The sequence below is a fragment of the Vipera ursinii genome, assembly GCF_947247035.1.
Source record: "Vipera ursinii genome assembly, chromosome: 1".
NCBI lineage: Eukaryota > Metazoa > Chordata > Lepidosauria > Squamata > Viperidae > Vipera > Vipera ursinii.
This window is the reverse complement of record NC_139512.1, coordinates 131,828,185-131,900,273: the sequence shown is the minus strand read 5'-3', so window position 1 is coordinate 131,900,273 and position 72,089 is coordinate 131,828,185. Positions and strand designations below refer to the sequence as shown.

The following is a 72,089-nucleotide window of genomic DNA, read 5'->3' as shown; positions in this document are numbered from 1 at the left end:
GTGCTGAAAACATCTTTATTTCAAGCAGGAAAAGTATCCTCTTTGCACACTGAATGGGTACATAGTGCTCTGCAGGTTGTTGTTGCTGACAGGCTTTGTGTTTTTCATGTTCATCTGCAAGTTACAAGAGACATCTTGTGGTTTTCTGTAAGTATTGCAGTGAGTTGAATTGATTTATCTATCTACCCATAAACATACACATACAAACTCACACAAATACAGATACATACCAAATATGTATGTGTGTGTGTGTGTGTGTGTGTGTGGATGGATGGATAGATAGATAGATAGATAGATAGATAGATAGATAAATAGATAGATAGATAGATAGATAGATAGATTCACATACCTATATGAAAAGTTTATGATTGCTTTTATTTGTGATTTTAAAAAAACATTACAGTTTTTTATGTTTATTTTACCATAATGAATTTCCTAACAATAGCTTTATTTATAGGGTGTTAAAGAAAAATGTTGCAATATTCACAGATGATAAAGGCAAGAATTATAGCTGTCCAACTGATTTTTGCAGACAACCCATAGTTATTATATTCATTTCAGAATGTCAGGATTTAAGAATCCTGACCCAAACCAAGCACAATCAGATGTATACAAATAATAATTTGAAATCTAAAGCTGAAGAGAAAAAAAGGAAATGTCAACATTTGTTGGCTGGAACAAGCAAGTTCAGCAGGTGATGTTAAAATGTTTCCACACACTCACAAAAACTCCTTTGCTGCATTGAAATGAATCACTAACATGGAAGACACATTAGTGCAACAGAGTTTAAGAATTTGTAACTGTTTATCATGCTGTGGAGCTACAGTAAGTGAAAAAGTATAAACACTCCTTAAAATCCTTGCAGCAGGCATAACACCCGAGTTAACTTAACTAATGTGTAACTGCAGCTGTTAGGCCAGAATATTAATTCAGGTGCATTCCTGTTGAACTTTGTCATTTCACTTTTAATGATAAATTTTGAAAATAGGAGCAGAATGTAAATGAGTGGCATTAAAATCAGCCACACATTACGGACAAGAGACCCATACAAAACTCAGTGGTGATAAATTTCACCCCTTCTGTACATAATAAAAACAATAAATTGAATTTCTAGAGACTACATGAATGAAGAAGTATGCCAGAAAAAAGGAATTTTCCAGATGTTCTCCTTACAAACATTGACTCCTGACCTGATGGCTTTAGAAAAGAATTCAAGTGCCATTCTTGATGTAGCTCCCAATTTCCAGCTAGTAACTTGCTTGTGTATCACTTTTGCTTTTCATTATGGCAACACACACCACAACAATGATTTGGAAAAAGACTTTAAGCTCTCTTGCTGCAAATCAGCCTGATATTTTTCCATGTGAGACGCCTACAGGGAAAGATTTGTTTTCAAGCTTGTGTCAAAGCCTGTAAAATAAAACCAGATAAAGGAGTTACACCTGCATTTGCAGTTTTGAAACTTTTTCAAGGTGTTCTTATGCAGTACAAAACATTAGATGGCAGCAAAGTATTGGAATTTCTTCCCTCTCTCTTGCTGCCATCTAATGGTCACTTAGAATTTTGCAGCCCTTAATAAAGCTGAGGTATTGAATTTTATCACCCAAGACCAGATCTGGGCTTTAAAATTCAGCTCAAAAGCTGTTTCCTGTGTATGTAATAACTTCTTCTTTCCATTGCATAAAATAATTACATTTCAGCAATGTTTTTGGAAGGGATTCTTCAAACATTTTGAAGCTAAACATGGGCCTTGAACCTCCCTGCTTCTACATCACAGCTGCTTGGTCAATAATAGAGATGAACCACTTTGTTCTGAATACTGTTGGTCCTATTCATACATTCTACAGAGTATTTATTTATTTGGTCCATATTCCACCTTCATTTGTACAATTCAAGGTAGCACATACAATGCTATTCCCCACAACAATAACCCTGGGAGGTGGGGTTGGGCTGAGAAAGAGGGACTGGCCCAATGTCACCCACCTGCCTCCATGACCCAGGAGGTTGAACTCATAAGTTCCTGATCCAGCACCTTAACCACTACAAGCTGGCTACAGATTTATTGATGAATGAATAACTAGCAAGCATTGAGGAGACACATTGTTTATGGAGCATAGCTGTTGAAAATAGGTGTATGAAGAAATCATGTTTGCATTCTTTCTTTTAAAATTCTATATGAAGGGAGCCATCAACTTACAATGTTTAGTGACCGATCAAAGTTACAACGGCACTGAAAAAAGTGACTTATGACCGTTTTTTCACACTTATGACCATTGCAACATCCTCATGGTCACGTTATCCAAATTGAGACGCTCAGCAACTGACCCATATCTATGATGGTTGCAGTGTCCTGGGGTCATGTGATCACCTGGGACCTTCTGACAAGCAAAGTCAATGGGAAAACTACATTCATTTAACGATCATGTTACTAACTGAACAACTGTGGTGATTCACTTAACAACTGTGGCAGGAAAGACTATAAAATGAGGCAATACTCACTCAACAACTGTCATGCTTAGCAACAAAAATTGTGGACTCAATTGCGGTCATGCATCAAGGATTATTTTCATAGGGTTCAAAGTCTTTAGTTGTGTCATTGGGTGTTTTTCCAAAAATTGTTTTGCATTCTTAGTACAATTTATAAATGCTCAATACCTTCATTTAAAAGAGGAAGGAAGGAAGAAAGGAAGGAAGGAAGGAAGGAAGGAAGGAAGGAAGGAAGGAAGGAAGGAAGGAAGGAAGGAAAGAAGGTTTCTTTTTCTTCAGGCACTGAAGTTCTGGCCAAGAATGTGTAACTAACAAAGCAATCCTGATGACATCTGTTCTTAAGACTCATTGAGTTCAGTCGTAAATACTCTCAGGTTAATTTGTATAGGTTTGCAAATTAAAAGTACTATGTCACTGTCAGTGAGTCCCTAATACCATTAATATATTACTTTTTAATTCATTAATCACTTGATGATTTTTAAAATTGGATTTAATATCATTTGAGGTGAAATTATGTCAACGCTAATGATGTGTGTTTAAGTTTCTAGCGAAGGCAATTTTTAAAATATTTTTACAGCAATATATAATTATAACTTAGCTTATGTGATTTAGTTGAAAGCAGTTATTATCTTACTTAAACAGTTGTAAAATATGAGTTACATCAGAATGCTGCCTTAGTGTAAAGTGAAAAAAGAAGTTGGAGTCTCAGTACCAAGCTGACGAAGCCTCGTGGAAGAGAAGCGAAGTGTTTTCAAAGGAAAAAAACTCAAGAAATCCCAGTTGCCTTTTGGAAAAGCACCTGTGGGACCACCATGACCTGGATGGTCAAGAATCTCCATAGACTCTCAGTACCAAAATGCATAGGATCTATTCTAGAATATCTCTACAAAGATCTGCTCACCTGCATTTCTGTCATTTAACCCTTGGTGCTTTCTTCCTCTTTAAAGAAGAGGGAGCCAAGCTTTTCTCAAAAGCGCCTGAAGGCAGGACAAAAAGCAACGAATGGAAATTAATCAAGGAGAGAAGCAACCTAGAACTAAGAAGAAACTTGCTGAAAGTTAGAACAATTAAGTGGAACAACCTGCCTCCAGAAGCTGTGAGTGCTCCAACACTGGAAGTTTTTAAGAAGAGACTGGACAGCCATTTGTCTGAAATGGTATAGGGTTTCCTGCCTGAGCAGGAGGTTGGACTAGATGACCTCCAAGGTCCCTTCCATCATCACCACCACCATCATCATCATCATCATCATCATCATCATCATCATCATTATATTATTATTTAAAATGTTGAGATAGCATCAGAATATATTTGAATCAGATATGAAATTGAATTGCAAGAAAACTAAATTTGTGTAATCATAACCTTGTAATGATTTGATTTAAAGGAAAATCAATCCTTCATTCAAACAGGGCTTTTTAAAATTAAATCTTTCAGTTGATTTAATACACATTATAGGAGAAAAGTTGTATTAGTCTATGCTGGCAAAAAAAAACCAGGTGGAGTCTGGCTGTACTTTTTTCAATTAACAAATTTATGGGGAAACAAAAGAGTAAGTGTTGTACAAGTGGCCCTCAACTTATGACCATAATGGAGCTTGTCCATCATAAATCATGATAATTATAAAATTTTGTGACCTTGTTTGCAGGAGTCATTAAGCAAATATCAAAATACAAATAGCAATAGTACTTAGACTTATATACTGCTTCACAGTGCTTTACAGCCCTCTCTAAGCGGTTTACAGAGTCAGCATCTTGCCCCCAACAATCTGGGTCCTCATTTTACTGACCTTGGAAGGATGGAAGGCTGAGTCAACCTTGAACTGGTCAGGATCAAACTGCTGGCAGTGGGCAGTCAGCAGAAGTAACCTGCAGCGCTGCATTCTAACCACTGCGCCACAATATTATTGTGATGAAGTCTTTGAGTGGCAGGATTGGTGACCTCTAAACAGTGTATCCTTCCTAGTATTCTCCATCCAAGTCTGCAAAAAAGAAGCAGTTGCAAATATCTTGACAAGTCTCCATTATAGGTAGCTTTCAACTTATCACCGGTCACTCAGTGGTCAGTTGAAGTTACAACAGACCCCTTCCCAAAAGGTAATTATAACCCAGTTCTGAAATTGTGAAGGTACAACCCCACCCCAATGGTCATGTCACTACATTTTGGATGCTTGGCAACCAGCCCTCATTTACGGTTGATTGAAGTGTTCCATGGTCACATGACCACAATTTACTGTATATTTTCAACAAACCCGGTGTTTACGGCTGCTGCTGCTGCTGCAAAAAAAAAGGTGATAAGATTGGGTCTGTCATATGATAATCTGCTTTACAACTGTCAAATGTTATAACCATAATGGGAAGGTTCTATTATGATTGTAAATCAAGAACTTCCTGTATTACCTATGCTCATTTAAAAACACACACACACACAAATTGAACCTGGAATGAGTTTGAATCTTTTGCCTTACAGTGTCAAGTCTCACTTCATTTTAACTGAATCTTGTTCTGCTTGAATCTCATATTTAAATAATACAGTGATTAATAGATATGCAATAACCACCACATTCTCTTACACATTTACGTGGAAGCAGATTCCACTAAGTGAATGAGATATTTCTAAATCAAGTTGCTTATGGATTGCACAGAATACAATGAGGTTTTTGAACAACATGTTTAGGATTGAAGCAGGAGGTTAAATTTTATATAAAGGCTGTTAATCTGCATCTGAGTGGCATATCCATAGGGTGCTTTCTTTTACATAATGGTGAGATATATGTTGGGAAGATGGCTAGAGGGCAGTTTTCCCCAAAAGTATAAGACTAAAGAAAAAACAAGCAAAATCTGATCTCTAAGCATTTGAAATCCTGTCACTGGGATATTAAATCTGTTAGTTTTTGTATCATTGATATTGGTTATATAAACAGTTACTTTGCTGTCATTGTGATTTTGATCCTACAACAAAAGAGGACATTATTTTATTAAAAGTTCTGATTTGTTTAAAAGGAATAATTGATCAGTGCAGGTCTATTTGATCAGATTTAAGCTACAATTCTATACATCCATAAATAATGGTAATAAGTCTCATTGTCTGGATTCCAGAGAGCATACAATAGCTTTATTAAGAGCTCACACATCAGTATTCTTCCTGTGATAAGGTAATTCCTGTTCTCTGTAAATTCCCCATACTGCTAGGGAAGGCACTCAAATCCTCTATCAGAATAATGCAGCTCACCAATTTAAGAAATCTTGCATCTTTCTTCTGAGAAGAAAACATTTAATTTCATGGCCCTTACTTTTTGGTTAACATGCGCTGGACTGAATTGCAAGGGTGCAATCCCAAACCCGTTTACCTTGGGAAAACGTCATATTTCATAACTGAGATTTGCTTCTGTGTAATAAAAATAAGAACATATGAAAGTTGTATGCCACCTGACTCTCAACATGTGATTAGGTAGCTGCTGTTCCTGAAGATGGGCCGAATAACTCAAGACTTCAGGCTGTTCTCCCCCTTTGCTAGGTTTATTACTGTACGAGAACAAACTGAAATAGATCCATTTGTGTTTCTTGAAATCAGGCCAAGAGCTATCAACTCTTTGAGAATGCTAGCGATAGGTAGTGAGTTTCTTGTTGTATCTGAAAGAAGCACATATGGACTCCGCATACCAGCTACAGAGTTTAAACTGCAAAAGATGTCAGCGCCTTCATTGCAAATTGCCATCTGGGATAAAACTGGGGGTGGAAAAGAGAGAGCTACCATTCCCATCTGATTCAAGTTTTATGGATGAAGTTACTTGTCAACAATCTGAATCCATCTATGACTGCAGAAGACTCATAAACATGAAACTAGAGATGGGAAGGGGACTTCTCTCTATTCCCCAAAGGAAACTTGGATTCCAGGGACATCATTTGGAAACAAAATCTTTGTTGACATCCAAATTATGAGAAATAGGGATGTGGCACAGGAAATATATGAGCTAGATTTTCTTGTATTCTATTGATTTTACATACTGGTAGTCCTCAACTGAAGGCTACAATTGAGCCTCAAATTTCCGTTGTTAACTGAGACATTTGTGACGTGAGTTTTGCCCCATTTTATGACCTTTCTTGCCACAGTTGTTAAGTGAATCACTGCACTTGATAAGTCATTGTGAATCTGGCTTCCCCATTGACTTCGCTTGTCAGAAGGTTGCAAAAGGTGGTTCACATGACCTTGGGACACAGCAATGGTCATAAATACGATGCCAAGCAATTAGATTTTGATCACATGATCATCAGGAGTGCTGCAAAGGTCATGACTGGGAAAAAGCCTTGGTGGAGCAGTGGGCTGATGCCTCCTTAAGTAACACCAGCTGCCTGCAATTAGTGCAGGTTCGCGTCCCACCAGGCTCAAGGTTGACTCAGCCTTCCATCCTTCGGAGGTAGGTAAAATGAGGACCCAGATTGTTGGGGGCAATTAAGCTGACTTTGTAATAATGCCGCTTGGGGTGTGTGTGAAAAAGCCCTAATAAGCAGGCATATACATAGAATGAAGGCTACTGCTAAGCTTGTAAGCCGCCCTGAGTCTTCGGAGAAGGGCGGGATATAAATGGAATTAAAAAAAAAATGGTCAAAAGTCACCTTTTCAGTACCATTGTAACTTTGAACATAAATGAACTGTTGTAAGTTGAAGACAACCTGTATTAACAGGAACAGGTATACAGTGGGGGGGGGGAAAACACCAAGTTGATAGGATCAGTTTTCTTCATTCAATCTGAACAATCTGAACAAGTTGGAAGGGACCTCGGAGGTCTTCTAGTCCAACCCCCCTGCTCAAACAGGAGAGTCTATACCAGGAGCTGCCCAGTCTATTTTTAAAAGCCTCCAGTGATGAAGCACCCACAACTTCTGAAGACAAGCTGTTCCACTAGTTAATCATTCTCACTCTTAGGACATTTCTGCTTAGTTCTAAGGTTGCTTCTCCCCATGATTAGTTTCAATCCTTTGTTTCTTATCTCATCTTCTGATGCTTTGGAAAATTGACCCCCTCTTCTTTGTGGCAGCCCTCAAATACTGGAACACTGCTATGATGTCACCCCTATTTCTTATTTTCTTTAGACTAGCCATACCCTGTTCCTACAACTGACAATTTGGGTATGATGGGATTGGACAAAAAGATGAATTGAATTTGACCTTGGTCACATCCAAAAACAGAGGGGAAGAGGATGTGCTCTATATTTTTTTGTTAAATTTATTTTCTTCACTACAATAATGAAACGCTTTATAAAATTCTTGATTTTGCTTTTTCATATTTACTTCATTTGAAGGAAGGTAACTTAACTTCTGCAAGCAACATTTTTTTTACTCTTTTACTCAGATGGAAGATATATGAGTATACATGGGTATATCTAAGCAGAGTTTCTGTCTAGGAAAGAATGTACTGGACTGTATCTTTGTTTCCCCACCACCACCACCCCGGTTTTTTTTTCCTTTTCTCCCAGATTTTCTTGTTTGGTCTGGCACTGATTCTTCAGCAGATGGGGACAATCTGTAACTTCTGATTTACTGCAGGAGATGTATTTCACTTTTATGGAGACTGCTTATCTAAAGTCATATAAAGCATTCTGGCACATGTTCCACTTACTTCTTTGAGAAACCTCATTGTTTTCCAAGCCATGGTGGACAACTGTAAGTGGAGGGGGGCTGCCCTTTATGGCCATAGAGTCTAGGGATCAAGATGGATGCCTAGCCAAAACCTAGCATGTAGAGTCTCTGTCAATCACTTACCATTATCTCTATTCCAGAGAATGTTCCATCCTTTGTAAATTTCAAAATGATAAATTATCTCAGTCCCAATCAGAAATAGCTTTTGGACCTAAGATAGATGCCTTTATCTGAAACAGTTGTCTCAAATACTTTCACACTACACAAAAGGTAGTGAGTTTTAGAAGGAAACGCAGTGCAAAAGTTCATGACTCCAAACTTGGAGCCATGGTCATGAATCATTTTTACACATTTACATAGTGCTGATGGATTCTTGGGATGGGTCCAGTTGAACAGCTGAAGCAGTGCTTGATTACCTCCAAAGGAATCCTTTGAAACACAAGGTAAACTGGAAAGTAGAGAGCACAACATTTACCTACCAATTCAGAGTAAGGGTGATGAACACCAATAATGCCAGATGTCACTAGGCCAGAGGGGAACCTTTTGTTTGCCCTTTGGTATCAATTTATTAGCCTTTGCAAAATGTGATCTGTGCTTCTTAGGCTTCTGCACTACAATTCTTTAAACAGATAATCAAATGCATTGAAATATATATTTAAGGATAAAACAAATATAAACATGCCTCTAAAGCACTGTAGGGAATGTAGACTTACCAAAAGTAATGCCTTTAGTACACAACTGAGTTTGGGTAATTTTTTTTTCCAAAGGAAGAGTTACAGTGTGTTGCAGAGAAAAGGATAAAAGGCACCATAAAGCAAAGGAAAGATGAAAAATGCAGAGAATCAAGATGGACACAGTCATCCATTGCTACACCTAGCAGCTGAATCTTAGGTTATCATTTGTTTTCCCTTTATAATGAACCCAATTCACCAAGCTGCATGGTCTTTATTTGTTGTCTGGTTTCCCACTGTGAAGAGGTTTCCGATTCCTATTAAATAAGCAGCAGGTTGAGATTAAAGGTTGATTCCATGAGAAGCAATATTTTTAAAGTCCACACCTGCAGGCTCTCCCCCTCATTAGCAAACTTACCACCCTGACTTAATAAGAAAATGGCTGCCTTGTTTTCCTCCACCTCCTTCTCCTGGGCTCTGGGTGGAAGAATTATGGATAGCTTTCATTGCATGATTATCTTCACAGATATCTTTACAGAAGCAAAGGGGGAGGGGAGAGAAAACCCACAAAAGATGCACAGCTGTAGGTCAGGTGTCTACTGTTTTAAAATCCCAACCAGCTTGTTTTGATATCTGTAACTGTGAAAAATTTATCTTGCTCACGCAGCTGTTGGCATTATAAACCAAACTAAACCAGCTGGAATTTGGCTTGATCCTGATAGCATCCCTTAGTGGAGCCCTGTAAATATGAACATTGCTGGCTGATAGTGATAAGTCAGCCAAGAGTGCTGAGTATTGTGGTAGGGTTGGCCTAACCAATATGCATTTGTTGCAGCTCCTGATAGAAATAAGCAAAGGTTGTTGGGTTTTTTTCTCTCTCTCCTGTAATGCCAAGCACTGAGTGGGACTGATCAGCTCTTCAAAGTTGTTTTTGGTCCTGCCTTACTGAACATGGCCCTCCAACATGCAGTTACAGATTTGTGGCTGGTGTGTTATTCTGAATGGCTTTTCAAAACTTTATCCTCAGCCTTTTGAGTTTGTATTCTGATTTGCCAATTCAGTTTAGCTCTAATGAACTTTTCTTTGGTTTCTCTTATCAAGTGTGAACTAGACCAGAGGTCCCCAACCTTTTGGGCACCAGGGACTAGTTCCGTGGAGAGAGGTCTTTCTGCAGACCAGAAGATGCGTGGTTTTGTGTGCTGCCTGCATCTCGCGGATGCGGCTTTGCTTGATTGTGTGGACCAGTTGCCGGCATGCTGTGGCCTGATACTGGTCCACAGACCAGGTGTTGGGGACCCCTGAATTAGGCAATGCCAGGGTGTTAAACCATCCTTAAATTGATAGCTTAGTGTTAAGGGCAAATGAAGCCAATAGTTACAATAGCCATGCTTGTAAAGCAGAGGTCCCCAACCTTTTTGGCACCAGGGACTGGTTCCGTGGAGAAAGGTTTTTCTGTGGACCGAAGAATGTGTGGTTTTCTATGCTGCCTGCATCCCATGGATAGGGCTTTGCTTGTTTGTGCACACTGGTTGCTGGCATGCCATGGCCCAGTACCGGTCCACAGCCCGGGGGTTGGGGACCCCTGTTGTAAAGGGTCAGCCCTTAATTTGTGATATTTTTTAATGAAACAAGGTACAGAAAATCAGCAAAAATATTGATTTCTGTATCAAGATGAATAGCCTGTTGGTAAAGAAAAGATTAACCAATTAGTTCAGGAACTACCTGTAAAAATAGGCAGAGGATGTTAGATGAAATCTCTTGTATTAGTCCCCCCTGTACTGCACTGTAAGAGTAGCCTCTCCCCTGATTTTGATCGGTGTTTGTTGAAAGTCGGTTAGAGTGAGACTGGATGGCCTCAAGGTGGCCCTCTGCTTGCTCTGGCTGCATATTTGAGTAAAAGTCTCATGTGAGATCACCGAGACCGCTGAGCTGGAGTCAAGCTCCATTTTATAGGGGACACCTTGTAGCCATATGTCCAGCCTGATTTTTTGGGTTAGCGGTTGGCGGGTCCCCATGTTACAGATGGCTCGCCAGCCTTCAGAACAGTCAATTGCTGTGATTTTTTGTCGGCCCCTGGTACCTGTCAGTTGATGGTCTTCCACGTCCACGTCGTGCAGGCTGTTACGGTTCCGGTTCCGGCAGACGGCCGCAATGTGGCCGGTCTTGCCACAAGCCCTGCACTTGGCTGTCTGGAACTTGTAGGTGGCCCGGGGGTGGTTGCCACCACAACCGGTGCATTTCTGCTTGGAGACGCAGCAGCTGCATCCTGAGCACTTCCGCTCCTGGTTGGTCACCGTCAACCGTTGGCCCCTCTGGTTGTCGCTCCATGCTGGTGGCTGGCCCTGCTTTGGCTGAATCGCGTCCACTTTGGCCTGGTCATTGGTGTCACCACTTTCTCTGCACACACTTGCCTAGTGAACATCTCCACCGGGGCTGCTGGTGTGGGCTCCAGTCTGTTCTGGTCCTTCAGCCATGTCTCGGGCCAGAATTTCATCTTGGACCTCCTGTAGCATCAGCTTCGGTCGCACGAAGAGTTTCTGCCGCAGTTTTCGGTCCCAGAGACCGAAGATGATCCTGTCCCGTAACCTCTCATCCAGGTTATTGAATTTGCACAACCGGGCCGCTGGCCTGACCCCTGCAATGAAATTAGCGGCCGATTTGCCCGGCCACTGGTCTCGCTTCACGAACTGGAACTTCCATGCCAGTTCTGACATGCACGGGCTGAAGTGTTGGTTCAACGTTACTAGGAGATCGCTGTAGGGAACTTCGTCGGGAGCTGTTGGCGCACACAACCCCACTGCTACGTCGTAAACAGCCAAACCGCTAGTGCAGAGTAGGGCTGCCACCTTTAAGTCATCGTCCTTGATGTGATTTATCTTCATGAATAGTTTGACTTGACCCACGTGCAACTCCTATCACTCCGGGTGTGTGATATCGAACGCCGGTATCTGCCTGATTTGTTCCATAGCGTCTGATCCGTCTGCGATCCTGCTCCTGGGTTCCGATCCTGCTTCTAGCCCTCGTTGGGATGACCAGTGAGCGCAGCTGCCTCTGCGGCTGTCTCAGTGTTGATTGAAGCAGTATCCCACCTTCGTCGCCACTGTTAAGTCGCGGAGCAATGAGACGCGTAGGCGATGGCTGCAACAGAATCTTTATTGGATGGCAGGTTGGAATAACAACGACTGGGGAACTGGGGTTACCTGGGCCCTCTTATACCTGTCCAGGTGGGCGCTAACCAATAGATTCAAACCTTGGTTTCCCACCTGGCTGTCAGCCAATAGGCTTCCGTGGTTTCCCGCCAGTGCTGCTCCTTACCGGAGCTGTCCAGCAACAGTGCCTTCTGTAGTTCTTGTACTGTAATCAGCCCCATACATTACAGGAATAGTATTTATATGGAGCAGCAGCAAGAAGCATCAGATTTGTAGATTGGATATCATATTCCCATGAATGACTTATATGGATGCCTTTTAGAGCCTTCATGAATGACATGAAAGTCTTCTAGAGCAAAGACAAAGAACCTGTTAGTTTTGGGGAGGGGAGATGAGAATCCCTAATCAGATAACAGAATAACAGAGTTGGAAGGGACCTTGGAGGTCTTCTAGTCCAACGCACTGTTCAAGCAAGAAACGCTATACCATTTCAGACAAATGGTTGTCCAATCTCTTCTTAAAAACCTCCAATGTTGGAGCACCAACAACTTCTGGATGCAAGTCATTCCACAGATTAATTGTTCTAAAAGCTATAATGATATAAAATTGGCCATGTCTGAGTAAACCTAGGGATAGGGAAGAGTATTCCTTTTTTTTTTTGCCCACCATTGAGTTTCACACATCAGGTGGAATCAGGTACATTCATTTATTTTAGTTGTCTCATACTCTTCTTCCCAAGTTGATGGGCTAAGGTTAGGGTTCTTGATCAATGGCTGACTGCATGTTTCGTACGTTTGTTTTGATTTGATTATGGGTCATCAAGTCCTTTTCAACTCCTAGCAGCCAGAGAGATTTTCTCCATGACACTCTATGTCTATTCTGTTCTTTCAGGTCTCCCAATGGTGTACTCATTTCGATTGTAACTGAGTTCATCCACCTTGTAGCTTGTCATTCTTTTCTTTTTCCTTCTGCCTTTCCCGGAATTAGAGCTTTTTCCAGAGAGCTAGTCTTTACACAATGTGTCTAAAGCAGGATAATGTATGTACCCATGCTGTAATCACAACAAGGACAATGCACCAATTGATTGTATCTGCAATGGGGGAAAAAACAAACCTTTCAGACATGATATTTTAAACACTAGTGGAGGGCAAAGGGGGGGGACAAAAGCCTTCATCCCTTAGACTTTCAGAAACCCTATGAATCACTCTTATCTGAACAACCCTCTTCTAACATCTTCCAACCATCATTGTTTGGATAACCAATAACCAAAAGGAGGGTGTCAGGTCACTAACCACTGACATGACATCCTCATAGTGAAGGCACTATGAGTCACTTTACTATCAAAAAGAAAAAGAGAAAATGGGGGGGGGGAGCTGTGGTTAACCCCTTCTGTATACTCTGTCAAGAAAGCACTAACAAGTCCCCAGACGTTGTGCTGAACTCAGGAAATGTTGCTTTTGTGCTTTTGTCTGGATTATCCCCACTATCCTATACCTATTAAAATAATGGCATGTCTTCTAAGCCAATTGCAGGAGAGAGAGAGAGAGACAGAGAGAGAGAGAGGGAGAGAGAGAGAGAGAGAGAGAATGTGCTGCAGTAGTTAAGATGTTGAAACAGAAGCAAGGATTCCCCTGCTGCGCTACACTTTCACCTATGGAAATTCACATTCTCTCAACTCAGGTTTCCTCCCAGTCATTTCTGTGGCAGAAAAGAGATAGAAGAAGCTCCTTCAACTTCTAAATGAGAGGTGGGCTATAAATCTAATTAAAGCAAATGTTCTGTTTGGTCACTCATTAATCACATTTAAAAGGTAAAGGTAAAGGTTCCCCCGCACATGCGTGCTAGTCATTTCCGACTCTAGGGGCCGGTGCTCATCTCTGTTTCAAAGCCGAAGAGCCAGCGCTTGTCCGAGGACGTCTCCGTGGTCATGTGGCCGGCATGACTAGACGCCAAAGGCGCACGAAACGCTGTTACCTTCCCACCGGAGTGGTCCCTATTTTTCTACTTGCATTTTTACATGCTTTCGAACTGCTAGGTTGGCAGAAGCTGGGACGAGTAACAGGCGCTCACTCTGCTACGTGGCACTCGGGATTCGACCGGCCAAACTGCCGACCTTCTGATCAACAAGCTCAGCATCCTAACCCACTGAGCCACCGCGTCCCTAAATCACATTTAGAATCCTCCAAATCAAGCAGACTCCCAGAGGTTTGGTTGGACAGGTGAATTCTTGGAATTGAAATCCAGAAGACTTAAAGTAGCCAAGCTTGGAGACCCCTGGTCTAGAAGGATAGTGGCATGTATAAAGAAACTTAAGGTGACAACTGGCACATTAGCCAGAACTGAGCAAAGGCCTTCCACTACGTGTCCATCTAGCCACAGGCCCTTCCTCTCTTAGGCTCTTCCTTTCAAGAGACAACCCTGTAGCAATCCAAGAATTGTAATGGATCATCAATAACTTCGTTGAGGACTCAATTTCATCTTGTTTCATCCCGTCCAGATATTCACAGCCAGCAAGTACTGAGACGAGACCTCCAACGCATTACCAGCTCAGCCTGGGGTAGGGGTGGGGGTGGGAAATGAGGTACAGTTGGGGGTTACCAACATGCTGATATCTATAGGTGTAATATCTGTTCAAAAGGCTGGCAGCATTTTTTTTGTAATTATAGGCAAAGAAATTATCCTCTCTATTTCCCCCCCCCCCGATCTGTTGGCAAAAGAGAATTTGCTTTAGAGAGTCTTTGGAAGGAGAAGAATTAGGGATAAATTCTCATGGGTGGGAATATATGCTTTTACAGGCCGTCCCCAACATATAATCATTTGTTTAGTGACCTTCAAAGTTACAATGGCAGTGAAAAAAACCAACATATGACCATTCTTTACACTTATGCCCATTGCAGCATCCCCAGGGTCATGTGATCATAAATTTGGGTGCTTGACAACTGGAATGTGTTTTTGACAGTTGCACTGTCCTAGGAGCATGTGATCATCATTTGTAACCTTCCCAGCCAGCTTCCGACAAGCAAAGTCAACGGGGGAATCCCGATTCACTTAACCGTGTTCCTAACTTAACAGTTGCAATGATCTACTTAACAATTCTGTTGAGAAAAAGTGGAGCAAAACTCACTTAACAACTCTCTTGCTTAGCAGCAGAAAGTTTGGGCTCAATATGGTCATAGGTCAAGGACAACCTGTCTTTACTTCTGAGATAGCCATAGGGCAGGGGTAGGTAACCTTGGCTCTTTTACGATGTGTGGACATCAAAACAGAATTCCTGAGCCAGCCATGCTGAGGGAAAAGGGAGAGGTTTCCAGGCTGAGCCACGCTGGCTCAGGAATTCTGGGAGTTGAAGTCCACGAGTCATAAAAGAGCCAAGGTTGCCTACCCCTGCTGTAGGGTCTGTGAATTTTTTTTTAATCCCATTTATATCCCACCCTTCTCTGAAGACTCAGGGCGGCTTACAATTTAAGCACAAACCAATGTGCTTAGCAATAGCCTTCATTCTATGTATATGCCTGTATATACCTCGTCTTTCAGCTTATATAGTAATCTCTAAACTCTGTAGCCTCCCTGGTTTCCCTCATTTCTTTTTAATCCCAAAGGAAGTAGACAGAAGGAAAACCCTCCTGGTGGCCTTCTTTCCCCAGAAGTAGCCATGCGATCTGTTGCCTTTGGGAAATTACCCCAGAATTTCTTCTCCTTGGAAAAAAGAACTCTCTCAACTTTCAACAAATGTGGTGGAGTATTAAAAAAAAAACATGTTCAGCAACAGAGTTCTTTTTGGGTGGGAGAGGGGAGGGTTGTTTACTCGTTTCTGGTTGTTTTGTTTGAGTTTTTGTGCTGATGTTACGAACATTAATAGACTTTGGCTGCGAGAGCAGGAGCCTTGACAACAGACAATTAATCACTTGGGCTGGGATCTCTTACCTCCGCCAGTGTAAGTCGACAAGGAATAAGAACCTGATTTGTTTGTTTGTTTGTTTTTCCTTGCAGAAAACATACAAACTAGAGAAGAACTACAGTAGCATCGGATTTTCAGAAATAAGACTGCTGAGGTCTTTAAAATGCATACTTTGCAGCAGGTTAACTGCAGTTCCCATTTGTGCCACAAGATGGGGCAGAATGCCTTTTGCTATGTTTGGGTTGTTCCCTCCCCACCCCCACCCGCCCAGAAAAAACAAACAAACACGGAAGCGCAAGGTATGGCCCAGACAGGGCAAAAAGGCTACTATTCCAAAGACAGTTAATAATTTCATTTGGGCTCTCCAAACATCTTCACAATGTTCTCCCTCCCCTCCACGTGCAGGTTGTCCTCGACTTACGACCACAGTTGAGCCCCCATATTTAGGTGGCTGAATGAGACATTTTTTGTTAAGTGAGTTTTGCCCCATTTTATGATCTTTCTTGCCACAATTGTTAAGCGGATCGTTGCAATTGTTAAGTTAAGTGAATCTGGCTTCCCCATTGACTTTGCTGGTCAGAAGGTCATAAAAGGGAATCACATCACCCTGTGACACTGCAACCGTCATAAATACGAACCAGTTGCCAAGCATCTGAATTTTGAGTCACTTTTTTTCAATGCTGTTGGAACTGTGAACGGTCAGTAAATGAACTGTCATAAGTCAAGGACTTACTATCCTTGACTATTATAACCTATTCCCCTAGGTTATTCCTAGGGGAAGAGCGTTCTCTGTGGGTGCGCCTGCCCTCTGGAATGATTTACCCGTGGAACTTAGGACCGCCCCCGATCTGCGTTCGTTTCACCGGGACCTGAAAACCTGGTTTTTCGATCTATCAGGCCTGGACTGAAGGGGTTTTTAGCTTTTTTAAATGTTGTTTTAATTGAGCTTAATTAATTTAATGTATTTTAATTCTATATTATTTTTATATTGTATTTTATGCTGCCCTGTAAACCGCCCTGAGTCCTTCGGGAATAGGGCGGTATAGAAATTTAATTAAATAAATAAATAAATAAATCTGTAGTCAACTGGGTTTGTAAACTGACCTGTTGCAGCATCAGAAACCAAAGGCAGGACCCAGTGGTGGGATTCAGCCGGTTTGCACCACTTTGGCAGAACCAATAGCTAATGTTTTGTGGCCCAGGCCCAGAATGGACTTCCGGAAGTGGCATCCACACAGAGAACTGGTTGTTCACGTATTTGAATCCCACCACTGGCAGGACCCTATTTATAGCTAGCCAGGGTAAATAATCTATCCTAGTTAGTGGCAAATTAACAGGAATGATAATCACTTCTTGGAATTTTATTTTCTGGAAAAAATGAAAAACCTCTTTTAGCCATTTCAGTCAAGAGCAAAAAAAAGAGTGTATTATAATCACATTTCACTTCTCCTTTGACCAAAGGGCAAATTAGTGCAATTAGTGCAGGTTCGCATCCCACCAGGCTCAAGGTTGACTCAGCCTTCCATCCTTCCGAGGTAGGTAAAATGAGGACCCAGATTGTTGGGGGCAATTAAGCTGACTTTGTAATAATGCCGCTTGGGGTGTGTGTGAAAGCCCTAATAAGCAGGCATATACATAGAATGAAGGCTACTGCTAAGCTTGTAAGCCACCCTGAGTCTTCGGAGAAGGGCGGGATACAAATGGATATAAATGGAATTAAAATAAAATAAATAAAATTGAAAAGTAACATAACCAGAGAAAGAAAATTTCTAAAGCAGGACTTTTCAACCTTTTCACTGACTGTACCACTTTCAGGATATGACAATATTCGAGTACCACCAGTCGCCAAGCAAGGTGTCAAAAACGTCACCCCCCAAAAAAAGGAAAAAAGTGATAAAGTACAGGTAGCCCTTGACCTACAACAATTTGCTTAGTGACTGTTTGAAGTTACAACGGCACTGGAAAAAGTGACGTATGACCATTTTTTACACTTATGACCGTTGCAGCTTTCCCCAGGGTCACGTGATTTACATTCAGATGCTTGGCAACTGATTCATAGTTATGATGGTCAAAGTGTCCCAGGGTCATGTGATCCTTTTTTGCAACCTTTTGTCAAGCAAATTCAATGGCCGGAGGGCGTGACCAGATCAATGTGGGGGGCAGGCAGGGCTGTGTAGGGATCAGGGAATCTCCGATGGAGGGGATGGGACTGCGGTGGGCATGGTCCACCAGAGGAGCCTTGGCGTCCCTCTTGAGGTGCTCTGGGAACTCCCAGACGGTGGTGCAGGTTGCCCGGAGCTCTGGGCAATGGAGGGCAAGTGCCCTGCCCGGCCCTTGAGCTCTCAAGGAATCAGGACCCACAGCCCAACCCAGCTCAGCCCAGCTTTCCCCGAGGGGGCACCCGGCTGCACTTATCTCCTCCTTGAGGCTGCTCCTGTTGTGCTCACTCTCCTTGGCCTGGTTGCTCATGGTGGGTGCAGAGGGCAAAGGTCAGAGGGAGGCCCACTCCCTCTCCATGCGAGGAGACCCAGCATTGTAACCAAGGCATCCTCAGCAATAGGATGGGAGACCACCAGGAGAGGCCAGGAGGAGGGGCCAAGGGGATGGCAAAAGGACAGCAGGACTTCCCTCAGACCCTTCCTGTCATTCCAATCTCCTTCCTTCTTTCCTTCCTTCTTTCCTTCCTTCCTTCCTTCCTTCCTTCCTTCCTTCCCACCTTCCCTCCTTCCTTCCTTCCTTCCTTCCTTCCTTCCTTCCTTCTTTGTTTCCCTCCCTCCATCTTTCCCTGCCTCCCTCATTCCCATCTCCTTCTTCCTTCCCTTCCTTTGTTTCCCTCTCTCCCTCCTTCCCTGCCTCTCTGCTTCTCATTCCCATCTCCTTCCTTCCTTCCTTCCTTCCTATTTCCCTGCCTCCCTCTTTCTCATTCCTTCACTTCCTTTGTTTCCTTCCCTTCCTCCTTCTTTCCCATCTCCTTCCTTCCTCCCTCCCTCCGTGCTTCACCTCCATCCGATGGTGCCTTTCTTCATTCCTTGTGGAGGGCGACCCCTCCTCAGCTGCATTTCTCCCCTGTTTTTCCCTGCCACACATGTGTGCACCAGGCAAGGATGGCTGCCACAAAGTTGTACATCAGCTCCCGGATGGCCTGTTGTACCTATCTCCTCCCTCCTGCTTTCTTTCTCTTTGGTGCCGGCACAGCTGATTCCTCCTCCCAAGGCTGCGTCTTTTTTTTTCCTCTCCCTCTCCCACCAAAACTGCCTCCTTTTATAGCCTTGCCTCCCCCTCCTTTCTCTTCTAGGTGTGCCGGAAGTGCCGATTCTGGGGCCTTTGTCCAGGCCCAGCAGCCTTGCAGCTCTTGATGACTGTCTTTCAGGGCATGTCCTGTGCTGCGCCACTTTAGCTCATTCCCTCCCTCCGCTGCACTTGTCTAGGTTAGGCAGGATCGCATACTACCTGCCAGGTGCCACTGCATCACCTGTGGTACGCGTACCACCGGTTGAAAAGCCCTGCCCTACATTCTATCAAATATGGGGGTGTATTCAAATGACTGCCTGTGTACCGTGATAACAGAGCATAAATGAAACTACTGATATGCTTGCATCAGACTCCATTATACCATCACATAATCATACCATTTGTGTGTAATACCTTGGTGCACATGTTCTTATTGTGCTATCACCGTGACTTGTAACTAATGCTGCTGCGTGGTGCTTTAACTTTGCTTCTTAATTACATAAGTCTAAAACTGTTGAGGAAAAGTAGGCATTGAGTCCCTATCTACTCCCTCCTTAAAAGAGTTCCAGATTTTTGGTTTCATAAGGTAAGTTTTATCCAGAGGCTGTGAAAGGCTGAAATGGTCCAACTTTAGAATGGTGCAACCCAAGAGTTTTTCTTACTCCATGATTAATTTCAAAACATCATTCTTAGCTAAAACCAGCCAGATCTATATTCCTTGGTCTATTGCGATTATTCTACTTGTTGTCATCAAGAAAATGCAACTAAGTCAAGAAAATGCAACTATTTCTTTTACTATCTGTACATAGAAGTGTTGTATCTACTTCTGTTTTCTTTTGTTTAAGAGGAAATACATTGCCAAAGAGTTCCTCATAGATAAGAATCCACCACCTCAGAAAGTACAAGTCAAATCCATAGTCTTCCTGTGATCCCTGGGACCTTCCATAATGGTTTTGATATATAACACATCTCTGTGGAAAGCACAAAAAAAAAAACTTGACAGAGGAAGCAAAAAATGTTCAACAGGAACTTGTGCAAATGAATCTTGAGGTTACTTTCTTGTACTGCCCTTCTCCTGGCAGATGAACCCAACTCGATTTGGTTAATGACGTGGAATGTGGAAGAGACCAGGGTGCTCACCACATCTTTCTGTCAATGGATAATGGAGACTCTCATGGTTACCAACCTCCTGGGAGGAGAAGTTACTCAGATGAATAAACTGACCACAGAACACTTAGAAGATAAAAGTGGAGAAGTCCACACAAGCCCTTTTCTGTTTGTCACTTCTGCAAAACATTCTTGCTCAGATTTTTACTTGGGAAAAAATGCTGAGTTCTTGCAGGAAAATGAAATTTCAACATCTTTTACAACATCTTCCTGTCAAAGTCAAACAATCTAAACAATTAAGATTGAGTGGGGGGGAACTAAGTATAACTTACTGAATATGCTTTTAATCCTGAGTTGTTTGCCATTTTTGTTTGGGATGAAGAGGTTATATTTAATAAAACATATATGAGCACTCCTCTTTTCAAATAAATGATTGCTGGATCATCTAGCCTAGACAAAGAAATTAGAGCGTAAATATGTTTGCCCCGGTGATCTTGTTATTTAATTTATTCATCTCGCTTTCCCATGAGTGAAACTGTTTGGGAAAGCATCCTATTTTATTGAGCATGTGTAAAATAATGGGGAAAAAATTGGACAGTTCAGTGTTTCCAAAGGCATTGCTTGAAAAAGTGAGTGGCTTTTAATTTGGTCCTCCCCCCCCCACACACATTTCCTTGTCTCATTTAAAAACAGGGTCTCTCTTTGCCTCCTTGAATATGATCTGCAGGTCAGCAGAGAAAGTACTAGCCAAGTCACTTTTCCCACTTGTGCAATCTGTGCAATTTTTGAAAATACTCAAAGCTCCTCCAAGCACGATGGCAAAACAACTGGAATTGTATAGTGTCACCAGACATGAAATAAACAAGGCGACTGCTGATAAAATTGCTAGATATGCATAAAGGTAAAGGTTTTTACGTGCTTTCGAACTGCTATTCCCTTGTCCGAGGACGTCTCCGTGGTCATGTGGCCGGCATGACTAGATGCCAAAGGCGCACGGAACGCTGTTACCTTCCCACCGTAGTGGTCCCTATTTTTCTACTTGCATTTTTACGTGCTTTTGAACTGCTAGGTTGGCAGAAGCTGGGATGAGTAACAGGCGCTCACTCTGCTACGCGGCACTCGGGATTCGACCCGCCAAACCGCCGACCTTCTGATCGACAAGCTCAGCGTCCTAACCCACTGAGCCACCGCGTTCCTTAGATATGCATACATGACTGAAATATGGTAAAAATGGAGACCTGTGCTAGTTTATAACAAATACATGAAAACTGGTATGAGTAGCAGTTCATTTCATGAGTACCTATACCCAAACAGCTCGCAAAAATGCAAGTGAAAGACGATTTGATTGATGATGTAGAGAATTCAGGTATCACTCCTTGATATCACCCCATGCTGAACCAGTCACATAAATGGATCATGTGCCACAGCACAAATGCTTTCTCTTGCAAAATTACATGAGGAAGTATTGTACTCATTTCCTCCCCCATGTGATTTCCCCTCATTCTGACATGAAAATTATAATAAATTAGAGTTGAATGAGAACAGTCACCCAAATGGTGCTCTAAGCCACACATTCATAACTGATGTGAACACAGAGTTCTTTCCACCATCACCCATGGCATTCATCTGGCCTTATGTAGTGTATTAAGCTTTGCTCTCCGTGACTCTCCAGCATGACATGTTTTTTTTAAAATTGAATTTCTCATGTCTTTTTGTTCCATGGAATAAGACACAAATGGACCATAACACTGGGAATCTGTGGCCCTCCAGATTATATAACTAAAACTCCTAGTAGACCCAAGCCGTGCGACCAACAATGGAGATGTTCATTCAACATCATTGTGGTGACTGTATATGTGTGTAGGTTTCAACCCCATAATCTTAGAAGAAATAAAAAAGCTCATGTATACCTGTGCATATGTTCACACTAGATGTGCACAAGATTCCTGCTCAGCCCTGTCTTTCAAAACCAAACTTGAAGATACATGATAGAAGATCTTTTGAAATCAGTGTGATCTTTTTTAATCCAGTTCCTGAATTGGCAAACAATCCCTCAAGCTATTTTCTCTAGGGATGCAGCAAGTGTAACACTGTTAAAAAAATCATTCTTGGAGTAACTGATTTCAGAAGTGAGTTATATATAGCAATATATTAATTCAATGTTATTCTTTATAAGACGTGTGTATACTTGGATGTGTTTAATACTAAGGAACAAGAGAGAAGATTTGTGGGCCATGTTGGGACTTACTATTTGAGTTTTGCCATTCCTATTCCTATTCATTCCACCCAATTTTATTTTTTGCTCTGTTCTATGCCCTCTCTCTGAGTTCTGTGAGTTTATTTATTTTTTTATCCTACCAGTGATAATAGATAATCTTGATTCTCCATTGATTTCTTTCATTTTTTCCAACCAAGTTTGTTCCATCACTACACCATGCAATGGAGAATTTCAGTACAGATGTCCTGTGTGAAGAAATTATTAATTTAACCCCCCCCCGCCCCAAATCTCCCACTAGTCAACTGAATGGATGACCCCAGGTCCCATATTATGGAGGAGAAAAGTCTTCCAGAGTTTCTTTTGAGTTGAGGATGATCCTTCACCTTAGCAGATACATGCATGTAAGTTTCTTAGCAACAACAACAGAGATTTGCCATTGCCTTCTTCTCAGATTTGTCACTACCTTCTTCTCTTTCTACTACTAGCCTACAGCCTGGATATTCTTGCTGGTCTTCCATTTTTAAACATCAAGCAGGATCACTTCTATTATTATTAACCAATCCGGTTATTATGCCCCGTTGTCTCTCTTAACAGAAGAAATGCTCCAACAATAATCTCAGTTACACTTTTCTTGCTATATTTTACTTTTTTAAAAAATGCTATGCCACAGACTGTACACAAAATTTAATCATTTTGATAGGTAGCATTAAAAATTCTATTTGAGTAGTTTTATTTTTTTATTCCTTTTATTCCTGAATTTTTTACTTCAGCTGTAGAGTGGGTCAGTAATGCTGTGGAATTTTTCTGAGCATGCTCTTTCTACCTGAGAATGCCATCTCGGACTCCTTCAGCATGCAGTCTCATGACTGACCTGCATTTTTCAATTAATCCCAAAAGAGAGGCTGCTTAGACAAGCTAGCTCTACCTCTTTACTCTCATGTGTTGTGAGATAATAAACTTTCTGCTCTAACCCCAATTAGATAATGATTTCCCATTTTTGGTTTAGTGGGTGTCTGCTACCTGCCAGACACGTAAGATAAGATAAGATAACCTTTAGAGGAACTAGAGATCAAATTGCCAACATATACTGGATCATGGAGAAAGCTAGGGAGTTCCAGAAAAACATCTGCTTCATTGACTATGCTAAAGCCTTTGATTGTGTGGATCACAACAAACTGTGGCAAGTTCTTAAAGAGATGGGCGTACCAGACCATCTTATTTGTCTCTTGAGAAACCTAAAGGCGAGTCAAGAATCAACAGTGAGAACTGGACACGGAACCACCGATTGGTTCAAAATTGGGAAAGGAGTCCGGCAAGGCTGTATACTGCCTGTTTAACTTATATGCAGAGCACATCATGAGAAAGGCAGGGCTAGATGAATCAAAAGTTGGAATTAAGATTGCTGGGAGAAATATCAACAACCTAAGATATGCAGATGATACCACTCTAATGGCAGAAAGTGAAGAAGAACTAAAGAGCCTCTTGTTGCGGGTGAAGAAGGAGAGTGCAAAAGTTGGGTTGAAACTTAACATTAAGAAAACTAATATCATGGCATCCAGCCCTCTCAATTCCTGGCAAGTAGATGGGGAAGAAATGGAGGCAGTGCCAGATTTTATTTTCCTGGGCTCCAAGATCACCGCAGATGTTTCTGGGGAGGAAAGCCATGGCAAATCTAGACAGCAGAGGCATTACCCTGCCAACAAAAGTGCGTATAGTCAAGGCTATGGTCTTCCCAGTTGCAATGTATGGCTGTGAAAGTTGGACCATAAGAAAGGCTGAGCGCCAAAGAATTGAAGCCTTTGAACTATGGTGCTGGAGAAGACTCTTGTGAGTCCCTTGGACTGCAAGGCTATCAAACTGATCAGTCCTAGAGGAGATCAACCTTGACTGCTCTTTAGCAGGCCAGATCCTGAAGTTGAAACTCAACTACTTTGGCCACCTAATGAGAAGGAAGGACTCACTGGAGAAGAGCCTAATGCTGGGAAAGGTTGAGGGCAAGAGAAGAAGGGGACGACAGAGAATGAGGTGGCTGGGTGGAGTCACTGAAGCAGTAGGTGTGAGCCTAAATGGACTCCAGAAGATGGCAGAGGACAGGAAGGCCTGGAGGAATGTTGTCCATGGGATTGTGATGGGTCGGACACGACTTCGCAACTAACAAGATAACCTTTATAGTCAGTTTTTTACTGTGGGCACAATGGCACACATCAAAAATGAAATTTAGTTGCCCGCTCTCAAAGTGGAACACATACATGACACACATGTAACCATACTATATACACATATGTATAGACCCACACCTCTACATATACATAACAATAACATATTAAACACTGTCCATCTTGAATATATAACGGAAGGAGGAAGCTTGAGAGTTCAAAAGGTTAATGCTGTATGGAATGAAACTATTGCTGAATATTTTTTGCTACGGATACCACGGAGCCTCCTCCCAGAAGGTAACAAGGAAAACAGGTCGTGAAGAGGATGTGTAGTGTCCCAGATAATCTTATGGACCCTGCTCAAGCAATTTAACTAATCCTCATTACCATGTAGTCCTCCCTTGTTGGTGTCTAAACTAAGGAACTGGAGGTGGGTGGGAGAGAAAGGTTGAAGGACTACAAACTTATCAAAAGTAATACTTTTCTGAATCATGTTCATGAACTACCTACCTCACCACAATGCAGCACATCACAGTGCAGAGAAGGGTGAATCATTTATCTGATAGCTAGCCAGCAACACACACATATATAAAATTAAGAATCGTTTTGGCTAAATATGTTTTATTCTATATCAATGGGCTTCATGGTTTCAGGGCAGAGAGATTAACAATTTTACTTGGCCCTTGAATGGTAGCATGTGCTCAGAAAAGAGGGTAAAGCCTGATTTAAAAAAACCCCATCTGATTTAATTCAGTTGGGAATATAATTAGAATTAAACTAATTAGCTATAATTGTTACTAATGCTACTTGTGTAGTTATTGATTTCTTCTCCTATCATGTTAAAATGCAGTTGGCAACATCAGGGGGGCAGGTTGATTGGTAGGGGGCATATTCAAGGCATTGGAGGATTTCATGAAGCTTTGGAGACTCAGGTTGAGTGTCTCTGCTGTACACACAACAGTTTTCAGCTGTAAGTTATCTAATAAGAGCTATTTAGAAGGGTTAGGGTTCAAGTCTATTTGGATACTTTCAAATCTTAACTTCTGAGGTATTACCAATACCCTTAGTTTTGTGTCATTAGTAAATTGGATGAGCATCCCTTCTATGCCCTTAGGTAAAGGTAAAGGTTCCCCCGCACATGCGTGCTAGTCGTTTCCGACTCTAGGGGCCGGTGCTCATCTCCGTTTCAAAGCCGAAGAGCCAGCGCTTGTCCGAGGACGTCTCCGTGGTCATGTGGCCAGCATGACTAGACACCAAAGGCGCATGGAACGCTGTTACCTTCCCACCGGAGTGGTGCCTATTTTTCTACTTGCATTTTTACGTGATTTCGAACTGCTAGGTTGGCAGAAGCTGGGACGAGTAACAGGCGCTCACTCTGCTACGCGGCACTCGGGATTCGACCCGCCAAACTGCCGACCTTCTGATCCACAAGCTCTGTATCCTAACCCACTGAGCCACCGCATCCCTTTCTATGCCCTTACCTAAGTTTTTTTATGAAAACGTGGAAGAGACTGAATCCTAAACTGACCCACTGCATATTTCTCTTCCTATATAGCAGACATGTCAAACACAAGGCCTGGGGGCCAGATCCGGCCCGCGAAGTGGTTTCATGCGGCTCGCGAAGCCATCCTGGAAACAGTGAGGGAACGGCCCCCACTGCCTTGGCCCTGGCCCAGAGACCCTCCTTCTGCCAGAGACCCTCAGATCTGTCCCACTCCTGCCCAGGCCCCCATAGGCACCCTTGATGCGAACAATGTAGAGCTGGCCATGCCCATCCAGTAGGCCATACGCACTCTAGCCACGCCCACCCAGTAGGCCATGTCCACCCAGGTCATACCCACCTGCCCCCGTGAGGGCAACTGCAATGCTGATGCGGCCCTCAATGAAATGGAGTTTGACACCCCTGCTATATAGACATAGACAATCCAGTGAGCTTGAGAACCAACTAGAGACATAAGTTAGGTGATTCCCAGTCCCCAAAGTATAATCTGTACCACCTTTGGCATCAAATAAACTAAAGTGCCCAAAGACTTCTCTTTATTTCTGCAGAGGAGTGAAGAACAACTCCGAAGTGTTTGCCCATGTTAACACTCATGACATTTGGCCCCAGTAGCTATTAGATTGAGCAATGACCTCGGCCAAAGTTCGATTACCCTTTCCCTGACCGATAAGCAGCTGTTTCTGCAAAAACTAGAAAAAAAATCCCAAATTGCTAATGCTGGAAATAGTATTGTGTAAATTGTGACAATATCACGATTCCTGGCAACCACAGAAGAAAGAGAAGGAAGGCTAGAAATTAGGATAACAAGTATGACATCCTGCTGACCTTTTAAGAACTTGAATCAAGCTTCAAATAAAAGGAAAACTGAATGGCAAAGAATTTTCCTTAGGTGTCTGCAAGTTTGTCTTTCAGTAAGGAATAAGTGCTCAGTCCAGGGTATGGCCCTACAATCCCCAATTGGTCATTCCTTTCCTTCTTTCCTATAAGTATTTGCCTTTTACTTTTAAGGATTGTTCCTTCCTCACTAGTCCTAGCAACTTCCCTCTACTTTCCCAGGTGTTTTCATCTTCCCTTCCCAAATTTTCTCCTTTGAGTCCTCCTTTCCCTTTGTTGTACCACTGCTGCTCTGAGGACACAATGATCAAAGCAAGAAATGGATGATTCCTTCTTGCCAAACATGGACACCAGGGGGAAAAAAATGCATGGTTCAGAAGCAAAGAAGTAGCAATCACTGAAACTCCATACCTTTGTGGCAACCTGCCTATCTAACCACATAAAGAGGGATTCAACAAAGGGAAGAAGAGATGGGAACCATTGGACAGGATGGGAAAGAATAGAATAGAATAGAATAGAATAGAATAGAATAGAATAGAATAGAATAGAATAGAATAGAATAGAATAGAATAGAATAGAATAGAATAGAATAGAATAGAATAGAATAGAAAGTTTATTGTTACTTCAAATGTACACTAATCGGCATACAGTAAAATGAAATTTCATTGCATACAGCTCTCAGGGGATCACGTCCTCCAATATACACTACATAAAAAGGAGAGTTTGTCTATGGAGATTTCTCAATCATTCAGGTCATGGTTTACCCAAAGGGTGCTTTTCCAAAAGGCAACTGGATTTTCTTTGTTGGATTTTTCCTTGAAAACTTTCCACTTCTCATCCACAAAGCTTCCTCAGTTCAATTCTATTAATACGTTTTCTTCTTGTGCAAGCCCTCCACCCCAATCAACTACTACTTCAGCATTTTTCTTTCCACTGCTATCCCATTTCACAATGACAGTTATAGACTATTAGTTGTTGCAATCACTCCTACCCATAAAACAATGCTGAGTTAGGCGTATGGATGTCTCTTTACATAAGCACAATGAGTCAAAAAGTACCAGTCTTTCTTATTTCTTCTTGAAATAAGAAGTCATTGTGCAAATGACAAAATCACAGTAAGGATTTTAGATTTTTATCTCTGTCTCTGTCTCTGTCTCTGTCTCTGTCTCTGTCTCTGTCCTCTCTCTCTCTCTCTCTCTCTCTCTCTCTCTCTCTCTCTCTCTCTCTCTCTCTCTCTCTCTCTCTCTCTCTCTCTCTCTCTCTCTCTCTCTCTCTCTCTCATATTAAAGGATATATTCACCAGCTCATACTTAGATGTTTTTGGGGAAGTACAAAAGATACTCTGCTAGGATTTTTTTTTTGGTATTTTTTTTGCAAGTGTAGTAAAAATAAAATCCAGCCAATGGCAAGTGTTTTTGAAATAAGATGCATTTCCAGAAGATAAAATTAGTAAATTTACCCTGATAGGATTGCAGTTTATAGTAAAACTTTGATCATGGACAACTTAAATAGCTTCACTGGTGATGAATTAAAAGACACTAAAATATTCTCATTTTCAGAGATGAATTTTGGATCATCTGGACTCACACCATTTGAAATTAGTGGTAAAGTATTTTTACTATTTGATTATCATCTATACTTTGATCAAATTATCTAAGACAATTTATAAGTGATTGATTAGTGAGAATTTGTCTTTTATAAATGGAATTAATTTGTTATTGCATTAAATGGCATTATTTTATGGCAGTGACATAACTTTTACAGTAAAAGATAATGAAAATTAGTACTAAGATGTGAATTCTAGGGGAGACAGTTATTTGTTGATTGTAGTTCTCAGCAGAAGTATTTAGAAATTTGAATGACCTTAGTAATCAAATATACTTTCAAATAAGCTTGCATAGATTATACCTACAAAAACTTTTGTCTAGAAATTAAACAATTTACCCTCTGTTAAACATATTAATAAAGAATAACCTGTTTAAATCATACTGCTCAATAGGATCCACATTTTATAAAACTTTGTGTAGAGGATTATGGTCTGAAGTTATCATTATTAGACCAGTAATGGTAGTTTCAGTCACTTGTAGAATCAAATGATGGACTTATACTACTCTGTATATACCTGTATATTTTTCCCCAAATTTTAGAACCAAAGAAAGAGAAAAAGACTTGCAGATGCTGTATTTGGTCTGTACTCATAATATATTTGGTTATGCTCACGGGAGGCATGGGACTGTTGGCCTATGAAGGTAACCTATATTAAATGCAATTTAATTTTTTAAATCAAAAGATGAAAAACTGCCTGTTCTCACACCACTGATATTGCTAAATCTAGTTGAGTGAAATCCTTAGCTAGCCTGGTGCATTGGGTTAGCAGCATTGAAGTAGCAGTTCAATATATTGTATGTTGTGTGAAAGTCACAGCTGATGGTAAGAGATATCATATTATGTCCCTCCAGTTAGCCAGGTATTTTGGGGTGCCCTCTTTGATTACTGTATTTCAGCTCATGAGGGTTTTTCCCCCCCACTCTTTTTAATGATCTGGAAAGAATATAGAGTTATAAAAGTACAGAGAACCCACCCATACTGAAAAGTTCAAAAAAAAAGTGAGAGCATTTCTAACCGGTACCTGAAAAATAAAAACAGTGCCAAAGATGATTTCCCAGCATTCAATAAATAACCTTCAGACCTTTAGCTTCCCAACCTGTTTTCCAGATGCTTTTGTCTTCAGCCACATGTGGGTCTGATTAGTCATCCTGAGTTTTCTCATGGCAATCTGGGTAGCTCTTTACAATGCTTTTTATATTGCCACAAAATATTGAGTTTTAAAACAGTGGCAGCAAAAAAACAATAGGAAATCATTCTGAAGTCCAGATTAAATTGCAGACATATTCTGGGGACAGAAGAAGCTAAAAGCTAAAAATATCACTTTACTCCAAGCATCCCCTGAGCCTTTAGCTGATGAATTGTGGGGCACATTTGGACAGAAAATATGGTAACATCACTTTTCTTTTTATTGGTTAGCTTGTTGATTGATTGTTTATGTGACATCAGGTGACCACATAGTTTTTCTCAATTTTTCTTTTAACTTTACATTTTTTTAAAAAAAGTGTGTGAGAGAGAGAGAGAAGGAAAAGGAAATAGCATAGAAAAAAAAGGCAGGGAGAAAGGAGATGGGAAAATCACAGAAAAATGGATGATACATGCACACAGAGACAGAGAGATTAAGAGAGTAAATATGGGAATTGTAGGTCAAGGTTAAAGTTTCTTGTAAGACTGCAAAGGTCAAAGACAGCAAATTGGCTTTGGGGTCTTATAAATGTCCTTAGTTTTCTGGCTAATAATGATGAGCTGCATTCCACATCTGCATCACTTGCTTTCTTAGTACTTAATGGTCCACAGCTGAAGCCAGGAATATTTATATTGGATGCAGCAGGTAGAGGAAGCCATGACCTTGTGGCTATTCCATCATCAGTGAAGGCACTATATAAACTGATCCAATGATAGCATATGGCTGATAACAAATGTGCCTCCAATATGAGCATCGGTATATCTTAGGGGCTGGAAATGCTGGTGGGTAAAAAATCATTGGTCATGCTCTTGTGATCATCATCCTTCAGATGTTACCCTACTTCTTTTCAGTGTAGAGAACATGTGCTAGAACATGAAACAAGTTTTCAGTGCATTTAAACTGCATTTAAAGAATGGCATGGAAGGTCTGCTGCTGGGACTAATTCACTCATAGGTACAGGTTGCCCTCTAACATTGCAGTGATCACCAGATTGGAAGATCTTCCAGTTCCACACAATTTCTTTGAAGAAATATTTCTGATGTTGTTCAGTTGCTAAGTTGTGTCTGACTCTTTGCGATTCCATGGACCACAGCATGCCAGGCACCCCTGTTTTCCACTGTCTCCCCAAGTCTTCCCAAACTCATGTCCACTGTGCTGATGGTATTGTCTAATCAGAAGAAACATGAATGAACACATATCCCAATAACTGAAGTCTTTGGCCAGCCCTGTCCCTTTGGATAGGAACATACAGTATATCAAAGAGAACATCCATAGTTAATGTTTTCTTGCTTTGGCAATACCTCCGTTCCCATTTTTAGCATCAGATTAAATTGCATTGCATAAAACAATATATTTCCTTCAAGCACTAACTTTGAAGTAACAAGTAGTTACCTATTTGTAAAATTAACTATTACAGTAAAATAATAAAACATGAATAGTGAAAAGGCAAGGTGCTAACTGAATCTGAATTAATCTGTATCTTTTACGTCATAGAAATGTGACAGTCAGTAGGATCCTGCTACAATAATTGCTTTAGTGTGTTTTATATGACATTAACAATAGCAAGAGATCAGTGATTTGGCCCGGTATGGAGTAGAAGGACATGTCCCAGTGATAGTTTTCACAAATTGTGATTATTTATACAACTTCAAGAGAGCATTTACAGCATTAGAACAAGGCTTCCTGACAACTTACAGGCTTTGGTTAAAACAGGAAAGTTCTTCACCTAATTTTGTATTTTCCTATCTAAAAAAATGAAAACTAACTTAGAAAATTAGCACAGTTGGATAATGGTGAATAAACTCTGGCTATTTCATTACTTTCTGTTCATTTTTCTCAGTCTATATGTTGCACAAAATTATAAATAACATGAAAGAAGACAGACCAGGAAGCCTAGTGAATCATCTTCCTAACGGCACCATGGAGAATGAGATCCTTTTTGGAATCAATGCTCAGAGTGATCAAGGACACTGGATCCACAGTTTTAAAAAAGAAATTCATGTAATCAAACTGAGCAACCAACATCTGCAATGGGAAATGGCAAACATTACAGGTACATCCTTATTTTGTTTTATCCATCTTTCTACTGTGCATATTAAGCATTTTGAATGCTGTATACAAAATGGAATGGATATCTTAGTTCAAATGCCACATTGATAATTCTGGGGGCATATCTGCTCACGGTCTTTTCTTTGCTCCCTTGCAAGAGTTCATGGACAAGAGCTTGAATATAAAAAGTTAAACTTGCTCCATTAAGCCATTAGAAACAAATTATGTATAAAAAAATTCTGGAAAGCAAATGTACAGATTATCTTAGTCTCAAAGGTTTCTGATTAAGAGCTTTCCAACAGTCCCAATTTATGCAGGAGATTACCCAGAATGAATACATAAAACCTCTCCGGGTGAGGTTCAAGGTGTTAGTGATGACTTACAAAGCCCTTCATGGCATGGGGCCGGGTTACCTACGGCAACACCTGAGACCGGCGTCAACTTCCCTCCATCCAGTGCGCTCCCACAGAGAGGACCTCCTCAGGGTGCCACCGATCAAAGAATGCCGATTGGTGACCCCCAGGGGGAGAGCGTTCTCTGTGGGCGCGCCAGACCTTTGGAACCGCTTGCCGGTTGAGCTCCGGATGGCCCCCGACCTCCGCTCCTTCCGGCGCGATCTCAAAACTTTCTTTTTCGAACAAGCTGGCCTGGTCTGATGGGATGGGGTTGGGTTTTTATAAATAGTTTTAATTTTAATATGTATTAATTTTATGGGCATAATTGTTTAATGGCTTTTTAATTTTTGTATTCTATTTTTATTGTGTATTGCCCTGTTCACCACCCTGAGTCCTTCGGGAGAAGGGCGGTATACAAATTAAATTATTAAATTATTAAATTAAATTAAATAAAAGTATGTATCATTTGCTAGTGATCATGTTGTACCTGTCTTTGTACATATTATGATATAACCTATAGGGGGATGGATGGATGGAAGGAAGGAAGGAAGGAAGGAAGGAAGGAAGGAAGGAAGGAAGGAAGGAAGGAAGGAAGGAAGGAAGGAAGGAAGGATCCAATTTGGTGCTTTCATCAGTTTAGTGTAGATGCTATGATGTTGTAATGGTATGTGCAGTGGTGGGATTCAAATATGTGAACATATTTGATGCTGCTTCCGGAAGTCCATTCTGGGCCTGGGCAACAAAAAAATTAGCTACCAGTTCTGCTGAACTGGTGTGAACTGGCTGAATCCCACCACTGGGTATGTGGGAAAGACCTTGGGAGATGGAACAAAGGGACGCTGTCTAGGGATAGAAGACAGAATAGCAGTGGTGGGATTAAGCCAGTTCACACCAGTTTGGCAGAATCAGTAGCTAATTTTTTGTTGCCCAGGCCCAGAATGGACTTCCAGAAGAGGCATCCACACAGAGAACTGATTGTTCAGATATCTGAATCCCACCACTGCAGAGTAGCCTGCAGTTGGATAGTGGGTGGGGCAAGAGACTCAGAAGGGATCCTCCATAGTTTTAGTTTCTCCGGCTGTAAAGGAGAAAACAGCAAAATTGTACCTTGAGATCGTGTAGCTTTACAATAAATAGAATTAGATTATCTGGTCATGTTTCCTGTCTGTTCTACCAGGCTGACAGATGTATCATTGATCTGAGGCTTTATTATTATTATTATGATGATCTGGGTTGGATTAAATAGGTAAAGTCAGTCCCTTAGCAACATTCAAAAACTGTTTTAAGCACACCTATTACTATTGCTGTCACCCACAACTCTACAAGGTTACCAGAATAATCACATTAACATTCACTAGCCCAGTACTACTGTTCAGGATTGGGTACCAGCCCTTTCAATCACCTTAGCAAAGAGCAGAACATACTTTTTACATTGATTATATTCCTATTTGTCTGTATTTCATTAGCACATTTGTTTCTTCTTCATGTAGACTTGTACCTTGTTGAGAGGAGTTGAACCTATTGGAGTCTGCAGTATTTACTATGATATTTGGGTAGAAATCTCTTGATCTGACTATAAATACCCAAGAAGGGCCTTCTGTACACCTTGGAAATGTCATGACAAATAAATTGATGGAATGTTTGAAATGAAACTGAAATAAGGACATTTGAAAGGAATAATTAATTATTTGCATGGGAATGATACTGATATTTCTAAGAGTGGAATTCAAACAAATGCTATAAATATTTGTACTGTAATCCATGAAAAAAAATGAGGAAAAGGAGGTCATAAACACTGTGGGAATGTTGAAAATTATAACTGGAGAAATGTTAAAATATGGTTTACATCTGGAGTAGCTGTGTAGCTTGTTTAATAAGTGTGTGAAAAATGATTGATTTTAGTTACAGACGTATGCTATTTCCAACAGATGTCAATATTTTTTTCAGACCAAATTAAAAGCAACATGATTCAAGGCATTGCAGGACCCCCTGGTGGGTAAATATAATATGACCTTCTAATCACTTTCTATTCTTTCTTTTATTGCTCCAACTTAATTGAAGGGTCCTTGGTGTTCTCTGAGCTTACTTGTTTTCTTGCAGAGGTTTCATTATCCGAACTAGGTAAACTGAGGCAAGCTCAGATAGAATCAATGACCCCTCATTTCAACCCTGAACTACAAATATTTTGTTTTATTGGGTCCAACTTCATTCCTGTAAAATATATGAGTGACTAAAATTACATGATAATCTACAAACAAGCAAATGTCATACATATCTGAGTTCTAGCAAGCAAAAAGACCAGCTCATCTAAACTTCTACAGCATTCATTTGAAGCATGGTTACTAAATTGTTCGTTTTTGTCTTACCGGATTCAACAGAAATGTGTGAAAATGTGCCTGTTGAACACCATTAGTGGATGTATCCAAAGAAATCAGCAGTAATCTGTACATTTGTAAAAGGAACAGGAGAAATAATCCCATTATCCAATCTGCAGTGCTGGAATATATAGCAAGTTTTAAAAAAACGTATTCAATATTTTTTTATATTTTTTTAATTCCATTTGTATCCCGCCCTTCTCCGAAGACTCAGGGCGGCTTACAAGCTTAGCAGTAGCCTTCATTCTATGTATATGCCTGCTTATTAGGGCTTTCACACACACACACCCAGCGGCATTATTACAAAGTCAGCTTATTGCCCCCAACAATCTGGGTCCTCATTTTACCTACCTCGGAAGGATGGAAGGCTGAGTCAACCTTGAGCCTGGTGGGATGCGAACCTGCGCTAATTGCAGGCAGCTGGTGTTACTTAAGGAGGCATTAGCCCACTGCTCCACCAAGGTAGGAGTTAAATGGGTATCACATTAAGGAAATTCAGCTTCCAAAAATATCTCTCTTAAGCAAAATGTACATTCTGGGATAAATGTGCAAGAAAACGCACATGATTTTTTTTTTGCGGATTAAAAAAGAAAGAAAAAAGCAGCTTCATGCAGAAATCGGATGGAACAAATGTAAGGAATGAAAACATTAGACGCAGAAAGCAATCAAAACTGACAGATTCACCTATCCCTGATGCAAATAGGCTGGGTGGGATACCTGGAGACTTGAATAGATGGATTCCATGATTATGTATAGAAACTCCAAGACAATTTCCCTACATGTAGGCACTTCAGATCTTCTGCCAGATGAATACAAGGAGAAAGATTAGGGACAACGGCTATAAATTCCTTTCATCCTAAAAAACACATGTTCTCTGAATTTTACCCACAATTCACCTCTCCAGCCATGAAAATACTTTTACTAATGAATTCATGTGCCTGTTAAATTAACATACAATTTTAGTGGCCCTTTAGACTGGTCTCTGCTGCTGATTTATGACGTGTGTGTGTGTCTCTCTGTGTGTGTAATAGCAGCAACTAAGAAGACTATGAAAATACGAATCTTCTTTTCTTCATATTCAGGTCCCAAAGGAGAAAGAGGAATTCCAGGAAGACAAGGTGACCAAGGTAAGTAAAAGTTACATTTTCAAATATTCAGTTTTGAATTTACAGCATTGACCCAGTGCAGACATAACAACCCTGTTCTATTAATAAGCTATGTGCCTATTCATTTTCCTGCTTCCTTAGCTGTCTTCCTGAGTAGGATATGAAGTCAGGAATGGTCATGTGACTTAGACCTAACAAAATGGCTCCCTAAGCTAACTTCATACAGCCTGAGCTACACCATGAATTGTCATTGCAAGTTGCAAACACAGTTAGGAATTCATATCTGACCTCTATAGATTCATTAAAATAATGAATACCTGTTTCATTGCTGAAGAGCAGTGTGAAATGAAATGGCCACTAAAATAGGCGGCCAATATGTGATTTTTATTAAATGGCAGATTCAAGGTTTCAGCTTTAATCATTTATGGCAAGTATATATCATATAAAATCTGCTATAAATCCATTTTGGGGGCATCTTTTAGGAGATAAAGGTGAAAAAGGAGACGTTGGTTTAACAGGAATCAAAGGAGACCCTGGAACAAAAGGTAAGCAAATAAAACTACAATCCCCACCTTCAAGCAGAGGGCTGAGGGTGAGGTGGTGATATTAATGAATTTCTGATTTTTAAACTGATTTTTAAACCTCCCTTCCTTTTTTCTCTTTCAGGGATAGGACTTTCTGGACCAAAAGGAGAACCTGGTAATTCTTGAGCTGCAGTCTGAACCTCTATGCTGTGAAGTCAAGAGGGGTGTTATCCATTCCATATGAACCATTTAATTTCTTTTGGCTATTCCTGGGTTTTCTCCTGAAGGACATCGTGCTAGATCTTGGTGCTCAGGCCATAAGCCCACCTCAAACACTTAAGCATCTCTGCTCCTTTTTGCAGGAAGATGTCTCAATGGAAACTCAAGAGGAATGTACTTTTATTAGACTACAAAGCAGGCATTGTGGGAAGGCAAAAATACACTATTGGTCTTCTGGAGTGGTGGGAAGAGATTAATTTTCATTGGAACCAGTAATTGCCTAATGTAGACTATTGTACACTGGTGTATGGGGTATTGTACATTATAACAAGTTCTCTATCTCTATGGAATATTTATAGCCTTGTGTGTAAGAGGGCCTACCCATTGTGAAAGAATGAGGCACTGAGATGGTTTTAAATATATATATATATATATATATATATATATATATATATATATATATGCAAATACCTCTGAGCTCAGTGATACTTAATCCCTAGTACATACAGAGAATAAGATTGTATTTTAATGTGTGCTGCATATGTTTTAGGAGTTCCAGGAATACAAGGATATCCTGGTTCCCCAGGAGAGAAAGGTGATACAGGTAATAAAGTAATCAGATGCTGAAATTCAAGTAAAGTTTAATTGTGTTGCCAATTCTTGTTCTGCATTTATTTTTATTTTTATCTATATTTTGATTATAGGAGCCATGGGACCAGAAGGGACAAAAGGACAGCAAGGTCTACCAGTTGCTCTATTTCAGGCTGGTGGCTGGATTTGCCCCTTTAAACACTTTTTCTTAAAGTGATTCTCCTGGGAGATCCTTAAATATTACTTCTATTGCATAGATCCTTGACAACTTCACTGGTCAGAAGTCTAGTCCAGCATTTGTATCAGTTGTGGACTGAAGTTCAGAGAAGTTCCAAAGCAAGATAGTGGTCAGATGATGGTGACTGAGGAGTCTAGTTTTCAGTCTTATGAAAAAGGAACATATGGTTAATTATTTATTATATTATCAATGTATTTTTACAACAGGAATTAGGATAGGGCCTTTCAATATCTTCTTTCTTGGGAGACCTGGAGAAAACATTGGTAAGTCTTGGTTACAATGCACAGGAACCATGTTCTACTCCAGTTCATAGAACGAAATGTCTTGAGCTGCCCTTGGTTTCCAGATTTATTTCTAGTCAGAGATAAGTGTGTAATCCAAACTTGAAAGTCCTTTTATCTTCCAAAGTTATGATTCCCATCCTCCAAATGTCTAACTTGGTCTTTTCAACCTTCAAACCCTACATATCCTGGGACAATATCTTCCAACAATTCTGTTTATGGACCATATCAAGGCTAGGAAAGATTGGTCTAAATGCATATAACTTGAGCAACTCCATTTTCAAATGTTAAGACTGAAATAAAACCACCAAGGCCATTTTGTTGAAATGAAATTAAGACAATTTAGCCACATTATTACTATGGGTGGTTGCACAGTCAGTGAGATATTTAGAGAGGATTTAGTATTTTTATCTACTTATCAAGGCCTTCCCATTGTTTGATGACATATTTTATACTTACAGTAGATGACAAAGACAGAAATAGCAATATATCATTTGATAAATAGATAGATAGATAGATAGATAGATAGATAGATAGATGATAGATAGATATATACTTTAGATAGAGATATATGATTTTGTAATAGCTACAAATGCTGAACAATTGTCTATCTTTTAGTATAGTCAATATGTAACACATATTTCAAAGGAATAGACAACTTGTGCTAATTCATAGTTACACAACCATCACCACAAAGAAGTGTAGTGTATATATATATATGTAAAGATAAAGGTAAAGGTAAAGGTTCCCCCGCACATGCGTGCTAGCTAGTCGTTTCCGACTCTAGGGGCCGGTGCTCATCTCCGTTTCAAAGCCGAAGAGCCAGCGCTTGTCCGAGGACGTCTCCGTGGTCATGTGGCCGGCATGACTAGACGCCAAAGGCGCACGGAACACTGTTACCTTCCCACCGGAGTGGTCCCTATTTTTCTACTTGCATTTTTACGTGCTTTTGAACTGCTGGGTTGGCAGAAGCTGGGACGAGTAACAGGCGCTCACTCTGCTACGCGGCACTCGGGATTCGACCCGCCAAACTGCCGACCTTCTGATCGACAAGCTCAGCGTCCTAACCCACTGAGCCACCGCGTCCCTTATATATATATATAATTAGTGCCAAATATGCTGAGGGATATGCAATGTGAGCAGCCCCAATTCCTCCTTAAGGATCCCTGGAATTCCCTCAACTATAGTTTGAATTCATTGTCATCATTTCTTATAATTTTAGGCAAGAAAAATATGCAAAAAATATAAAACTGGATCAGTAAATCCAGGGCTGCTCATGTGTATGGCATGACCTGTTTGCATCACTTCCCTATCTCCTACAGCTTTCCATCTTCATGGAAAATAGTAAACATAACCCTCTGCCCACCAAAATTTGTCTTGTCCATTGTAACCCAGGCTTACTTAATAATACCATGTGGAATTAATCCAGTTCCCTCATTTGATCAGCACCCTGGAGCATAAACTAGCTACAAGGCTTAATTCAAATGACACCCTAGCCTAGCCATCAGGTTTTTGTCTTGAGCATTGTGCAAACCTGGCCTTTCTAATTGCATGCATCATGCTAATATTTAGGTTTGCTTTTGGTGTGAATACAGCCATCATGGTCTGTTAAGCCGTGATTTATGGCTTAGCATTTTGTGGAAATCCGGGCACTATGACAACACACCAAAGCAAATCAAAGTTAGGAGTGAATCAGCCCTGAGATTACTACTGTAGCATAAATCACAATAAGATCAAGTCTCTTGTGTTCAGTATTGGACACTGTGTACAGTGGCTCAGTTAAAAAGAATTATTAAATCTCTTTCATATCAGGTATATCTGGACTAGATGGTGAAAAGGGATCAAAAGGGAATCTTGGGCCTGTCGGACCAAAGGGCGAACCAGGAATGAAAGGAGAAATGGGGGAGATGGGATCTCACGGTAAGATGAGTTATTACCATTTTGAAGAAATCTTTTCTTCCTGGCTGTTCTTAGTGGAATGCTATTCTGCTGGTGCTGTGACAAAAGAAAGAGATAAATGATAAACTGGCTTGATTCTGTGAGGTTCGTGGTGCTCTCAGAGCTTGGTTGTTTGCCTGCAGGTGTTTCGTTACTCTGCTTCTTGCCACTGATGATGTTACCTAGTTGGGTAATGAAATGTCTGCAAGAAAACAACCAAACTCAGAGACGACCAAGGTCCCAACAGTTCAACCCTGAATTACAAATATTCTCATCTATTGTCCTGATTGTCTGGGCTGTATGAACTATTTTTCAGGGTTGGGGCTGTGTAAATTGCAATCTGGGATGAAACAGTGTAGCATGGCTGCCCACCAGAAATGTATTATTGTTTTTGTTACCTGAGCTTTTGGGTTGTAGATTTTGGTTGTTATTAAATGGCAGCTTTTCTTATATTTCTTTGCTGCCATCTATCATTTCCTAGATGTTTGCAGCTGAAATCAATAATGCCTAATTTTTTAAAAAAGAAAAATACTTCCATTTTTCTTATTACAATGTCAGGTAGCTATGTTAACATAATTTCAAGACACATTATAGGAAAAGAAAAGAAAAATCTACCATGTAAATTAAATCAGGCACTACACATGTGAAAAGGTACCAAATATAAGAAGTACTCCAGATTGTAGTCTATTGTTATTAATATAAATCATAAAATCCAACCGAGTTTGGTCAAATTATGGTTCCTGCCTCTGAAATCTTATTACTTTAAGTTTGCCTACAGTTTTTTTCTAATAGTTTTTCCAAATTACATTAAAACTCCCCTTCCCCAAACACATTTTATGTAACTTACTTATATGGCTCTCCACTTGCCAAACACTTTATTCCTCTATTCCACACTCATTCATTCATCCAAATCCAACCAAGCTAAAACCAAAATTCAGCTCCCCCTGGTACAGCTCCCCCAGCTGTAACTTTAATTTTTTTTAAAAAGAAAAAGTTGCAAATTAGTTATGTTGTAATTATTAAAGCCTGAAGTTAAACACTTCGCTGACCTAAATTAGCACATTTTTTATCAGCTGAGTGCCTTCTAGATGGGTATATGGCCTTCATTTCTTATAATTCTCTAGCTAGTTGGGTATTCTAGTTGTGAGTTATGGAGACTACCGTTCTAAATCATGTAGAAACACCCAAGTGAGAAAATCTGTCTTAATTCATCACTCGCATGACAAATGATCTCAAACGCCTGTTGACCCAGAAACAAAATATACATCTTCATCATTACTAGAGAGAGCTAATTGACTGGCAATGTGATTGTCTTAAGTGAAGAAGATATTAAGCAAATTAGTAGTTATTACCATGTTATGATGATGCTACAACTGAAAACAAACCCGGGACTGTACCAGTGAGAAAACTTCTGCCTTCAGACTTAGTGTGTTTAATCTGTTAAACAGGCTTACCAGGATCAAAAGGAGATGCTGGCGAAAGAGGAATCATGGGCCCAAGAGGAATAACTGGTGATCCAGGAGAGAAGGGAGAGAAGGGAAATGAAGGCCAGCAAGGTAACTTGAATGCAACCAAGTGCTATCCTGAATGTTGTATTTAGATCAAGGAGAATACTTAAGTACTCAATATACTTTCACTGTTTATGTGACATTTACTACTTTCAGAAGTAAATAGTTGGAACATGTTGTGGGTTAGCATTATAATTCAAACAGCAACTACTCAGACAACAAGCAGAGCACAGTCAGCCATATTTTACCAGCTCCCTATACTGGCATCTTAGCTATTTTTTACGCTGGTCCTTCCTGGTTTCTTTATTAATGTTGGGGAAATAATAAGAAAACATGGTGATCTAACGGAGGAGAGAGCTACAACGCATGGAGTGGAGGAAGACCCCAATTTCACATCTTCCATAGGGAGTGAAATAGAACTGGGAACAGCAGAGCTTTTCTGGAAGTTTGTGGTCATTCCTTCCTCTTGTCCTTGTGTCTTCAGACTCCCACCAGAAATCATCCAGGAATGCAACCAATGCTGTTTGGTCTATATTTTCTATATAATGTATCATTTCATATGTCATGTTCATAACACACAAAGAATCTCTTATAGAAACGAACTCAAATGTATAGACAAGGAAATATTTTCTCTTTCAGGTCCACCAGGTCACGATGGTTTTCGTGGACCACAAGGAAATAAAGGTAAATAATGTGTAAGTGCAATTGAAATGACCTCCTTATCGACTATACCAGGGGTCGGCAACCTTAAACACTCAAAGAGCCACTTGGACCTGTTTCCCAGAGGAAAAGAAAACACTGGGTGCACACGAGGCGGGGAGCTTGATTGAAGAGTTTAATTAAAAAGAAATGGAAGCTGCTATGCATGAGTTCTCCCTCCCTCCCTCCCTCTCCATTTCTCTCTCTCTCTCTCTTTCTTTCTCCCCCCTCTCTATCTCTTCCTCTCTGCTCACCTGGCAAGCTGGTTTCATGCTGTTCTCGAACAAGCTTACTGGGCTGGCTCTCTCCTGCCCTTGGTCTGCCAGTGCTCTTCCCCCACTCAGTGTGTGTGTGAGAGAGAGAGAGAGAGAAAGAGAGAGAGAGAGAGCGCTCCTACTTTCTGCTTTCTGCTGCTTCCTGCTTCCTGTGGAGAGACAGCAAAGGCAAGAGCCCCGCCCAAAAAGCTTGTCAGCTTCTCGGAGAACAGCATGAGGCCACTCTCTTTTTTACACACAGACACACAGAAGGGAAGTGCAAGTGCCTCTCTCTGTCTCTGTCTCTCTGCAAATGGCGGAGGATGACTGGGAGCCGCAGGAGAAGGCTAAAAGAGCCACATGCGGCTCCAGAGCCGTGGGATGCCAACCCGTGACCTATACCCTGACACAAACTTTCTCCAACACTATAACCCTATACTTACCAGAAGTCAATTTCCTTAAATTCAGTAGCATTTATTTTTACATACTGTAGATGTGTTTAGGAGCACAATAATCTCACCCACTTCCTGGAAGTAAATGTTGCTGAATTAAACAGAGCTTAGTTTTGAATGAAAATACATGGGATTGCACTGCACAGCAAAGCAGGCTTACTAGGCAATAAGACATGCAGAGGCCAATAGGACTTATACCTGAGAAAATACTAAAACAAGAGCTACTAAACATTTTTCATAGAAGTAATTTGACTTCTGAGAACACATAATATAGAGAAGTCTTGACTGAAATTGCTAGATGTAATTACATTGTTGTTCCTAAAAAAGGAAGGGACTAGGGCTTGCTTATTTGGCATCAGATTGTATACATTAAAAGATTATTTGCAGACTTTCTTCCCCATTTTTCTCCTCTTTCATTGACCAGCATTTTCCACCTCATTTATTAAAGTGTTTTTGCCTTCCTCCACATTAGTCGATGGGTTTCTCCCAAATGGTAAAATGGTAAAAGTGAATTTTGAGTATCTGTGGCCTTGTCCATTCTAAGCACTGTTCCCTATTATAGATTTGCAGGCAAAAGCTGTTCTTGCTGACATGAGCAAGAAACGATTCGTGGTGCTGTGAATCAGCAAAAGATGAGGCAGAAAATGGTGGCCATTCTCTGCATTTCTTTTTGTTACAAAGCTGCTTACAACAGGAGATTGACAGTAAGAACAGATTTTGCCTGCAAATCCGTAATGTGGAACAAAAGGTGCAAAGCTACAGAGCAAAATCATCTACTGCAGCCCGGTATAACCTAATATAGCTAGTCCTTGACTTATGACTGCTCACTTAGCAACTATTTGAAATTACAATGGACCTCCACTTACAGCCTGGATTTCCAAGTTCTGATAGCCGCTCCCCCTTTCGCCATATGATTGCCTTGGGGTGCTTGGCAACTGGCCTGCATGTATGGCCATTTCCAGTATCCTGCAGTCATGTGAATGGGATTTATTAGGCTTTTTTTTTTGCTGGGAACCAGCATTTGCTTATAGTGTCTAGGTACAATAGGTTCAATTAACAGCATCCACATTCATTTAATGACTGTGGTGTTCACTTAAACACAAAAAAAGTTTTAAAATTGGACATGGTCACTTGATGACCTGCTTGATGACTGCCCGGCTCAATTACAGTCATAATTCAAGGACTACCCATAGTCTGTATACCTCCTGATCTACAATTTCCAGAAGCCTCAGTTTACTTTATTAAGGTTGGCATGGTTTTTAGACACAGTGATTGTGAAGTCTAGGAGTTGTAGTTCAAAATATTTTGACAGCACATGATCATGACAGCTGTTCAATTACTAGGTAATCTTTTCTTATCATGTTAAAAGGATGGTTCTTAGCACATCTTTTTTGTACACAATATGCAACTATCCTTTCACATTTGCTCTGCTATCACACCCTTTGATTTGCTTAACAGGTGCTGTTGGAAATGTGGGTTCACCAGGAACTCCTGGTCCAAAGGGTGAACAAGGGGAGAAAGGAGAAGCAAGTCAAGTTCCAGGTAAGCAAATACCGTGGGCTTTTTTTTTTGTAACAATATTATTGAAGTCCATATTCCTCTGGTCTCCAGTTCAATTAATAATTTTCTTAAATCAAAATTCTTTTTTTCCCCTGAATGCCAATTATATAGTGTTTTGAAACTCTTAAGTCTTAAAAAAAAGTCCTTGTATCAAAGAAAGAAGGTAAAACTCACCAGGTCTCAAATTAAACTTGGCATTTTGAAAGTCTCTAATATCCATGATAAAGTTAAGTAGATCATCTCCAGACATGATTACAAAGTGAGTAATGTTCTTTTTAAAGGCTTGTCTCAGGGTGCTCAATCCAATAGGGCATTACAATCCTCTTGCAAGGAGCTGCCATTCAGAGCTTGTGGACAATCTCCTGTTCTTCTCTTCTCCAGAGAGTTTCCAAAGGATTGGTCTACATGCCAATCTCTCATTCTTCAAGGCAGTCCTAGTCTCTGCTGTTTGTACAGATATCTTTAGTCTACAATGATTCACCTGACAGCTGAAAAAGCTGCAAATAGAATGTTTTAGTCGGCTGAAACATTAGCTTCCAAAGACTTTCTAACTTGTAGTTCTTCTTTCTTCTCTCAGGCCCACAAGGACAAAAAGGTGCTCAGGGTCAAAAAGGTAGTAAGGGAGATACAGGTAAATTGCAAAACGGATATCAATATTTTGCACATACATATAATCAAATGCATATGAACTTTATATTTTGTTTTGGTAGAATATAGATTTATAATGTTTAAATTATTATGGGCAAGTATTTATAGAGCACGGGTGTCAAACTCGATTGAGTCATGTGACGTATCGTGATGTTTTTTGCCTTTGTGGAGCTGGGGTGGGTGTGGCCTGTGTTTGACACATCCGGCCGGTGGGCTGCCAGTTTGACACACCTGTTATAGAGCACTCGTGACAGATGTCCTGTTCTCAACCCACTCTCCATAAATTCCATTTTATTGAGGCTACTGGATTATTCCATATGCCTTGTTTGGTTGATCTATAATGAAAAGCCGTTGTAAAGATTCTTCAATGCTGGTTCTCCAATTTTGCTGTTAGACACTTGGGGAAAAATTCACCTATTATGGTAGTAGCAAAGAAGAAAATTGCAGGAAAAAATTCATTCTAGGACTACACGCTTTCAAGGGGTTCATGAAGTCAAATAAATACTTTAAAATTTCTCTGTTTTCATCATTGACATCTTTCAGTCTCGAGAGACTATGGTATTGTGCTCTGGAAAGAGGTCCTAAAGCAGCCTCTGGTGAAGTCAAATAAATATTTTAAAATTTCTCTGTTTTAATTTCTAATAAATATTGATAGGTATAACCTACACAACTAAACCTTTCAAGGGTACCCCATAATTAAAAAAAAGTTAAAATTTAAAAAATGGTCCTAAAACAAAATTGTTTGGGAACCACTGGTCTATAAGAACTCTTGCAATAGATATGCCTTGGGAAGTGTGGTACACAAGTAGGACAGATATTATCTTTCTGGTACATGTTGCATTGGTTTTATTCATTCATCACTCCATTGTGTACTGTTTCTGTTTTCATTTATGGTTTTTTAAAAAAAGAACACACAAGCTATCTGGATGTTTTATCAACATTCTTTTAATTCTCTTAAACCAGGATTACCAGGAACACAAGGCTCTAAAGGTGAAAGGGGCATCTCAGGTAAATTATTCCCAACAAACTGTAGAACTTCTTTGCACGTGTGGAGCTGTAGATGAGCTGGGTTTTTTTATCTAGCATAAGAGCATAACAATTGCAAAAACACAATTAAAAAATGCACACAGCTATGTCTGTTCCAGAAGCAGGCAAAACTGTGATAGTACTCTTCGTATCAGGACTTATAGACAAGTAATAGGGTGCATTCCTTTGTTAGAAAAGATATTTGTGTTTATTATCCTTATTATACATTTAATCCAGGAGTTAGTTAGTTAGTTTGTTTGTTTGTTTGTTTGTTTGTTTGTTTATTTATTTATTTATTTAATTTTATTGAATTTGTATACCGCCCTATTCCCGTAGGACTCAGGGCGGTTTACAGGGCAGTTAAAACCATGAAATACAAAAATTAAAATCAATTAAAACAATTAAATTAAATTCAAGCCCCAAGAGTAAATCTAAAACCCAGTTAAATTAACAACCCCAGAGTCTGGACCAAACAGATCAAAAAGCCAAGTTTTCAGGTCACGGCGAAATGAGCGAAGGTCGGGGGCAGTCCTAAGTTCCGTGGGTAGTTGGTTCCATAGGGCAGGCACACCCACAGAGAACGCCCTTCCCCTGGGAATAACCCGCCGGCATTCATTAACCGGCGGTACTCTGAGAAGGCCCTCCCTGTGGGGGCGCACAGGACGATGGGAAGATGATGCCGGCAGCAGGTGTTCCCTTAGATAGTGTTATGTTATTCTTTCCCAAGAGTGGCTTATCCACACAGGTGAACTAGGCGGTCACCTGAGGCATCAGGTTTAGTAGAGAAGCCTATATCAAGGAACAAAAACAAAAATTACAAATACCAAAATAAATGTATGGGCCATCAGTTGCAAGATTTGCGCAGGATGCTCTAGTTAAAGTCCACCATTTCCCTCTAAGAGAGTTTATACTGAACCATCCTTTAGATGTGGAAAATCTCAAATGTATAGCTGGAGTAGAAAGGTAAATTTTCAATGGATAGTTGGCCCAATCAAACCTCTTAATGCTTTACCATTATCTTTTGAAATTACATACACAAACAACCACAGGATTCGGTGCTTTCCTAAGACTCATAGGACACGACAACCGTGGTCGTGTGGAGATTCTGCATAAAGGGGAGTGGGGCACCATCTGTGACGATCTCTGGGATGTGAATGCTGGCAACGTGGTTTGCCGAATGCTGGGGTTCAATCGGGCTGTTTCTACCTTCACTGCAGCTGCAGGTAATCTACTTCACAACTTTCATGAAATCAGAAAACTTGAGATTGGGGTGGGGGGATGGGGGGGTTGAAACATGGGTCTACTCTTAAATAGCAAGGGAAATCTTTGCTATGGGCCTTTGTTCTAGAGGGGAATTTTAGACATCTGAGAGAACAGCTAAAGTGAATATGGTTCCCTCAACAATCCCTCATATGTGTAAAATTAGATCTTGCAGCACAATGATGTAAAAAGAGTTTGTTTTCTTGCCTTGGAAACAATTTACATATTTACTCATTATATCTCTGCTTGTGTATTTTGACTCTCATCAGGATCTGGACAAATCTGGCTGGATGATGTACAATGTTCAGGAAATGAACACTCCATTTATTTGTGTAGTAAACGTGAATGGGGTGAAAACAACTGCAGTCATAGTGAAGATGCTGGGGTTGAGTGTGCTTAAGGCAGTTTTGCAGCGCAATCTGTAAAATAATATTGAAATAAGTGTCTCAGCCTTGTCATGCAGTGTGCATCTTACTGAGCAGTTACCTATTGCTTACTATCTTCTGTTGTATCAATGTATTTTTAGGTTCTTCTTTGATTGAGACCAATTTTAAAGATATATTTGATGTAACTAGGCTCACAAGTACACTGAGGAATGTTTTTTTATGTAAAAATCCCATAAATTGCATCTTTATTCACCTGGATCTATTGATACAGTTGGACTTCCTAATAAGAAGCACACATGGAGGATACATACCACAAAGCAATGAATATCTGCCAAGTTAGATTTCATCTTCAGTAAAGTAAAATGACTTTGCTAGGTTCTTCTGTAGATAAAACAATTGAACTTCACACCATCGTTTCATAAAACAGCCGGGATTCCAGGAAACATTCACAGCCTTGCTCACCTGAAGTAGAACTTTACAAAAAACGATGGCCATGTTTCTTTAGCCTTTATGTTACTTTCACCTTCTTCCAAGGGGTGCCTTTTCCTGAACTTCTGCATCAAGGTGGCATCATGTTGAGTCCCAATTCCGAACGTGTGCATTGCTCAAGAGAACTCAAACACACTGGCCTCCTATTGTGAGGCATTGTCTTCCTTCAAGGCATAGTATCCCTTTGGGTGACTGAGCAGGTTCTATGACCATCTGCTGTGGCCAACTCACCATGGCCCAACTCATTGTGAAACAAGTCGCTGTGGGACAAGAGTTACACTAATATCAAAGAAATGGTAGCATAGACTCATTAAAGAAAGGATGCAAAGAGAGGGACAAAATGAAACGTGAATGACAAAAATTTAAAAAAATATTTTATTTATTTTAAATAATTAAACTGAATTGTTAAATTGTCCCAGGGCAAGTTGTCCCGCAGGGGGTTGTCTCATTCCCACCTGGAGCAATCGCAGCCTGACGCCTCTGCCAGAAGAAACACCCCTCTCCTTCTTTATGTGATGTCATTCTGATAACATTACAAGAGAAATCCTCACATATCTAAATATCTTGTAGCAGATATGTTGTAGGAGATCAGGAATGTATGCCTTAAAATATGAACAGAGTTTTATGCTTTCAGGGAATACCTGTGAAAGAGGTTATCTTCTGGGTGAACTGTGTATTCATATACAGTAGGAGGGCAGAAAACCATGAATCACTTTGATGAGTAATTCTTAGACTTCTAGAAGGTTTAGGTAAAGGTAAAGGTTCCCCCGCACATGCATGCTAGTTGTTTCCAACTCCAGGGGCTGGTGCTCATCTTCATTTCAAAGCCAAAAAGCCAGCGCTTGTCCGAGGACATCTCTGTGGTCATGTGGCTGGCATGAGTAGGCGCCAAAGGCGCACGGAACGCTGTTATCTTCCCACCTTAGTGGTCCCTGTTTTTCTACTTGCATTTTTTACGTGGTTTCGAACTGCTAGGTTGGCAGAAGCTGGAACGAGTAACAGGCATCACTCTGTTACGCGGCACTCGGGATTCGACCCGCCAAACTGCCAACCTTCTGATCGACAAGCTCAGCGTCCTAACCCACTGAGCCACCACGTCCCTCTAGAAGGTTTACAGCTACTTGTTTCTTTTTCTTTCTTTTTTTCCCCCTTGGCATTTCTCTAACAAAAGCCTTGGACGATGACAGGCAGGGATATCCAAATTGGCATACATCAGTATCTGAGATCTGCTCACCCAGAAATGAAGAAAGAAGAGGAATAGCGCTGTATTAAGGAGCAAAGCGATGTATTTTCAAGGAATTGTTTTATGTCGCATTGGATTAGTTCTTCTACAGCATATGTCATTTTAGCTAGTCTTGGCAAATGTTAACCTGAAGACACATTGGTGGGATGAAATGTTGCAAATGTTGTCTAGAGTTTATTAAAGACTCATAAAACTCAGCATAAGCTGAATGCACACAAACACAGATGAGATGAAAGGGAGAAATAACCACTGTGCTTCATATAGCTGAACGGGGTGGGGGAGAAAGAAAGAAAAGGCCAGCACCAAGAAGGGGCTTATCTTGTATTGGCAGCAATCCTCTGCACAATACTCTACATCAGAGATGTCAAACACAAGGCCCAGGGACCAGATCCGGCCCGCAAAGTGGTTTCATGTGGCCCGCGAAGCCATCCTGGAAACAGTAAGGGAACGGCCCCCACTGCCTTGGCCCTGGCCCAGAGACCCTCCTTCTGCCAGAGACCCTCAGATCTGTCCCACTCCTGCCCAGGCCCCCATATGCACCCTTGATGCGAACAATGTAGAGCTGGCCATGCCCACCCAGTAGGCCATAAGCACTCTAGCCACACCCACCCAGTAGGCCACGCCCACCCAGCCCCCTGAGGGCAACCGCAATGCCGATGCGGCCCTCAATGAAATTGAGTTTGACACCCCTGCTCTACATGAATTGCCCATCTCATCTTACCTTCCTATTTTTACATCACCTTTTCAGCCATACAAGAGGAGCAAGGCATCTACTAGCTATGCTCACGTGGTGGATTAATCCATATTAGGATTTGTTTGGTTCAGGATGCATGAAACAGCCACTGCAATGGCGAAGCCAAATGCATAAACCTGGGAAGGAGGGTTCAGCAAAATATACTTAAACAACCAACATAGATTCAACGAAGGGAAGGTAATTTTCAAGTGTGCATGGGGAGCGCACTTAAATCTTGTCTGAATGCCAAAGTGTTACAATGGGCAAAGCAGTGATGCACTAAGGACACGGCTGTGGAATGTGTTTGGGTGGGAGTAGGACGCTTCCTGGTTTGTCACATGGCTGGTAGGCTTGAAAGATTTTGTTTTATTAAAAATTTTTAATCCTATATACAATTTGTACTATAGTCATGGAGCTTTGAAGCTAAGCAAAGGACACCTAAAATGGCTTGTAAAGTACGGTATCTTATAAATAGTTGTGTGCTATATATAGGTAGTCTTCAACTAGCAACTATTTGTTTAGTGACCAAGATTACAATGGCACTGAAAAAAGTCACTTATGACCATTTATCACACTTTCGACCATTACAACATCCCCATAGTCACCTGGTTAAAATTCGGAAGCTTGGCAAATGATTCATATTTATGACAGTTTTGCAGTGCCCTAAGGTCATGTGATCACCTTTTGCAACCTTCCGAAAGGCAAAGTCAATGGGGAAGCCAGATTCACTTAACCGCCGTTTTACTAATTTAACAACTGCAATGATTTACTTAACAGCTGTGGCAGGAAAAGTTGTAAAATGGGGCAAAACTTCACTTAACAACTCTCTTGCTTAGAAATGGAAATTTTGGGCTCAACTGGGGTTACAAGTCAAAGGCTACCTGTAACAGCAAATCCAGACCCTTTGCTTTATACAATTTTGTTGCGGCAAGGACCTAACTATTGTCTTGAAGACTAGCATTTTAAGATTGTATCAGAAACTTCATACCCCTGCTCAGTTTTAATTTTACACAGCCCCAGGGCTGCACAATTTAATGCAGCAGCAGTCTTCACGTTTTGCTGAATTGTAATTTCTCCCAATCTTAGCCAGCAAGGCCCCTTGCAAGAAATTCTGAGAACTAGAGTTCAGTAGCATTTTCAGTCCCATAATTTCCCCTCTCTGAGACAGTTCAGTCATCCGAACATATAATTAATTAATCCCCTCATCATTGAGAAATAGTGATTTTTTTAAAAAAAACAATAAGCATACCAATACCAAAATAATTACCATACATGATCTTTTCTTGTCAATTAATGCTAATTGCATTAATTGCTGAGCTAGGAACCAGGAGGCAATGAGTTCCAGTTCCATCTTAGGCACAAAAATATGGTTGGGTGACTTTGAACCAATCACTCTCTTTCAGCCCAACCCACCTCACAGGGTTGTTGTTGTGGGGAAAATAGAAGGAAGAAAGAGTATTATGTGTGCTTGCCACCTTAATCTGTTTGTAAATAACAATAAAGGTGGGATAAAAATCAAATAAATAGTTAGGAAGCAAGTAGGAGACATATACTGCTAAGCTTGTAAGCCGCCCTGAGTCTTCGGAGAAGGGCGGGATATAAATGTAATAAAAATAAAATAAAAAAATTCTGAAATCTATCATTGAAAGGGACGCTTCCGACAACAGGAATATCCCCTGGAGTTTTCGTCTCAGAGTGTCTTCTGTAACATTTAGCTTTGTAAATTCATTATTCACCAGCTCAAATGCTGTACCCAGGATTTGGCTTGTGTGTGTCTTTGGCTATAAAGAACCCTACAATAACAACATAATAAAAAATGGAAAACTGTTTTCTACCAGATAGTCTAATGAATGGTTCCATCTCAGCACTAGGTGGCGCTCACGTCCCTCATCCAGATTCAGATATAGGGTCTTCAGCAGCTCTTAACAGTGGCAGTTACAGTGTCCTGATATGGAAAAACTGGCTCACAAGCAAAAGATTTCTCAGATGCAAGCACCTTAACCATTTCCAGTCATTTTAGCTACCCTGAGATTTCCATAGACCAAGATCCTCTGTGAGTCCTTCACTTGTTTCCCTCCTCAGAATTTCCCAGCCCTGTTTTTCCAAGTACCTGGAAAACTATTCCAGAGAGATAGTTCATCAGAAGACTCATACTATAGCAGCTCATTCCGTATTTCCCTTGTGTGCACCTCTGATATTTGCCTGCCTGCTTGCAAGCTTCACCACCTTGAGTTACTTATAAAGTAATAAAAACAGGTTAAAAATCTAATGAACTTGAGCCTACTCAGGAGTAGATGAGGTAAAATGCCTCCCTCTTCCCAACTGTGGTCCTTTACTGATGTTCTGTAGGGTGTTGGAAGGACATCCTTGAGCAAAATGGCCAGATTCTGCATAACATGAGCTTGTGCAATAGTACACTGTACAGTGAGCAAAATTCTGAAGGCTCCCAGGTCCATGGTTCAACTCCTAAGGTCTCTGATCTATAGGAGGATGAGGGGAAAGGTCCAGCATAGTGTTCATGATGCCCTATGGCTAAATTTCTCTCATATTTCATCCAACTGGCCCTCTCTGAACTGATCAATTTAGCCAAGCATTCTTGCCCACCACACCTGAAATGGTTTACTCCAGCATTAAATGCTTTACGCTGATGGAGATGCAGAAGTAGCAGAGCATCTTCAGAGTCAGGCAAACCCCACAGTTAACACAGTTATCCAAATCTGCGTTGTTCCTGATGTCACCCTACCACAGATCAGGAACATACAACTTTTTCAGTCATGAGATTTATATTTAAAAAAGGAAGAAAGGAAGGAAGGAAGGAAGGAAGGAAGGAAGGAAGGAAGGAAGGAAGGAAGGAAGGAAGGAAGGAAGGAAGGAAGGAAGGAAGGAAGGGTTTGCTGCTATTGAACTGCAGCAGCAACATTGGGGTTTGCCAATGTCCTGGAGGGGGAAAGCCTATCAAGGGCAGAAGAGGAACGGGCTACCTGATCCATATGAGTAACCACCTGATCCTGCTACTGAAGCATTGAATGACTGGCCAGCAGAGTGTTTTGAAGGTTAACAACTATTTATTCTGACTCCCAGCAGGTGTGCAATGGCCCTCCTCATCCTGTCGTGGGAGTGATAAGGAGGTAATCAAGCTGTCAGTCTCCATGGCTCAAACTCAGCAGAAGCTACTCAGACATTTGACACAGCACAGCCAGACAAGAGTCTTTAGAGCCTGCTAGAATGAAGCCACTTAAAGCAGTTGATTGCCGTCTGCCAACAGGCAGCTACAAGCCATTCTGATCTTCCTAGCAGTTTCTATCCAGTGCTGCTTTTTCTCTCGCTGTTCCCTTGCATCGCAGTTCACAAGCTCTTTGAGAGGGGTTATTGACAATTGACAGTGTATCTCCCACAGGAAACTTTAAATCCTCCCCCTGCGGTTTAGGCCACATACCGTTTCATAATACAAAGCAAAAACTATTTTCAGTTGTATCTGTCCTATAGGTTCAGTGGCCTAATTATAATTTAAGGTTATCATAAGGTAAAAGGTAAAGGTTCCCCCGCACATGCGTGCTAGTCGTTTCCAACTCTAGGGGCCGGTGCTCATCTCCGTTTCAAAGCCGAAGAGCTTTGTCCGAGGACGTCTCCGTGGTCATAGTGTTGGGCAAATATGTCCCTAGGCTCTGGCTCCAGTACACCCAGACTGAGACAGGTACTGAGACAGGAAGATCATTTTATTGATATTTATTCAAAACAGTTGACTAAAAAGGATTCCTCTCATTCAAAGAGGGACCCAGTTCCTCAGCTTACATTCTGTTTTATAGTTAACACATCAAAGAGAAAAATGGATTGGATAGGACAAAACTCACCCCTCCTTTGCATAGAAAATCAGTTACGTGGACCCTGTTCCCACAAAGAATACAACCCTTATTTGCTGAGAACTCATGTCTCCTTGTGAAGTAGCTCTGAAACTCAGGACCTGGGCTTTTCTCTAGCCACACCGTGTGGACCCAAAATAGCACTCTGCTTAGAGTCTTGTCTGCTGCCGTTTCTGCAGCTATGTCCCTTGCATGGAGGGGAAACTCAGGCAAGTCCTGAATGGACAAATTGTGGGCCGCTGGGGCTGGATCTGGCTCGATTTGAGGCAGTGGAAGCCTGCTCAGGCCATCTGCATGGCCCATATCCCTGCTGGGTTTGTGAATTAGCTTAAAGCTATAAGCCGATAAAAAAAATGGACCATCTTAGCAATCTGGGGGATAAGATGTGGGGTGTCTGTCTGTCTGTAGTGAATAACCCCAATAACGGTTTATGGTCTATGAAGACCGTGAAGTCCCTGCCGTACAAGTAGTCGTGGAATTTTTTTACTCCAGCTACTATGGCCAATGCCTCCTTATCAATTTGTGCATAATTATGCTCTGCGGAGGACAGTGTCCTGGAATAAAAAGCAATCGGAAGTTGAGTTCCATTGCTCTCCAAGTGACTTAGGACAGCTCCCACCTCGTATGGGGATGCGTCACATGCTAGGCATACCGGCATTGATTCCTTGAAATGGGTGATCGTGGAACTAACAGACATTAGAGCCTTCAATTCCTGAAAACTTCTTTCGTGAACACTAGTCCACTTCCATGCAGTATTTTTGTCCAAGAGCTGGTGTAACGGCTCTGCCACTGTGGCCTTGTTAGGAAGGAATGCATGGTAAATATTTAGGAGGCCTAGGAATGCCTGAAGCTCTCCCTTCGTTTTGGGGCTGGGTGCCATCTGAATGGCTTTAACCTTTGACTCAACAGGGTGGATGCCGTTGGCATCTATACGGAACCCCAAGAACTCAGTTGAGGGAACTCCAATACTACACTTATTCTTTTTAAGCTTGAGGCCTGCTTTGTGCAGCCTTTGAAAGATGGCTCTGAGCCTCCTTGCTAGTACCTAGGTGGACTCACCAGCGATGAGCACATCATCGAAATAGGGGCAAACCCCCGGGATGCCCTTGAGTGTCCACTCCATAATGCCTTGAAAAATGCCGGGGGCTACGCTGACCCTGAATTGCAGGTGTTTTACTTTAAATGCCCCCCTGTGGGTGACAATTGTCTGTGCCGTGGCTGTGGCCTCGTCAACAGGAAGCTGTTGATAGGCTGAGCCAAATCTAATTTTGCAAAAATTGTACCGCCTTGCAAGGATGCCAGGATGTGGCTTACTACTGGTACCGGGTATGCAATTGATTGTGCATTTGTAATTGGCACAGATTCTGACCTCCCCGTTAGCTTTTAATGGCATTACGATTGGGATCTCCCATTCACCCCCATCTACTGGCTGCAGTACTCCCTGTTCTACAAGTTTATCTAACTCAGTGTCTATCTTGTGTTTAAGAGCAAATGACACTCTACGGGGTTTAATCCTGACTGGCATTACCGTAGGATATAGTTTAAATGTTATTGGCAGGCCCATGTATGTCCCCAGGGCAATGATATGCTTTGCTAGAACAATGATATGCTTTGCTAGAACCCCCAGTTTAAGTTCAAATTCCATACTGTCTTTTATCTGAGACTCAGGAACATATAAGAACCTCAGATATTCAGAGAGATGCAGTCCAGTTCTATCAACAACTCTTCAGAAATCAGTGTTACTGAGTTTAGTCGGACTTACATATAGACACAGAACTGCAGCCTTCCAGGTATTACCAAGGGGAATATTGAGAAAAATTAGCCAGTTTCCCAAGGCGGTCCACCTCATGTATGAAACGTCGAACACATATTAAAATATGTAAATATTCCTTAACATTCCCCACGCACCACTGAGGATTCATGAAGCCATGAATTATGAATTGTGAAGTCATGAATTATGAAGGCAGAAATTGCCAATTAGCTAGGGAAAATTGTGCGTTGCGAATTAGCAAGGTGTAATTGTAGGACCTTCCATATGAACCTGTTGAAAGCCTTCGCTGCTGAAACTCCACAAAGTCACCTATTGTCAAAAGCTGATTTTGTTTACATACAGCAGTTTCACATTGATTCCCCCCCCCCCAAATGACTGTTTATCAGATCTGCCCTTTGCCTGTGGAACAGATACAAGTGGCAGAAATTATTGAAATGACTGACTACCCTAAATGTATTCATGATTTTCTTTCTGTTAAATTAACCAGTATTTGTGGAATGGCTGCTGACCCTCAGAACTGCCCTGACCAAACATTCACTTATGAGAAAATTCAGACTCTGAATTTTGAAGTAAAATGGCCTTGTTATTCTTTCCAATCCAATCCAATAGAAAGAATTATCATTATCATACCAAAGGAATCCAGAAGCCGTTACAGCTGCCTGTCTGTCCATTGGTCAGCAGGAACTGAACAGATTGGGCCAAATTTGGTGATGGAGTGAAGCAAAAGAAAGGGCCATTTTCAAAACTAGGCAAGATCTGGCCCAAACCTGGGGAGAGAGAGAGAAAGAGAGAGAGAGAGAGAGAGAGAGAGAGAGAGGGAGAGAGGGAGAGAGGGAGAGAGAGAGAGAGAGAGAATCCCTCCAATTCCCCCATGTATTTCCATGAAACTATCCACTTAGCAGAGATTGGGAATATTGCTGACTGCTCCTTTCTGAGTCCCCCTCCCTCCTGATCACATGGCCCATCACTAAGAAAATGCAGCCTGTCTGCAGTTCGACGTAAGGCATATTTATACACCAGGGATCTCCAAACTTAGCAACTTTAAAGACTTGTGGATTTCAATTCCCAGCATGGCTGGCTGGGGAATTCTGGGAGATGAAGTCCACAGGTCTTAAAGTTGCCCAGTTTGGAGACCCCTGTTACACACAAATATGCTGCTTCATTATAGAGAAGCAGATAGACATCTCCTATAGCCACTGCTGGCCAAGGAATTGGAAATAACACTGTTACTTTTATGCCCTTGCAATAATCTTTATACTCTCACAACACACCTCTGTTTAGGTGTGGAGAGCCTTCAATGGCAGGCAGGAAGATACAGGTAGTCCTTAAGTTAGGAGCAGTCATTTAGCAATGGTTCAAAGTTAGGATGGGCCTATCTGAAGGGTCCTGCAGTCATTTGAATGTACTTTACAATGTTTTTGCCAAAACTGGGCACTTCCTTCCAGTTTTCAGCAAAATCATGCCCAAAGCCAACCCTTGGTTCACTTAACAATCACAACATTCACTTAATGACTGCCGCATTTGCTTAAATACAGCCACCAAAATGTAATAAAATCTGCTGTAACATGGACAGTCTCCATTATGACTGCATGTCATGGACTACCTGTAATAACAAGAAATGCACGGTCTTCAAAGTCCTCTATATTAACCATGGAAGAAGTGCTATGCAGGAGTGGGAAGTCAGCCTCCCCCCCAGAGAAAGAAATATTTTTGGGAATATTAAAAGGCAGAATATTATATTTCCCCAAAGGATCTTAAAAGCAGAAACCACACCCTCCCAAGTCTCTCTTCCCCAAAAGAAACCAGCTCTGGAGAAATGCAGATATCATAATCTTGTCAGATTAGAAAGACCAAGATCTCTAGAATCAACAATCCCTCACACCAAAAAAAAAATCCAACACAGGACACAGCCATCATCCAAACCCCCAAGGAAGCAGGATATGACCTTTGGGACATAATAGGATTAACCCACCACCATCAGAATACCAGAAAGGCACACTCAGACTCAGGTCAAAGTTCATGCCCCAGGAACAACTCCAAACAAAAGCTCAAGAAGGTATAAAAACCCACCACTCCCTACTACATGTGGTCAGCTTTCCCAGAGCCATCTTTCAGTCTGGCTCTCCTCTTCAATAAACTTCAACCGTTTTTCTAAAGCAGTCTCCATTTTGGTTTATTCCCAGCTTGGACCGGACCCTGATGAAGAGTTTTCTTTCAACACAGGAGTGGATAACCTTTTTAAACCAATAGGGACTTTTCATACATTTAGATTCCACTTCAGGGCTTGCACTACATGGGCTAGAAGGGACATTCCATGTCACCATAGCCATTTACAGGAAGGCCACCTGAAGAGGTCAACCCCCACCAGCTATCTTCTCCACCACTCCAGTTTATCTTTGCTTCTGTTGCACTTGCTATTTTCTAGGCAAGTCTTTGGCACTGCCAAAGAGAGCACTGAGGCTCAATCACCCCTCTTTTTCTTTGTTGAAAATTCCCAGAATTCCAGACATTCACTTGTATATGAAAAGGATACTAGACTTCGGTTTTTTGATTCGTAACAGACCCGTTTCCTCTTTATTTTTCTTAAACGTTAATGTATCTTTTAAAGAGTTCCTTTATGTAGGCATTTCCCCCATGAAAAATCTTAGAAGTCCAACTTAAAATAAGCTGTGGTCCTTAAGGAATATGTTCTGATACAAGTCTGCAAACTTTCTTAGTAACTGAACAGCAATATTGATTGATTTATACACCAGCCATCTAAGTGACTCTGAGCAGTTCACAAGTAAAAAGACAATAAATCCTCACAGAAATAGACAAACTTAAGAAAGAAAGAGTGCCTTTAAGCCACAGGAACCCCCAGAGTTCCTCTTCCATATTTAAAGCTTCCTTGAAATAAAACAGGGGTCCTCAACCTTGGCAATTTTAAGACTTGTGAACTTCAACTCCCAGGGCTGGCTGAGGAATTCTGGGAATTGAAGTCCACAAGTCTTAAAGTTGCCAAGTTTGAAGACCCCTGAAATAAAATGTCATTCTCCGTTTGTGCTATAGAGCCAATCTTTAAGAAGAAACGTGTCCTATGAAAGAAAAACAATTTATGCTGCTGTGTAGAAAGCCTTCCTTTTTGTGATTCCTGGTCATGAACATGCATTTTTAGATCCATGAAAAATCTTTACCTCTGTTGAATTGAGAAGTGTAAGTAGGCAACCATAACTCTTGCCTTCACAACCAGGTGAGCTTCAAATAAAATCAAATGGAATATGTCTGACAAAAGGGTTGATTTCTTACATTTGACCCCATAAAATGATTACTACCATCCCATGGAAGACATTTTGGTCATGGATGTTCTTTTTGCAATATAGTTCAAAGTCCAATCATAAAGCCAACACTCTGCTGGCTGAGGAATTCTGGGAGCTGAAGTCCACAAGTCATAAAAGGGCCAAGTTTGAAGACCCCTGATCTAGATCTGACCTCTGTATTCAAATGCATGCATCCATCCATTCATTATTTCATTATATACTCATCAACATTATTATTAATCAGAAGATACTGGAGAGAACTGATGTTAAAAATAATGCAGTTAACTCATCAAATTGCTATTGCCTTGAGATCTCCAAACCTGCTGGACACAGACATATTTTATGGGACTTCTAGAAGGATGTCAAGGATGGGACCAAAACATTAGTGAATGGCCATGGTCATTAGTTCTCACAAAAACTTGGCACTTCAATGTTCCTTCAATATGACCAGATTATTAAGTACACAAGATCAACTATAACAGAAGCTCAGAAGATTAACACATAATTTATCCTAATTATCTTAAGGTTGTGTAAGTGAGGACTACCTGTGGGCTACATGTTGTTGTAACACTTTCTCACCTCCAAATTCATTCATCACTTTATCTAAAAGCTAAAAGCAACAAGAAGAGCAACACAATCTGCAACTTGTTAGGGAAGATATGTGCCAATGTGGAATTGCTCTCCCCTTGCAGTCCGAACTCCTCTTTTGCACATTTGGATGTCAATGAGTGTCAGGCAAATGTCTATGGAGGTTCTCAGTCATCCAGGTATGGTTGCCCCAAAGGTGCTTTTTTTCAGGAAGCAACTGGACTTTTTTGCGTTTCTTTTGAAGACGTTTCGCTTCTCACCCAAGAAGCTTCTTCAGCTCTGACTGACTATTCCAGACTACAGGAACCATCTGTGCTTCAGTTTGAGATTCAGACAGCACAGACTCATCCCCAACAGCCTGTGCCTATTTTCAACAGTGAAGGGACACAGGGCAGAAAACATCCTGTCGCCAAGAAGACTCCACACACATTTGCACTCCCTGGGTGACACCTGAGGACTCAGGTAAACCTCCAAATGGTTTCAATGACTCTCTAAAGCAGGGGTGTCAAACTGGCAACGTCACGTGACGTGTCGCGACTTATCATGGCTTTTTTCCATTGTTGGCAATGGGGTGGACGCAGTTTTGGCATGATGCATCTGGCCCACGGGCTGGCAGTTTGACACTCCTGCTCTAAAGGAATGCAAATGAACATGTCTGCAAGCAGTATAAATCCTTCCACTTCCCACCATCTAGTCAGAACTGAAGAAGCTTCTTGGATGAGAAGCGAAACATCTTCAAAAGAAACACAACAAAGTCCAGTTGCCTCCTGAAAAAAAGCACCTTTGGGAGTGTCAGGTAAAAAAAAAAATCCTACTTGGCTTCCTGCTTCTACCAGCCAAAGTTGGAGCAGAAAAGATGAACAGTTTGTCACTTTTGTTCCTTTCTTATCTTGGCAAAACAAGCTCTTTTGTCTTTCCTTCCCTCCCCTCTAGTGACTAGTCAGAATGTACCCAGCACCTTCAAAAGTCCAATACACTTTAGATTTTTGACTTTTCGTTAATCTCATTTGATACTTGGTGATTAGCACAAGCACTTTCTTCTTACTCTGGGACTTCTAATGCTAACATTCATTTACTAGCTACAAAAGAGAAGGAAGGTTGGATGTTTGGGGGGGTTTGTTGTTCTTGTGGCTTTGTCTTAACTAGCAGTAATCCACAACTTTAAAAAGAAAAGAAAAAAGGAAGGCACAAAGATTATTGGTGCCTCACATCTAAATAATCTCTACACACTTGGATGCATACAGTATTTGCCTTTGAGGGGTAGCCAAAATTTATTTTAATCGCTTACAAAAACTCTTTATCCTACACTGGGTCTCTTAGCAAATCCACAAATATCTTTCCAAAAGATATTAAGGCATTTAACTCCCTCTCCCCCTTTCTTCTAATAAAGATCTTTGATGTTGGGTGTGACTGGAATGATTTTGGAGCTTTAAGTCATAGCCTGAATAAAAATTAAGGGAAATAGTTTTGGGAGGGAGGGGGAGAGGTAAAGAATGTAGCTAATAAAATATCAATTGTACGTTTGGAATGAAATGTAAATCAAATGCATACTTTTTTTAGAGTATCTGCTGTGTCCTTCTCCCTCTTCCTGTAACATATATTTCTGAATTCAGTTGACAGTTTAAAAAAATGAATCCATTGGGATTATTAGAAGATCCACATCATCTTTCAAAACCAGAACTGATGTTCTTCATAGACAAGGCACTCTAGAGTATCGCATAAGTTCAGTATTAGTGAAGTAGAAAGCTGGATTGTTCTGTGAGGTTCAAGGATGGTGAATTTCTTGCCACAGTTGTTAAGTGAATCACTGCAGTTGTTAAGTTAGTAACACAGTTGTAAAGTGAATCTGACTTCCCCATCGACTTTGCTTGTCAGAAGGTTGCAAAAGGGGATCACGGGACTCTGGGACGGTGCAACCGTCATAAATTTGAATCAGTTGCCGAGTGTCTGAATTTTGATCATGTGATCATGGGGATGCTGCAACGCTTGTAAGTGCACAAAACGGTCAGTGCTGTGGTAATGGTCACTAAATGAACGGTTGTAAGTCAAGGACTACCTGTATATGAAATGTTTTCCCCTCTGCATACAATACTTGGGAAATGCATCTATTTACCGCTCCTGCCTTTGTATTGTGTTTTCAAAACTGCCATCCTTTGTCTCCCCCCAGAATTGATCTTTTGCTTTCAAGAGATGGCACAAAACTCATCAGGAAGCAAACAAATCTGGCACTTGAATAAGAGAAGCAATTTGTCGCTCTGTAAAATGCCAGGGCAATTCAATTTGTACCATTTAGGAAAACCCAACAGTTCGCCCACTTATTGTTTTCTTGCCTTTATCAGCAGCCTGGAAAGTCAATGCGTTTCTTTCCCCCACCCCCCACCCCCCCACCTTGCTCTTTCCAAGAGAGGACAGATGCAGGCAGCCCGTTTAATGTGTGACCTTCAGGAGCTTCAGAAAACAGTTACAAATGAAAAAAAATGCTGTAAATAATCCTATTTGCAGTCCATATCATATTGGACTGCAGAGGGCTGTTATAAATCAATCCCCTCCAAGTAGCGGATGATAAAGCAAACTTCTTCTTTGCAAAACAAAAACCCCAAAGCCAAACAACAAATACATCATTTGGCATTCCAAATCATACTCTGTTTTCTCAGAAGAGATAGTTTTCATTTGATTAAAAGATGATTTAAAAAAAAATACCTGTGACTTGGTATTTGGAACTTATTTTAATTCTAGTTTTATCATTCGCAGAATATCCAGTTATCATAGGTTTAAGATCAGAGATGTTACTGGTAATGCACCATTTTCTAGATGGGTGTATGGATTACACCCTTACTTTTATAATTAACATCCCTTAGTTTTATAATTAAAAATAATAATAAAACATTAGGAACAAACGTACACACATAAACTTCATTACTATATGCTCAAAACTAGGATGGGCAATAGCACCCCGACTCAAAAAATAGATATTTTCAGTGTCCTGGAACGTATTGAGACTTAACTCTAGTTAAGTGTGAGCATTACCAAGATATACAAGATATTCCATCGAGTGGGTTGAAGAAGAGCATGCTGGCTGAGGAATTCTGGGAGTTGAAGTCCACAAGTCATAATAGGGCCAGGTTTGAAGACTCCTGGACTATTAGGTATATTCATTGCTTCAGTTACTTATAAAGTAATAAAGGTGGGATTAAAAACAACAACGACTTCAGTATGGAGATGCAACTATTTCCTGACTGCCAGCCTAGCTGTGAGGAAAGGAATTCATCGTTAAGCTGCAAAATATATGTTATACAAATGTTGAAACTGTTCTCACCTAAAGTGAATTGTAACATGATATTCTGTAATAATTACAGTAATTTCCTTAACATCAAGAGCTTCTCAGTGAGGCTTTTGTCATTCAGTTGTCCTGCCTTCTTCATGACTACAGAGTCTCACTGTAACTCTTCCGCTTTCCCATGTTAGTGTCTTTTATTTATTTATTTATTTACTTACACACACACACACACACACAGAACAACTAAGAAGGGAACAATGCATTGCAGTGCACTAACTCTGATAAGTGTTGCTGGGAGCCGTTGGTGTGGAAAAGCCCAGAAAACAGCCGTGCTTGGAAGCCATTATTGTTAGCCTCAGCAAAACTCACAATCAAGTCACCATGTATTGCTTTTATCATCATCATCCTTCATAAAATGACACGATTGCATTGTCAGTAGAGGAGCACTGGAAGATCTGAAAGTCATCTCACATGACGATGGAAAAACAGGACAAGTTTAACCCTTTACTCTCACACTGCCACTCAGCATAACATCGGCAGCATATAGACCACTTTTAATGAACTCGCGTGAAATAAAGTGTATATGGAATTATGGATAGAATGTAGGCTCCCAGCTTTTTTCCCCCATAGAGGTAGTGCTGTCAATAGACTTAATATAATCTCTGCTCTCTTTTGCTCTTGCTTTAGGTCAGGGGTCTTCAAACTTGGCCCTTTTATGACTTGTGGACTTCCACTCCCAAAATTCCTCAGCCAGGCACGCTGGGTGAGGAATTCTGGGAGTTGAAGTCCACCAGTCATAAAAGGGCCAAGTTTGAAGACCCCTGTTTTAGGTGATGGTAAATATTGAAACTCTTTAAACACTTTCTTGTTTCTGACCAGAATATAACTGTTGCTTCCCATGTAGCAAAATACACACAGGTAGTCCTCAACTTACAACAGTGCATTTAGTAATGGTTCAAAGTTACAACGGCACTGAAAAAAGTGACTTATGACCCTTCCCCCCCATTTACAACCATTGCAGCATCCCCATGGTCACGTGATCAAAATTCAGACGTTTGGCCACTGACTCATATTTATGACGGCTGCAGCATCCCATGGTCATGTGATCCACTTTTGCAACCTTCTGACAAGCAAAATCGAGGGGGAAGCCAGATTCATTTTAGCAACCGCGCTACCAATTTAACAACTGCAATGATTCACTTAATGACTGTGGCAACAAAGGTCATAAAATGGGGCAAAACTCACTTAACAAATGTCTCACTTAGCAACATAAATATGATCAGATTGTGATAATAAGTTCAGGACTACCTGTATAACACTGCCTCTTCATCCCTCACTGCCCTCCTCCCCCAGCTGCAGAATCCATTTCCCCTTCTCTTCTCCAAGGGCTTCCTGTAAAGTGGAAACCAGGCAAAAAATACCTGTAAACATTAACCACCTTTTAGTAAATCATGCATCAATGAATATGAATTCATTATACTTTATTACTGCTCTTACATCAAGTGGTGCTGACTTTAGGTCAGAAACAGGCAACCTGTTCACTTGTGTGTAGCATAAATTGTATCCCTTCTCTGCCACTAGATGGCACTAAAGAGGAAAATGTCACTGCACAAAGCCGTCTCCCTGAAGTTTGACTTTCATTTAAAGTTTCAGGCAATTGGTGACTTCCTGACAGCATTTCCAAGAGTCCAGGTTTTGCGTTAACTGTTCCACTGATGGACTGTGCTAAAGCAGTTTGGGAAATTAAAAGCTGCATCGGTAATTCTTCTTAATTACAAGATTAATTAAAAAGAGGTTGAGACTTTAGAAAAAGTGGAAAGAAGAGCAACTAAGATGACCAAAGGCCTGGAGACAAAAAACATTATGAAGAACAGTTGCAGGAATTGGGTGCGGCTAGTCTAGAGAAAAGAAGGACTAAGGGTAACATGATAGCGGTATTCTGTTATTTGAGGGGCTGCCGCAAAGAAGAGGGGGTCAACCTGTTTTCCAAAGGACAAAAAGAAGCAATGGTTGGAAACTAATCAAGGAGAGAAACAACCTGGAATTAAGGAGAAATTTCCTAAGAGTGAGGACAATTAACCAGTGGAACAGCTTGCCACCAGAAGTTGTGGAGGTTTTTAAGAAAAGACCGGACAGCCACCTGTCTGAAATGATATAGGATCTCCTGCTTGAGCAGGGGGCTGGACTAGAAGACCTCCATAGTCCCTTCCAGCTCTATTCTGATGAATATTAAACTTGCAATACATGCATATAATTTATTTCAACATATGTTCAAGAGTAGTATTTCCTTGTGAGATTCTTCGTTAGAGGTCTAAATCCAGTATCACTGACTATTCTATTGCCTCCTGACGGGTGTCAGTAGGGTATTGATCAAGAATTTATTCTATGTCCTCTTTTTCCCCCCTATCATTCTGCCTATTCTTTAAGTGTTTGCTAATCTGAGGTCTCTTTCTGCCTTACTTCTTAAATACGCATCCATGAGTCATATACCCATTATTCCTCTCCTGTTAGTATATAGTTAGTTAACTAGGGGATAGTTTTTGCATGTCCCTGTAATATATTTCCTGTAATTAAATCACCAGCAGTAAGGTAGACGGACTCAGTGAACAGTGGTAATCAGTGCACCATTGCAAGTGCTGAAGAACCAGGTTAGGGACAGATAATCATGGAGAAAATCTATGTGGTCCCTAAGAGTCGGCAACATAATCAATCACAATCAATCAAGCCACTAATCCTTGCTCAGATTAGATTCCTGCTCTCAGCAACCTTCTCATGCACAGAATGCTTCAGTCTCTAAAAGCTTTAAGACAAATCCTTGTCGCTACTCAAGGCAGAAAATGCCAGAGCCCGAGAGGATTATGTCCTGTCAGAAAATAATTATTAAATTTCAGGGTCTCCTCTCTTTTCAGGCACAGCAGCTTTTGAGGGAGTTACCTTGTACTCACAGATAAACTGCAACCTGAGTGCACGACACATGCATATCTGAGTAGAAAGTGGGATAAGCAAGCAGTATAAGCTTAGACAGCAGTGGGGCAAAACAGAAAAGTTCTAGGTTTTATCACAACCAGCATCTGATTTGTTTCGGATTAAACTACCTTTACTAGGGCTATGCCTCATTCCTAACAATGGTGACTGGGTTTGTTTTTTTGTTTTCTGCCATGTCCTTGTGACACTGTCTTAGTTTCATTCCCAGCCTATAACTGAGTCAACCTGAAGTCATCTTTACTTTTTTTGTGTTTTAAAGTAGTGTAATTCATCCTCTTCTCTCAACATATTTGTCTGTGGTGAGTATAATTTGGCTTACTTTATTGGTAGCATGGTTGCGGACATGGCTAGGGACTGGAAACTGCTCAACTCCTGTTGGCTGAGGCACCCTTCCCTTCAGTGGTCATTTTGGTTTGGGCTACAGAAGAGTCCAAATACCTGGCTTCCAGAGAGGGCACCTAAAGACTACTGCTTTCCGCACTTCTTGTCAGAACTTCAAGTTCCTCATATATATGGATTTACTGCTCTTTTAAAAGAGTGCTGATTCTGTGCTGCATGGAGGTCAGTTTAAATTAGGAAAGGGAGCTTTGTTTGACCAGCTGGGCTTGTTTGTTCATTACTGTTGGTGTAACTCTTCAATATCTTCATCAATGACTTAGTTGAGGAAATAGAAGGGGAACTCATCAAATTTGTAGATAACACTAAGCTGGCAGGAATAGCCAACACCCCAGAAGACAGGTTCAGGATCCAAAAAGATCTTGACAAACTGGAACAATGGGCCCTATCCAACAAAATGAGTTTCAATGTGGAGAAAAGCAAAGTCTTACATTTAGGCAGGGAAAAAAAACCAAAGGTTTAAGTACAGATTAGGCGAGACCTGGCTCAAAAACAGTAACTGTGAAAGGGACCTTGGAGTCCTAGTGGACGATCACTTGACTATGAGCTGGCAATGTGCAGCAGCAGCCAAAAAAGCTAATACAATCCTGGGTTGCATAAACAGAGGCATAGAATCAAGATCATGCGAGGTATTAATACTGCTTTATAATACCCTAGTGACACCACACCTGGAATACTGCTACCAATTTTGGTCACCATACTACAAAAAAGATGTTGAGACCTTGGAAAGAGTTCAGAGAAGAGCAACTAAGATGATCAAAGGTCTAGAGACTAAAACATATGAAGAATGGTTGCATGACTTGGGTTTGGCTAGTCTAAAGAAAAGAAGAAACAGGGGTGACATGATAACAGTATTCCAGTATTTGAGGGGCTACCACAAAGAAGAGGAGGTCACATTATTCACCAAAGCACCTAATTACATAATTTCAATTAAAGTATTCCAATTTGGCCTTTAAGGTCCATAATATTTAGATTTCGGGTAACCCAAATTTCCTTTATTTCATTACATAGTAGTTATTATGTCTAAAATATTCATATTGTTTACTTAAATACATTCTTAATTTATTTCACAAATATGTTCTATTTCTCATCCTAGTACCTCATCATGTTTTTAGTAAAACATTAAAAACAATAATTCCCCCCCAAAAAATTTTAATTTTCTAAACCACCGTGGGGACTAGGCACCTGTTTCCTAAATCAGTAAACATACAACTCAGTTGCTCTGAGTGCTGTCTAAGACTGCATTTTTCAAAATGCAACATCTAGCTTTAAACTATTTGCTCCAACCGGACTCCTGTTTCTCTTCCAACTTAGTTTCAAGCGGTGAGCTTTGGGTTGGAAGGTATCTTACCAAGTACTGACTACATACAAGAGAGAAAAAATAAGAACTCCAGAAATTTGCCTACTTCAAACTTTGAGAAGGAGAAAAAAGCCCATCCATAATAATAATTGGGCAAGTGTTAATTAATCTCTGGTTTCTGAAGCTAAGCGCTGGCCTGCCGGTGAGCCCCTTTTACCTCGCCTCTGGGTAAATGAGGCTTGGCTGCCCTTTTCTGAGACAGCCCCAGGATACAAATGAGTCGGCACTCCCAGTAGACTCACCTGAAAGGTTAGCCGTTGCACGCAGCATCTCCGATGAAATCCATGCAATACAAATGAGGATTCCAACAAAGAGCACTTATATTTGATAAATAGGGACAAATTTTACTTTGATGCAAGGAGCGGAAGCTGCAGTGGCCAAAAAGGTGATTTATCATGTGCCAAGGCACCAGCCATTAAGTCTTTCATGCTGGAACTATTGTTGTGACATCAAAAGTGTGCCGTGAAAATGGATGATCGCCTCAGAACTGTGTTATGTTTAAAGATAAGAATGCTCAAGTGTGAGGGGTGTAATGAGGGGGCCAGGCCCCTCATTTGCAATATTTCCAAGTCTACACATTTGTCAAAATATCTCATGATGACATTGTCATGTTTTCCACTTTTCCTCCCTTGATACTCAGCTGTTACTTAATTATTGATGCTAGGAGATTTCTAGTTCTTTCAAGAATAGGGAAAGGAAAGAGGAAAGGAAGAAGGGGGCAAAGTAGATTTCTGAGGTGAAATATCTGGTAGCCTTCTAGACTTTGATGGCTATTCTTGAACATATATATATGTTCCTTTATAGATAGATAGATAGATAGATAGATAGATAGATAGATAGATAGATAGATAGATAGATAGATACACACACACACACACACACACACACACACACACATATATATATATATAAGACTTTGAGTCGGGCCAAAACAGGAATGAAAGAGTTAATTAGCAAGGTCCATTCAAAAAGCCTTGACAAATACTTAAACATACATTTGCCTTGCCTTCCAGCTAATAAAAAAGAGAGAAAGAACCCATGGCTCAGGAAGTTAAAACACTGCCTGATATATATAATCAGCCCAGGTTCGAATCTCAGATAAAGGGTATGACTAACTGATGAGAACATAAAAAGTTCGAAATGATCATCTTAGCCTCCCAAATTCTTTATTAGCAATTTGAATAATTTGCACAAATAATGAGCTGTCATAAGTTGACTATGTCCTGTGGATAAGCCCTGAGTCAGGCCAAAACAGGAATGAAAGAGTTAATTAGCAAGGTCCATTCAAAAAGCCTTGACAAATACTTAAACATACATTTGCCTTGCCTTCCAGCTAATAAAAAAGAGAGAAAGAACCCGTGGCTCAGGAAGTTAAAACACTGCCTGATATATATAATCAGCCCAGGTTCGAATCTCAGATAAAGGGTATGACTAACTGATGAGAACATAAAAAGTTCGAAATGATCATCTTAGCCTCCCAAATTCTTTATTAGCAATTTGAATAATTTGCACAAATAATGAGCTGTCATAAGTTGACTATGTCCTGTGGATAAGCCCTGAGTCAGGCCAAAACAGGAATGAAAGAGTTAATTAGCAAGGTTCATTCAAAAAGCCTTGACAAATACTTAAACATATATATATATATATATATATATATATATATATATATATATATATATATATATATATATATATATATATATATATATATATATATATATATATATAGTTGTTGTTAGCTGCGAAGTCGTGTCCGACCCATCGCGACCCTATGGACAACATTCCTCCAGGCCTTCCTGTCCTCTACCATCTTCTGGAGTCCATTTAAGCTCACGCCTACTGCTTCAGTGACTCCATCCAGCCACCTCATTCTCTGTCATCCCCTTCTTCTATTGCCCTCGATCTTCCCCAGCATTAGGCTCTTCTCCAGGGAGTCCTTCCTTCTCATTAGGTGGCCAAAGTACTTGAGTTTTAGCTTCAGGATCTGGCCTTCTAAAGAGCAGTCAGGATTGATCTCCTCTAGGACTGACCGGTTTGATCGCCTTGCAGTCCAAGGGACTCGCAGGAGTCTTCTCCAGCACCACAGTTCAAAGGCCTCAATTCTTTGGCGCTCAGCCTTTCTTATGGTCCAACTTTCACTACCATACATTGCAACTGGAAAGACCATAGCCTTGACTATATGCACTTTTGTTGACAGGGTGATGTCTCTGCTTTTTAGTGTGCTGTCTAGATTTGCCATGGCTTTCCTCCCCAGGAGCAAGCGTCTTTTAATTTCTTGGCTACAGTCCCCATCTGCAGTGATCTTGGAGCCCAGGAAAATAAAATCTGTCACTACCTCCATTTCTTCCCCATCTATTTGCCAGGAATTGAGAGGGCCAGATGCCATGATCTTGGTTTTCTTAATGTTAAGTTTCAACCCAAGTTTTGCACTCTCCTTCTTCACCTGCAACAAGAGGCTCTTTAGTTCTTCTTCACTTTCTGCCATTAGAGTGGTATCATCTGCGTATCTTAGGTTGTTGATATTTCTTCCGGCAATCTTAATTCCAACTTTTGATTCATCTAGCCCTGCCTTTCTCATGATGTGCTCTGCATATAAGTTAAATAGGCAGGGCGACAGTATACAGCCTTGCCGGACTCCTTTCCCAATTTTGAACCAATCAGTGGTTCCGTGTCCAGTTCTCACTGTTGCTTCTTGACCCGCATATAGGTTTCTCAAGAGACCAATAAGATGGTCTGGTACTCCCATCTCTTTAAGAACTTGCCACAGTTTGTTATGTTCCACACAATCAAAGGCTTTAGCATAGTCAATGAAGCAGAAGTAGATGTTTTTCTGGAACTCCCTAGCTTTCTCCATGATCCAGCGTATGTTGGCAATTTGATCTCTAGTTCCTCTGCCTCTTCGAAATCCTGCCTGCACTTCTGGTAGTTCTCGATCCACATACTGCTGAAGTCTAGCTTGTAGGATTTTAAGCATGACTTTACTAGCATGAGAAATGAGTGCAATGGTGTGATAGTTTGAACATTCTTTGGCACTGCCTTTCTTAGGAATTGGAATGTAAACTGATCTTTTCCAATCCTGTGGCCACTGTTGAGTTTTCCAAATTTGCTGGCAAATTGAGTGTAGCACTTTTACTGCATTGTCTTTTAAGATTTTGAATAGCTCAGCTGGAATACTGTCACCTCCACTAGCTTTGTTGTTGCTCAGCTTTTCTAAGGCCCACTTCACTTCACATTCTAGGATGTCTGGCTCGAGGTCAGTGACCACCTCATTGTGATTATCAGGGACGTTAAGCTCATTCTTGTATAGTTCTTCTGTGTAATTTTGCCACCTCTTCTTAATCTCTTCTGCCTCTGTTAGGTCCCTGCCATTTTGGTCCTTTATCATGCCCATTTTTGCATTAAACGTTCCCTTCATTTCTCCAATTTTCTTGAAAAGATCTCTGGTCCTCCCTATTCTATTGTTTTCTTCTATTTCTTTGCACTGTTCATTTAAGAAGGCATTCTTATCTCTTCTAGCTATTCTCTGGAATTCTGCATTCAATTGGGTGTATCTTTCTTTTTCTCCCTTGCCTTTCGCTTCCCTCCTTTCCTCAGCTATTTGCAAAGCTTCCTCAGACAGCCATTTTGCTTTCTTGCATTTCTTTTTCTTTGGGATGGTTTTGGTTGCTACCTGTTGTACAATGTCACGAACCTCTGTCCATAGTTCTTCAGGCACTCTGTCTATCAGATCTAATTCCTTAAATCTATTTGTCACCTCTACTGTATATTCAACAGGGATATGATTTAATTCATACCTGACTGGCCTAGTGCTTTTCCCTACTTTCTTCAGTTTAAGCCTAAACTTTGCAAGGAGAAGCTCATGGTCTGAGCCACAGTCAGCTCCTGGTCTTGTTTTTACTGACTGTATAGAGCTTCTCCATCTTTGGCTGCAGAGCATATAGTCATATATATACTGTATATATAGGGCATGATTTGGTTTACTGCAGAAGTTACAACCCCCATAAAAATCTAAAAGTTGTTTTTTTTTTTGTATTAAAATGGTAGAGAAAGAAATGTACTAATTACATGACAGGAGAGCAATCACATTAGCTATATTTAATTTTCAATGAAACTCAAATGGAAAGAAATAAAATTTAGTTTTGATTCTGGTCTCATTAACTATGTTTTGGAATGCCACTCTGGAGCTTCCTATGACTCCAAATGGTTTGTTGAAACATTTCACACACACACACATCGCAGCCCCAATTCCCATGAAAATAAAAAAGGAAGGAAAGGGAGCACACACAGACTTGCAAGATTAATGTTAGCCCTATAAGGTAGATCAGATAAAGAAACAGACACTGGGCAGACCGAAGGCTACTTTTATTGCAAGTTGAAGTATAATAACAGAATCTTGCAAATTGGAGCCTTGATCCATTTCAGGATTGAATATCTCTGCATCTTAATCCTCCTGTATAAAATGCTCCAATATAAGTCACATATCAAGACAATGAGCACTATATTGTACATTATTACCAAATTTATTATAATTATAGGGTATATCCTTCAAGGTCTTGCTAATGGCTATGCTTGGTTTGGTGCTTTGAGACAATGATGGGTTGTTTATTTTTGGCTTGCCATTGTGTGAATCCACTCCCTGTGCTTATTTACCACAAATAATGGCTATTAATTAATGGCACAATTAATGTTGTGCAGTCCCAGTTACTTAACTATGTTTAAGCTATGGTTTAGACCACTGCTTTAGTGAAACAGATGAACATTTGGATAAGTTCCTAAACATTTTGCAAACAAGACTAATTCAGTTTCCTGTGAACTCAGAGGTTACTGAATGCATTATTCTTGTTCAAATGCTAGCAGACCTAGGGGCTAGCCAGACGCAGGCAAACAAATATATAGAAATATA

The 72,089-nt window shown here is 40.8% G+C and overlaps 1 protein-coding gene and 1 long non-coding RNA gene across 4 annotated transcripts; one reads left to right on the top strand and one right to left on the bottom strand.

Moving 5' to 3' along the window:
• Window positions 1–354: 354 nt before the first annotated feature.
• On the bottom strand, window positions 355–5,039 carry LOC310632946. Of its 2 annotated transcripts, XR_014490947.1 has the most exons (3): window positions 4,677–5,039; window positions 4,274–4,465; window positions 355–1,410 (listed from the first exon to the last, which is right to left on the bottom strand). It is a non-coding gene; the product is annotated as an uncharacterized lncRNA (long non-coding RNA). The 2 variants fall into 2 exon arrangements; XR_014490946.1 differs by having other exon boundaries at window positions 4,274–5,039.
• Window positions 5,040–27,947: 22,908 nt separating this feature from the next.
• Window positions 27,948–48,127, top strand: MARCO (macrophage receptor with collagenous structure). Of its 2 annotated transcripts, XM_083349275.1 has the most exons (18): window positions 27,948–28,003; window positions 28,448–28,492; window positions 29,036–29,137; window positions 31,520–31,732; window positions 34,071–34,115; window positions 35,581–35,625; window positions 36,087–36,149; window positions 36,271–36,303; window positions 36,898–36,951; window positions 37,052–37,087; window positions 39,270–39,377; window positions 40,844–40,951; window positions 41,543–41,587; window positions 43,767–43,850; window positions 44,446–44,499; window positions 45,480–45,524; window positions 46,592–46,765; window positions 47,072–48,127. In XM_083349275.1, exons 2-18 carry the CDS (start codon window positions 28,450–28,452, stop codon window positions 47,200–47,202), a joined length of 1,383 nt encoding a protein of 460 aa, XP_083205401.1. In that variant the 5' UTR covers window positions 27,948–28,003; window positions 28,448–28,449; the 3' UTR covers window positions 47,203–48,127. The 2 variants fall into 2 exon arrangements, with proteins under 2 accessions (XP_083205401.1, XP_083205400.1); XM_083349274.1 differs by lacking the exon at window positions 27,948–28,003 and having other exon boundaries at window positions 28,189–28,492.
• Window positions 48,128–72,089: the final 23,962 nt, after the last annotated feature.

Coding starts and splice junctions, on each gene's coding strand:
- MARCO (XM_083349274.1), top strand. CDS start 28,384: ATGGACAACTTAAATAGCTTCACTGGTGATGAATTAAAAGACACTAAA. Junction 28,493..29,035: donor CACACCATTTGAAATTAGTG/GTAAAGTATTTT, acceptor CCCAAATTTTAG/AACCAAAGAAAGAGAAAAAG. Junction 41,588..43,766: donor TGGACCACAAGGAAATAAAG/GTAAATAATGTG, acceptor TTTGCTTAACAG/GTGCTGTTGGAAATGTGGGT.